Source organism: Candoia aspera, chromosome 8 (assembly GCF_035149785.1).
Source record: "Candoia aspera isolate rCanAsp1 chromosome 8, rCanAsp1.hap2, whole genome shotgun sequence".
Lineage (NCBI taxonomy): Eukaryota > Metazoa > Chordata > Lepidosauria > Squamata > Boidae > Candoia > Candoia aspera.
In genome coordinates this window covers 17,720,540-17,792,628 of record NC_086160.1, presented here as the reverse complement: position 1 = coordinate 17,792,628, position 72,089 = coordinate 17,720,540, and the positions used below count along the sequence as shown (strand labels likewise).

The 72,089-nt window shown below is 37.9% G+C and overlaps 1 protein-coding gene across 1 annotated transcript; it reads left to right on the top strand.

The window, feature by feature from the left end:
* Positions 1-65,086: 65,086 nt before the first annotated feature.
* Positions 65,087-71,600, top strand: PDCL2 (phosducin like 2). The gene is made up of 5 exons (XM_063310485.1): positions 65,087-65,243; positions 67,256-67,346; positions 68,748-68,891; positions 70,568-70,776; positions 71,479-71,600. The coding sequence occupies exons 1-5, from the start codon at positions 65,087-65,089 to the stop codon at positions 71,598-71,600; spliced, it is 723 nt and encodes a 240-aa protein (XP_063166555.1).
* The last annotated feature ends 489 nt before the right edge of the window (positions 71,601-72,089 follow it).

Sequence of the window (72,089 nt, the reverse complement as noted above, 5' to 3'; positions counted from 1 at the left end):
CTATCTTAAGCAAAATATTGTACTTTATTTGAGGAATGCATATCCTATCCTTCTTTATGGAAAGATCTCAGGTGGTTTACGATGGACATCTAATGAAAAGACAATGAATAGTCAGTGTTAAAACAGAAATATCAGTATGCTAAATGAAACAGCAGTTGAAATTCAACATCCCTGAAAGGCAAAGTACTCTCCCTAAAACACAATGTTTTCTGGTATGTTAAAGATAATAGAAGTGGTGTCCATAGGCCTCCATAGGGAGCAAGTCCTTTAAATGAGATGTTGTACCTGAGAATGCCTTCACTACCTCACTTCCCATATTAAGAGAATATGAAAAAGAGCATTGATAGATTTATTACATTATTTGTATTATTTTAAAATGTTGCTATGCTATTGGAATCCAATACAGTATGATGCATAAAATAAACAAAAACAACAGAAAAGCATGGAAACAGAAATAATATTTACAGTAAAACCAGTGGAAAATTTGTGAGTAACAACCTCTATACCTCATTAGCAATCCTCAGAGGTTCTCTCCAAGGCCTTAAGGCACTCCATCCCTTAAAACCTGACTCCCATCCCCCCCCAGCTGATTTTTTTAACATACTTTGCAAAGTTTGAAGGGCAAAACTCTTTTACCCTTTAAAAAGTCCCAAAGCTTAAAAAAAATGTTTTAAAAGTTTAGACCCAACCCAATGTGATGATATCACCAGATCATCAGCTGTGTCGTTTGCAGCTCCCAACATGGTACAGAAACAGAGCTTCAAGGCCAGATGTTTCCGTGGATTCATCAGGAGAGCCAAGGAGGTCATTTGATCTTAAGAGCTAAGGAAGCAATATTGCCTAACCGCTCTGTTTCCTTTGCTTACTATCTAATCCAGTGTTTCTGAACCTCAGCAACTTTAAGATGTGTGGACTTCAACTCCCTGAAATCCTGAGCCAGCATGCTGGCTGGCTGGGGAAGTCTGGGAGTTGAAGTCCTCACATCGTAAAGTTGCTGAGGTTCAGAAACACTGATCTAATCTGAGCAGTCTGCCAAGCGTAAATAAAATAGAAATATTTTTGCCATTGCATTTAAAGTTACATCAGCATAGAGAGGATATGGACAGCAAACCTGGGTATTACCTTTCCTCCACTGGTTCTGCTGCCAATCAGAACATGAATTCCTATTTCCTCTTCCCTGCCAGAAATACCCAAGCTAATAATCCAAGCACCATCCAAACAGTACTTCTGTTTTCTAGCATATTTTGGATCCTTTCAGACCATGGCATGAGTTAACGATCATTTTAGAGAAATACATTCTTACTGACTAAGCTTTGATACTTTGTTTTTCCCCCCTGTATGTATAGGGCAGGGAAAACTGTTGTAATGGACAGCCTGAATTCTTACTTCATTGTTATTGTAAAATCAGTAAGTATCTAAAAAAAAGAAAACATAATAGCAGTGCGTTATTAATATATCACCTTATCCCCCAAAATTAATACTGATACATTTTATAACTCTGAAAGAAACTTTTGGTCTAGTGGTTAAGGTATTCACAGAAATTCATTGAGTGACTTTAGATCTCACCCAATCTATCAGACAGGTTTGTTATGGGGATAAAATGAAGGCATATCCCCATGTTAGGCCCAATGAATTCCTGAAAAAAAGATGGGATACAAATCTAAGAGAAACAAATTAAATAAAAAGATAGCCATATCACATTTTCTTTTCCTTTCCTTTTTTTTTTTTTATGCTCTGGCACTTTAAACCTAGGAAAGAGATGGAGAATTTGATACGGATACAAATAGTCCTAATATGAGGTATAATTCCTAATTGTTGTGCTTTGGCTTCATTAATGTAACAGCTCCAAGGAAAAATAAACTACATTGATAAGCACATGAGCCACAATTTTCAATACTGTGAAAAGAGGTTTCAAGTTGATCCTAATAATATATGACAGGGCTTTTCTGTTACTTTACTGAACAGTTATGCATGTCTTTGCTATATATTTATAAATATGCTAAGAGTCTTATGCAGTTTCTATATATATTAGTGGAAATAACTGTTTTTTAGAAATATAATTTAATACTGAGTCCAGTATCTGCTCATGTCCCAGCTTATTGGAAGCAGTATCATATCAAGTACTTTTTATTTCACTTAATATTGGTGCTTCTTTATTTTCAAGATGAAATATTTAGCCTGAGTAAACATATATGAGCAGCAGAGAAATGCCTGGGAAGAAGGAAATAAAGATGGTAAAATTTAAAAATAGATTGTGCGTTGCAGATTAATGTCAAAGAGATAACAGTCCAAAACCCTGGAAGGTGCTTTATAGAAATTCATATTGCAGTGAGAAAATGGGGACTAATACAACTTGTATATGATGCAGGTTGGATCAGATATAGGCATTATAGTTCAGCTAACTGGAAGAGGCTGCAGCCATTGTTTGGTAGAAAAATGAAACCACTGAGACATATGACATGGGAATGCATAATGTACAGTTATCCTTGCATTATGAAAAATAACTGAGGGAATTATGCTACTCAAATTTGATGTTTTTAGTCCAGTTTATTTTAAACACATGCTCACTGTGTTTCCACTGAAGTCAGTGAAACATCTTGAGACTATGCCCAAACTATTAAATTTTGGCTAATGAAAAAGAATAAAGATTGAAAATAAAGAAACAAAACAGATAAATAACCTTCTATATGTGTTTATAGGGCCGTTGCACGGAGGCGGCAAGGCTGGATCCAAGGACAATTAACACTCAAGGTGGTGATTATTCTAATCTTCTTAATCATTTCCTCAATATCATTCTCAAAATAGATGATAGGTTTCACTGGCTAATTTGTGCACAAATTCAGTATACTATAATCTTTGGAACCATTTTCTAGTTTAAAAACTGGTTCGCACATGCAGTTTGCTGTAGCATTTCCTGGCCTGGAATCATTTGGGCTTTTCAAATGTATTTTGTTCTACAGTTTGAAACTATGTTAACAAATTACCAAGATAAATGATAATTTCAAATGCATGCATATAGACCTGAGAATATTGTTATAAATTATGGCTTAGAAGTCAGGATCTTGTATTAAAGAACAGGAAGCAAATTTTACAAACATTTCCTAATTGGCACAATGATACAACTTGAATGAGCCAACTCTGTTTCCTGCTTGATTTTTTTTTTTACTTTTAATTACAACCAAATTCAGCCAAGGTCTACAGGCATCATCTAACTGATTCCTGCAGGTTTCATATCATAAACCTAATGAGGTTTTCCCCAAACAGATGTATTAATTTATTAATTAACAATTACAAGTAAAATCAAAGGAAAAACAAGGAAGGAGTAGGAAAAAAAAAGAAGATAAAAAGATTTATAAGCATTAAAAATTAGTTCAAAAATTGTTATGCTTTTAGACATATTCTTTAAAATATTTTACATATATGTATATGTTTGTGTATGTATACACACACACACAATTTTAGCTAAATAATTTAAAATATTTAATTTTTTATTTTATTTTATATATAAATAGGTCTATATGTTAATTTCAAAATATACATTTCAAAGCATCTCTAAACCTGTTCTTAAAAGCTGTTCTTATAATTATGATCTCCTGTATCTTTTTGGTAAACTGAATAAAGCTACATGGAAAGTGACACCCAGATGTAAGTCTGAAAAACAAGGACCAGAGGTAGGACAATACTTTATATCCTTTTTTATTGTGTGGGTGTGTAGGTGTGCATATAAAGTTCTGCAAGCATAGTTTGTTACCTTGTGGTGGAACAGCCTACTTAAGAACACACCAACAGTTAGAGAGGATTTAATGATCATGCTATGAAAGCTAGCAAGTTACAGAAAGGCAGTGGTCTCCTGTTACTAGAAACAAAAATGATACAGGATATTTGATTAAAATGAGCAGGTTGTAAGCACTTTCAAGCTTAAAAGTGTTCTTAGTTTGAATTGGGCTAGGAAATAGACTTGACAACAATAAATATTTAATAACACCTGAATAATATGTTCTGAAAAGTGAGTCCCCATCAACCCAGAACACTCCTTCCAACCTCCATTGAAATATTTCAGAAGTTTTTTTTATTTTTATTTATTTAGAATTTTTATCCTGCCTTTATTATTTTTATAAACAGCTCAAGGTGGGGAACATCCCTAATACTCCTTCCTCCTCCTCTTTTCCCACAACAACAATCCTGTAAGGTGAATTGGGCTGAGAGAGAGTGACTGGCCCAAGGTCACCCAGCCGGCTTTCAGGCCTAAGGTGGGACTAGAACTCTCGGTCTCCTGCATTCTAGCCTGGAGCCTTAACCACTAGACCAAATGGGCTCTCAGAATATCTGAGAAGTTCATGGGAAGTTTGTTTATTTATATTTATTAAGAATTTTTTTTAATAGAATAAAAGAGAAATTGAAAGAAAAGAAAGAACAAGAGAAATAAGAAAGTGCAAGAAAGTAAAAAGAAAGAAAGAACCCAAAATTAATAAATATATGAATGACTTCTGACCTGCATTTCAACAGGTGAGAAGATATTATACAAGTCCCTTCAGCCCTTCATTTAATCTATGCCTTTCTTAATCTTCAAATCTATAAATCATCATTTCATTTCTTTCTTCTTTCAGCAAAAAGTCCATATAAGGTTTCCAGTCCTTCAGAAAAGTTTTTGTTGTTTTTTCTCTGACCAAACAGGTCAGTTTTGCCATTTCTGTGAATTCTGACATTTTCACAATCCATTCCTCCACTGTGGGGATTTCATTATTCTTCCATCTTTGGGCATACAACAATCCTGCTGCAGGTATCATATACTGTACAAAATCAATCTAACACGAGTCTTTTCTAATTCATTGTCCATAAGTCCCAATAAAAGGTTTCTTTGCACTATTAATCTTTAATATCCTTTGCATCATTATGTGAATTTGTATCCAAAATTTCTTAGTTTTCTCACAAATCCACCATCCATAATAAAATGTCCCCTCGTGTTTTTCACTTTGAAATACCTTTGTATGTTTTTGATAATTTATCTGGTATAAAAATTTTCTCTTAGATGATGACACAGTGTAAATGTGATACCATTTACCCACATTCTCTCCCAACTATCCATCTCTATATTATATCCCAAATTAATAGCTCATTTTGTCAGGCAATCTTTAACCTGTTCTTTTTCTGTTTCAAATCTTAACAAAAGTTATACATTTTTGCTTTTACGTATGTATCATTTGTAGATAGTTCAATTTCAAATTCCGTTGTGTGTGTTTTTCAATTCCAATTGCCTTTTTATCCATATTAAACCTTTCTTTTAAGTGCATATGAAAACCATTGAAAACTATTGTATGTTTTTCTGCAGTCAATTGCTCTCTTGACTTCGTCTTAATTTCTCCATCCTCCTGTATTAATAATCTTGATATGTTAACCATTTCTCTCCTATCTGCTGTTTCTCTTCTACAGAATGTTTCCTGTGCTGAGGTCAATAAAGGTACCTTCAGGCATAACCTGGGCTTGTATTTATTCCATATGCTCAATATGGCACTTCTCGCCTAATGATTTTTAAAATCCACATTAGTTTTAACTTTATCATACCATAAAAACCCATGCCAAGCAAACCTCAGGCTAGAAGTTCATGGGAAGTTTGGATTCAAGCCAATTCATCTTAATAATCTCAAAATGATTTTTTTCTTTATTGACTTTGTTATACATTGCCAGAATGTAGATGTAAACTATAATTTTAAAAATAAAATATTTTACTTTCATTCTTCATCTGTTCAGTCCTAACTTTGACAGATACCAAATTGCTTTTTACTTTTTCAAGTAGTGTGTATATTGGTAGGGGTCAGCATTGCTTGAAGTTTAATGGGAGAACTGCTGTTCTATGTGATTAATTTTTATTTAATTTCTTCTTAAAATTAACCTTTTAAAATAAATTGGGAAGAGAGACCTCAATCTTAGTAACAGAGCTTTACATGGTATTCAAAGAGCAAGCTCCTTAATAGAAGAGCAGTTCTATATTGCCAATTTGTATTTGCAAGATTACAGAAAAACATAGGTAAGAAAATGGCCCCGTAGTGGATGCTGTGGCGCAAATATCTTCTTGCATCCAAGGACCACATTCAGGCCTTCAAGTACCTTTCCCCATATCATCCATACTGCAGTCTAAGAATTATAATTCAATGCATTTTGGGATCTTCTTCCTTCTTAACATGTTAGCCCTTCGAGGTGGTCCAGACAAGAAGCACAACTATATGTACTAGCTCTATCTTTATTGTAAGCTTACATTAACAGAAACTTGCAATTTCAGAAAGTATTTCTCCCCTCCTCTCCTTCTATTCTCCAATAACTAGGGATGGTCCCTTCTGAAATAGTTACCATGCCTTCTCTCCTTCTGTGGGCTAAGAAATCCTTTACAAGCTGGTTGTCCAGTCTATGGCTCTTCCTCCTGTCTCCCAAGGTCATTCCCACTTACCATTACATAATGCTTCTGCCTCCCAGTGCTAAGCATTTTCTGTCTCCTGTTGTCCTGTCACCCAGGTTTTTACAAATACTAGGATAAAACATGCAAGCAAAAATGACAAGGCATGAGATATAGTTAAATCTTTATAATACAATTTTAAAACCATATTTTTTGTCATCTTTTCAAAGTGCTGCAATTTGAGCTCTGGATGTAACAATTTTACTAACGATTTCCAGATGTTTTAATTATGTTTCCTGCAGTTTAATCACCTGTTAACAAATTGATGCTCTAAGTTAAATGTGGGAAAGCTGCCTCCTTGGTATTGTTGGACAACAAGAACTACTGCCCCTGAACGTTTCCTTTATGGGTTGTCTTTGATCAGAGCTACAACAAAATCTAGTAGGCGATATGTTCCCCATAGTTACTACAGGTAATAAATAAGTTTGGCTTTATTTAATTCAGTGTTTTTCAAACTTGGCATGCAGGCTGAGAAATTCTGGGAGTTGAAGTCCATGCATCTTAAAGTTGCCAAATTTGAAAAACACTGCTTTAAACACTATAAAGCAATAACGTGAGCTCAGATAAATGTTTCATGCCAAAGTATATTCTGTAGATGCTTCCATAATGCAGAAGCTGGGAATATCTATACCTGCATATAAATGTGTTATATTTGTATGTATGTATATATACATACAGAATTTAGCTTCTAAGTATTCCTGCTTATTATTTTTAGAAACAACCTCTACAGTCTCTAAATCTTACAACTATGAAGATTAACCTTTATACAGAAAATGTAATGTGTGAATGTCAGAAACCAAAAGGATAGCTAAAAACACATTTTATAATGGGACTTCAGAATCTGTTTAATCTCTTGCCTTGTAACAAGAAACAGCAAAATGAATTATAGCGAATAGGTATATAAGAAGACAATATTTTGTTTCAATATGTTTTAATGTTGAGTAAGAAATAAATCCCACTGAGTGCAGTGGGACTTACTCCCAGCTATGTGTGTAGCGTTGCAGCCAAAATGTACTTACTGTAACTTAATATTTTCACAGAGCGTGCAGGTTTCTTGTGCAGAATTTCAGTTCCTTTGGCACAAAATTGGAGGTTTTATAAAAAAATTAAGAAATTATATGTCATATAAACTTGACTTACTTGCAGCAGTATATACCTCTCCAAATCCAATGATGTGATGGCTATCTTTTTAATCCATTTGTTTCAAATTAATTACAGCTACCAAAATAAATTAAACAAAATGTTCTCTTTAGTATTCAGTTATGCCACAGTTATCTTTGTCAGTTTAGTCAAAGTGAAATCCTTAGTAATTAATTTTTCCTAACTATAGTTTGCATCATTAAGTAAATGGTTAACCTTTAACACACTTTTTCTTTTCAATGCAGGTAGCTTCATTAGCTCCCCGGCTGCTGAAGATAAGAACTCTTGAACAAAGTGATATTTTTGTGAGTATTAGAGAAGTGTAAGCTGGTTGAGCTAGAAAACACATACGTATTTTTTTAAAATGCTGCAGATATTAAAAAACTCATTTTTTTGTAAAAAAAATCACATTGTATTACATGCATATAATTAGAAATTACACATCCAGCTCCAAAAAGTTGCAACAGAAAATAAAAATTTGAACTGGGCTTCTGCTGCCCTCCAACCTTCTCTGTGGATGATCTGACCTTATGGAACAGGTCGGAGATACCCTTGGGCCTTTTCTCTTGGCATTCCAAAAGGCATGGAAGTTGCTTTTTAAAGCAGGCTTTGATAGTTAAGTTGAGGGTGACCAGGCGATTTAACTATGTTCAAGCTGACCTTTAGGAGGTTGGTTGGTTATGTTGGGATGTATGATACACTCTGGCTAGAATCTTCTAAGTGGGCCGTGTAGTATTTTTAAGGAGGGAGGGAGGGAGGGAGGAAGGAAGGAGTATGAACAGTTTCCACAGCAGATTCAACAGATTTAGGCAAAACTACATATTGATTCAATAAATGCCTATTTCCCAAATTTCACCTGAATGCAGGAGGCACTAGTTAGTAGGCATGAGCTGCATAAGGCAATGCCTAATCATTTCTACACATGCTAATGCATTCCTACAATTGCCACCTCATTTATTTTTGCAGTCAGACTAATTTCCAGTTTTGGTAGCCAGCTGAAACAACAAGAGGTATTTTTGTTTTATTTGCTTGTTTGTTTGGCAATGAAAATCAGGTAAGGGAATGGTAGAATCTCTTCTTGTTCATGATTTCTCATTCCTCTGCATTTCTTTTATGTGGTTCCATTTTCTCCATCTTGTTAAAACAAACTAAATTTGGCCTGGACTTTGGTCAAGCACAGGTGGTGGTAATCCCTGCTTCAGATCATCTCCCCATTTTAAAAAGCTTTCTGTCCAAAGTAGGATCTGGTGGATGTTCTGTCAACTTTTTAACACAAAGATCTTCAGAACAACAGTCTCTTTCTTTCTTAACATCTCTGTAGCTTATAATATTCAGACATCCAAGTAGTTCCAAGGCTGTTTTTAATAAACTGAATTTGGCTTGAGGAAATTAATAACTTTATACTTTAGATTAATGTTCAAGTCTCAGTTTATACCACTATGTATGTATATTTACAGTTAATCTAAAATGAGTGGAATGCCCAAGAAAGTAATAGCATATTTAATTATTCCACTACTACTAATTTTTAAAATATCTATTATACAAAGGAAAGTAAAATAAGGATTCCTGTTTTTAGTAGCTGGATGGTATTCTGAAGTAGGAAGAATGAGATTCAGAGCCCTAATTTTTTGCTCTTTCTAGAGCTGTAGATTGAATCAACTGGCTGGCACGATGTGGAAGATTGTTTACTCTGAAAAATTGGAAACAGTGTTATTAGCATAAACTCATTCATCTTCTTAAACTATTTGCCATTACAGGGACTGGCCAATTTAATGGACAAATTCTGTGTTCTTCAACTCAGTTTGGTAAGTCATTATTTTGGAAAAAAGGAAATAAGTTTATCCTACTTTAAAAATAATGTTAAGACTGGAAATCAGCCTACATTCTCAGTTCAGAAATCAGTACTCTCCATGAAAAAGGAAAGGTTGTAAATTAACTGAACCTTTAAAAAAGCAATGTAAACTCAATTCCTACAGGTGGAAAATCTTGAAAAAAGGCAAAGTATTTCTCTCCTCATTTCAGTTTCCCTCCTCCCAATATTGTGTTTTAGCTAGTGACTTCAGTAGTCCTCCAGGACCATTTTACAAATGCAAGTCCAATTATAAATGCAAGTATAGCCTGGATAAAAATTAAATAAATAAATTATAAATGCAAGTCATATAGCCCGGTATCCAGATCTCTTTACAATACAAATAGTACCAAGGTAAGGAATAGGTGGCTGAAGGAAGGAAGCAAAGGAACAAAAGAGCATTGTCCTTAAATAGTCTCTCACTGTTCTTCTGATGCACATCAGACCACATCCACTCTTCTGAGGCCAACTGAAGTAGATAATCACCATAAGGCAATATCACACAGAGCTGCAAGGGCACGAATACCTTTGGCTAATTAAATTTACCATGAGCTTCACTGAGACAGAAAATAAATTGGTGGATCTAAAAAAAAATGGGTCCTTGCTACCCAGCTGCTAGGTAGGATATTTCCCAACACTTAGCAAAACTTTGACAATTTTAAGGACAATCACAATGCTAGACATTTTTATCGTTTACTGAAAAAGTTAAGATACAATTCCAAACAAGAACATTTTACAGTAATAATAGATTTAAGGATAATGAAGCAGTGCTACTTTCTTCCCCTCCGCTTGCTAACTTACAAGTGAAAGAAGTACTACAGTTGTGGGAATTATTACTATGGAAGCAGCCAGTTCCACTGAGGAAAAAGTTTTTCTTATCAAAGAAGTTTTCTGGGGAAAAAAATCCTAGTTGTTGACTTTGGTAATATATTCATGCCTATAGATATAATGATGTGGTCTACTTATGCCAGCATATTTCTTGCTGGAGCATAGCAATATTATTATTCTTGAATTACATTCTTTTTGTGGTAGCAGTGTTGATTATCAAAACAACGTAGTTGTTATGACTACTTTGTTTTTATACTATTCAGGTATCTTTTTTCTTGTCTCTTCATTTGACTTGTTTTTAAACAATGTTAAGATGCCATTTAAAAATTCTACATGTAGCTGGTTTCCCAGAGTGTAATGAATTTATGAAATTAATGAACCAGAAATATGATGTAGGAAATGATATGATCCTGGGGCTGTAAGTTTAAGTGCTACAAGGAATAATAGAGGAGAGCTTCAGTTCAAAGCATACTTATCAGCATTCCAAATAGAACTTTTTTATTCATATGTGGAGTAACTTATGCTTCAAATTCCAGCCAATGCACTGCTACAATTCATTGAGAAATAGTAAAACTTGAGAACGGCAAGCAAAGAATATTTAGAATAACTGGTAAAGTGCTTTCATATATGCTCACATTATATTTGCTGTTTAAAATGTGTCATCCTTCAGAAACATGTAACATACAAATCAGTTAAATTGGAACTTTTGTTATTAAACATAGTGTTGGTTCATATATGGATGTTTTCCTACTTTGAAACCAGGGATTGAAAGTGTTTTTGGTTTTTTTTGTCCCTGATTAAAAGAAACCTTTGGGTAGTGTTATTCGATCATTAAGATCAGTCCTAAATAATCTTTAATTTTAATTGTGGGTTAGAAATAGCAGACATGAACAATGCATATCTGGTAGTCATTTATTAGACAGTAGCATTTCCTCTGAATGTCTCTTCATTTTATTTGAAAATTGGAATATATTGATCTTTAAACAAACCATCTTCTTGATAAAAATGCTCAGCTTTGGATAAGATTAATCTTCATCTTGATAGTTAATAAGTTCTTCCATTGTTGGCTAAATTTAAATATGTCTTCTTATTTTGGAAAGCATTTATGTGTATTGACTAATACTTTAACTACCTTGATACCTTTTTTTGAGATCTGGGGGTGTTGACGACCGACAGGAAGCTCTGGTGTGGGCTGGTCCATGAAGTCACGAAGAGTCGGAAGCGACTAAACGAATAAACAACAACAACAGGGGGGAAAAAAGGTTGTTACTGTTATTTTCATGTTTCCACAGATCAGTGAAGGTGCAGAGTGCATATTTATTCCCAAACGACTGTTTCTGGAGGAAGCAACAGCTAAATCCAGGCAGATAGCGTTACAGATGCTCAGCAGTTACCCCACAGAGAGCATGATCCAGGAGAGTTACATTATACAGCAAGCATGGAGCAGATACAAGACCAAACTTATTGGACAACACCTTAAATGGAATGCTAAGTAAGCAGTCATCAAAAGTAGTAATAGCTAGTAAATATATTTCAGATGCATTGCAAGCCAAGCTTTTGTCCAGATAAGAAAATACTAATTTGTGAAAATACTTGACTACAACTATTCAAAGAATATTTCAGCTTCTTTTCTATAGTATAACATGGTGTTATATTCAGTGGTGCACTTCTGTCAGTTCTTGAGATGTTGGTCAAAGTATCTTAAAAGAACACCAACACACAAATACCCAAGGGGATGCACATTGGCATAAGATTTGCAATTACTAACTTATTTAAGAAATAACAGAAATATTTATAAGATAATGGAAAGAGAAACCTCCCAAAGTCCTTTGGGATAAGGGCAGGCTAGAAGCATTGTAAAACACATACTGTACATACATACATACATACATACATACATACATACATATCACTAATTTGTATACCTGTATAATTTGCTCGCCAGATCCTTTTCCTTTATTATGGTTTTCTCAACCAGACTTAAGACATCCTTTCCATGTATGAGTGTCTTATATGAAATAGAATGCATATCTGCCTGATATATTTACAGTACTGTACAATGAGTTGACCATTACTCAAACACAAGTGACTATTACTTAAGCAAATATCTGGTTTAATCTGTCTAAATTGAGGAAAGATAAAATGTGTAATTTCTTGACTTAAAAAGGCGAATACTTAAATTGCAGTATATACCATGCCCTTCTTTCTCCTTTGCCTTTGTGCAAACCCATTTCATTTAGAAATGTCCACTGATTAGTTAAATGGCAAGTTATGTGCAAGGTTTGGATGACAGTTTTTCTTGTGCACAATTATTGAAAAATAAGTCATGGTCTGGGTTTATTATTATTACTATTATTCCAGAACTGTCCTCCCCAGATCAGAATTTGTTCTCCAGTGATTATGACTTTGTTATAACCCATACTAAATTGTTGTAAATCTGTTTCCGTAATTGATGATACTTCCAGCACACATTGACCGCTGACTAATTATTTCCATCTGGAAAGTTACCATTCATAATTTCCCATCCAGGTTTTTTTCCTCTAAAGTAGCAATTTAATAAAAATACAAATATAGTTATTGGCAAGGTACCTTTTTTAAATAATCCCAATTGAATTATTTTTTTATTCAACTGGTAAATAAACTGCTATATAGTATAAACCTGATTTCCTCTGAATTTATAAAACACACTTCATAATTATTAAGTGAGAAAAAGAGGTTTTGCCAAATGGGAAATGTGTTACAAATGGCAAAGATATATTTAGTAAACTAAAAAGCTTATCCCATGTATGGTTTCAAAATTAGGAAAATGAGAAACCTGTCTATTTTTCTCAAGTAATAGACAAGCTCATTCACCATGCTACTGAATGTTTATATTTTATTGAGGATATTGTCAACGGGAACAGATCCAGCAGCAAATATGGTAGGGTCTGGCAGGCATGAAACAAACTGAAGCTCTTGTATCACATTTGAAGCATTTGTCTTAAATTCTCATTTGTTGTGTCCATATGATTTGGTCTGTATCTGGCAACTCTTCCAGTAGCTTCAGAAATGAAAGAAAGGGAGTTCTCACCAAGGGACCTTCTGTTCCATAATCAGCAGAAAAAAAGTTGCCAGAGTGTATTTGTATCATGGCTGTGTCCAAGTGGGAAGGCCACAAGATAAGCTTATGGAGTAGATATATATTTTTCAAAGTTCATAAGCCAAGTACAGAATACAACCTTGAAATAAGGTGTGTGTGTGCGGGGGGACAAGATAAGAAGAAAAATAATTCTGTACCTGAATCATAACTTTAAAACAAAAAACAATTAAAATATTATTAACTGCAGGCTTTCTTGGTTTTCCAAAAGTATTCAAGCCCAGTGGAACAGTTTTTGAAATGACCTGAAGATGTAGACTAAGGGCAATATCCATGATTCAAACTAGTATTTTGACTGGAGTGTTTTGTTTCAGCTGTTCTCTCTAGAGAGATACTCCCAAGTAAAAAACAAAGAACAAGCTTGAATTTGATCCAAAATAGTTCTGCACAAGTAATTAGATTTAAACTGTTGGAAATCAATACAACTAAATCCATTTTAATGCAGGACTTCAGGCTAATTGAGTAGTGATCAATGGCTTATCACACGAGGGTTCTTATTTGGTAAGAGCCCACAAAATGTTCTGTTTTTCTGTTGAGTTCTTTAGCAAGATTGTATGAAATATACCCAATTTGTGACCGACCTCACTGAATATACTGTAATTTGCAAACCAAATTTTCCTGCTCACCTCACTCCCTGATTTTGCAATTTTGTTACCAGCAACTGGTATTCATGAATATGCTTCCTCAGGAAATGGCATGTAGCCATCATCTTTGTAGCCTTGACATTAGACACATGTTTTGCCCTCAGACTTTTGTTACGGTTAATTCTATAGCTTTTGAACATAGGTTCAAGCTATTATGGCCAATTTTGTAGGCTAGATTCAAGTCTTAGGAAATGTAAAATATCTTGAAATAACATTATAAATTCAAATGTGGACCATCATGATCCTGGCACCTATCAGGCTCAGGGAAAATAAGTATCGATATTCATTAATGTTCTTTTCAGATACATTCACAGGGAGAATAAGTCAAATTCCTTGTCCAGTCAATACCGACCTCCAAACTGCATGGGAACAGTATTTCCATTTTGAACCGTGATTCCAGAAAAGAGGCCCTGGAATTGAATTTATAAAATAATGTTTAAAATAGGCTTTCCCAACCTGATGCTGTCCAGCTATGTCATATGATTAATTCACAGAATTACCAACCCACATGCAGTTCCTGAACTTCCCTTTGGGGATCCTAGGATTTCCTCCAATCACAACTGCCAAAAAAGTGGCAGGGTTTTCTACTATTTTGTGATGGAAGACAGGAACAATAATGTTGGTCCTGTCTTAGGCTTTTTTTGGGGGGGGGGGGATGCCTTTGAGTCAATCTTGACTCTTGGTGACTACCTGGATGAGTCCCTGCAGTTTTCTTGGCAAGATTTCAGAAGTGGTTCGCCATTGTGTTCTTCCTAGGTCTGACAGAGAGTGACTGGCTCATGGTCACTCAGCTGGCTTTGTGCCTACAGATGGACTAGAATTCATTATCTCCTTGTTTGTAGCCCGGTGCCTTAACCACTACACCAACCTGGCTTTCAGGCTTAGCATATTTAAAATTCAGATCCAGAAACTAAGAAGAGAGCTGACTTTCTATTACCTCACCTCGTTCTTCTTTTCTCCCCGCAAAATAGAATAATAGATTTGATAGGGATCATTTAGGATACTGAGTCCAATCTGCTGCTTGAATCCAAACTATGTTTAGCCTCTGCTTGAACACATCTAATGAAGGGAAACTCAACATCTTTCAGTGTAGTTGGTTCTACTATTGACTTGTTTCTCTCTTAGGTCTTCCTTACATTCAGTCAGAATCTTCTTTCTTTAAATCCATTGTTCTACGTTCCATGATCTGTAATGATGAAAAATAGGTCTTGGCTTACCTTCATGTGTCATCCTCTCAGGGTCTTAAAGAATGTTGTTATATCCCCCCTCCCTCACCAGTCTTCTCAAAACTAAACATTCCCAGATTTTTCACTTTCTTTTCATGGGACAGTCCCTGATTATCCTCACTGCTCTTCTCTGAATCTGTACCAATTCTTCTTAAAGTGTGGTGCCTAGAACTGTACAGAATACTTGAGGTGAGTGGGCTCAGTGCAATCCAAAATTGCATGTGCCTTCTTTGCAGTCATGTTACTGCTGACTCATATGCAGTTTGTAATCAATCACTATTCTGAAATCCTTTTTCACCAAGTATGCCCATCCTATAATTGTGCATTTGACTTCTGTTTCCTAAGAATCTGTCTTTGATATCTTTTTTTTACTAGGATTGTTCCTTGTGGCATCTCACTTATAATTCTCCCCATTTTGTTTTCATTCAGTTCTCCCTTATTTTAACTCAGATGCCCTCTACAATACTGCCAGGTTCATTTATTTGGATTTCTTGAGCAGGAGTGGATACTTTTAACAGGACAGCCCTTTCTCCCTTGTACTGTATTGCTTCTGTTCATTTTCAACAAATTATATCCTTCTATTGCTATATTCAGATCATGAGAGTCATCCCACCAAGTCTCTTTCATACCTTTTAAGTCATTTTGCCTTCCTGTACTACAACTTCAATATTATTTTATTTATTTCCCATTCTCTGAGCATAAGAGTATAGACAAGAAAGCCATGAACTTTATGAGCCAGTATTCTTCTGATTTTTCTTCTCATGTGGTTTAAGATGCCCCATTTCAGCAACACTTCTACTTTCTACAGGGCATAAGTCATTATCCTCCTTTATTTGTTTTCCGGATGATGAGCTGCTTCCTCTGCCAGCTCCTGTTGCAGTGCTTCCTTTCTTTCATCTGGTGAGTCTTCATCCTCTCTCAGCAGCTGAAGTTCAGCCACTCATTTCCAGTCTGCTGACTCTTTCTTCAAGCACTACTAATGTTTGTTCATACTGCAGATATATGTCTCCAGCAGCAGGCCACAATTATAGGCTCCTGCCAGTTCATCTTCAGTTTTGGTTTTTAAGGCACCCCTATTAGAAAACCTCCTATTTCTTCTTGCTCCTTTCTCAGGTTCTCACATTAACCAAGTACACATTGTTGGCTTAGAGGGATGATTGGCTAGGGATTCACCCTTAATCCCTTCTACTAAAGTCCACTGGAAAACTCTTGTTAGCTGTATCTGTAGTGAACTGTAGAGGGTGATGTTAAGAACAGCTCCTAGCACCAAAATGTTATACATTCCTCATCTTTGGAATGAATTTCCCTAATTCAATAACTCTTCAAATGTAATCCACAGAGGTCCCCTAGGAAGTCTGCTAGTAGAACTAGCTAGACTACCCATGTTTACCAGCCAGAACATCCTTGCCTCATCCCTACCTCCCTGCATTCAGTGACGATTGCCAGGATATGTTGGGAAGCAGAGCTGGGGCAGCAAAAGATCTCTGGCCAGCTGACTGCTGGCACACCTGCAGAGGCACTGCTGGGGAGGTAGGGGTTAAAGTCCTTTGTTGGCACATGGCCTGTCCTTGTGCTATTTGTGACCACAGGTGAAGCCATAGCCCTCTTGCCACCTCAGCCCCAGCCTCCCCACGTGCAATGGCATTCAAGTTCTAAACAAATACTTAATTTTAGATTGCATTTTTGGTACAACTTTTAGTTTTAAAAGGCCTTCTAAAATGGAGGGGGTGGAAAAGCATATACAAATGCAACAATAATCATAGTTTTATTTACCAGAAATGGGAATTCCCATACTTTTAAAGTCATAAACAAGGGGAGGGAGGTTTTGTTTCTATTGTCCCTACATTTTCTGAACATTTATTTGTGGTCCACAACTGACCACTAACACCGATGGAGTGAGTGTTTTATATATTTTACAACTAAATAAATAAGTTATAGAAAGTTTGAGAAACCATGCCTTAATCCATAGCTCATCCCACTCACCTGGAATTAGCAGGAAAGACATTGAGGAACAGATGTGTGAAAGTACCTACAAGTTAAATTCTGACATGTGTTCTTTAAAAATTTGAGTCACTGGACTCTTTCTTTCTTTTTGTTGATTTGTAAGCCATGGTCCACAAAATATCACATACCGGTAACTAAAACTTTCCAAGTGAAACTTCAGAATGAAATTGTCTAGAATTTCTGTTGTGATTAGTGATGATTAAGGCAACATGTGAATAAGCAAGTGGTGGCTGAAAGCACTATGCCAAGAAATGAACAATTTGAGTCTGCCACCTAACTGTCATGTAGTCTCTAGAATGCTTTATAATTGGTTGGTAAAAGTGACAAAAAACAAGACACCAAACACCAGGGCTTCTGGCGCACAAAGAATCTGGCTTTGCGCAAACGCTATGAGTTTGATAGGAATTTCAAAGCTTAAAACAAACAGTACTTGAGGATTATTAGTTTAGATTATTAGCAAATTGCCATAGACGAATTACTGTAGCATGAAGAGGAGAGGGCCTGAATATTGCATTCAGCTGTTGAAAGTATTGTTGATGGATGGTCACGTCAGAATAGATGGCATGTCTTGGTGTAAGGAACTCACACTAACCTGATTCTACTCTTTTCTTTGCTTCATTGGCAATGATCCTGGTCATAGATGGGGTTGTGAGAAGCAGGGAAATGAGTTGCTGTTTTTCCTTTCCATAACAAAGTCAATTGTCAAAGGTAGAATAAGAAAGAAGTCAGGGCTATAAAAAAAATCAAGCTCTGATTTCTTTGACCCTACATTGAATGCAGCCTCTAGATGGTCAGATTAAAAGTAGGGAACATGCCGCCCCCTATTCTAACTTAGAAAGAGGGATTTCTTTTCCTCATTTGGAATCTGTCTTTTTGTGTAGGGATTGTTGGAGGCGACAGTTTGACCTGTATGACTCCTCTAAAGTTCTGGAGATGGCTTTGGCTCAGGAGAAAAGAGTTGGTCTTTTGCTCTTCCTCTGTGCTTGTGGATCTGGATTATTCATATTCAGTGCAATGGGCAAGTTCTATTCCAGCAGCTACTCTGTCTCAATATACAGTAATGTTTACCATATGAACTCTAAATATTATAGTGAGGGACAATGTAAAAAACAAATCCTTGTTAACTGAAGCCTCATTGACTTTACTCTGCATCCAGCCCATAAGTTTCATTTCTGCATATGCAACATCAGCTATAGCTCTCCAAAGTGGCAAGCTATGTTCCATATGGCAATTTAACTGGAGGGACAAATTAATAGTAACACTTTGTACTGAGGTTGGTCATTTATGGTGTGGAAAACTGATACTCCATCTCCCAGGAGTATCAAAGCTCATTGATAAAAAATGAAATGGCGCAAGGGTACACTACTGAGGCTTACACAGGAATCTTCAGTGTGCATTATGCTCAAGGAAAATGAGACCTTCCTAGAAAAGAGGAAAGACTAGCAAAAAAATTCCCCACAAGCTCTGTTGTTCTTCAGAATGAGTCAATAATGTGCCACTGCTCATGGAGAATTTTTACTCCAGGAAAGAGTATTGCTTCCAAAAGTTATTCCTGCAGACCCATTTTAATATATTGAAATATGCAAGGTAACTAATGGCCAAGGCAGATTTTTTTATTTATTCCCCAAATATTCTCCCAGTGTGCAAAACCAATAAAATTTTTATTCAAAGCTGTAAAGAGCTGGGACAATAAGGAAAGTCAAGTTACTATGGTATTAGTCTCAAGATAAAAATGTCATAGAAGATGTAACTATGTAAGCCAAATTATTATTTTTCTCCCAAGCCCACAAAAGAGCCTCTTCAAGATTAAGCTTAAGGAGTTTAATACCTTTTTACTGGATATGTCCAGAAATAAGACATCCTTTGAGATTTCACATAGTATTAATATAAGTACTCCCATTTAATATGTGTGTATAACATGTCCAGATAATACCTTTCTTCTGGTTTGCACTGAAAAGGGCAGTTTTATTTTTAATGTACAGAATTATATTTTGTTGTTGTTGTTGTTGTTGTTGTTGTTGTTGTTATTGGGTATATTTTACGTATGCATGATTACAATATGTTATTAACTAAATTAAGTATGTTTGTTAAGGAGCTTAAATATTCAGAGCAGTGTGAAACAAACAAGATACCTCAGTACTGAGCCTCTTGTTCTTTAGTTAAATATTTGTTTACATATTCCACTTTTTATCATCTAGCACCCTTTATGACAAATCTAAAGCGTAGAAGATGCAAAACAAGATTTTGTATGAGATTATGCAGAGCCTCATGTGGCACAGAGTGGTAGGCAGCAGCATTGCAACCGAAGCTCTCCCCATGACCCGAATTTGATCCCAGCAGAAGCTGGAGTCTCAGGTAGCCGGCTCAGGTCAACTCAGCATTCCATCCTTCCAAGGTCGGTGAAATGAGCATCCAGCTTGCTGGGGAAGGTGACGACTGGGGAAGGCAATGGCAAAGCACCCCGCTACGGTCTGCCAAGGAAACGTCGCAAAAGCGGCGTCCCCTCAGAGGGTCAGACATGACTCAGCGCTTGCACAGGAGACCTTTCACCTTTCACATGCAGGGATAGGTGAACGTTTTTCACAGGTTTTGGCATGACTTAAGATGTCACTGAATTTCTGCAACAGAAGCATAAGTAGACCCTTCCTAATGGTTAGATTTTGATTCCCAAATTTTGAATGGGGTATGTCCTTATTGGCCAGTTTCTGATGTTAAGGAATTACAAGAATTACAGCGGCTGCTGTAATTTTGCTAGGCCAAAGGTAGAGAATTCAATCTGATATAAGGACCTAATCTAACTTCTACTTGCCTGATTGAGTATTAAGGAAAGGAGGTGCTACCCCTGCTTAAAGGCTCTACTCTGTAGTATCATTCAGTACTTTGTGGAAGAGGAAGGCCAGTCTGCAAGGCAAATCTCAGAACTAGCAATGAAATAAAATCCTACAGGAAGGTAGTGGAAAGTGCACGTAAAAATGCATATAGTCATGAAAATAAGCCAAAATATATTAACAGGGACAATTGCTTGTAAAAATAGACACATTCACCAACATTATATTAGGAGAACTATATGAATTTTCAGGCATAATTTGCTTTTATGAATACTTTTAATTTGATGTTGAAATAGGATGGAAGAATAAGCAAGTAAGAGAATCCAGAACTGACAGAGTTGTCTGTTATGTTTATTAAGGCTTGACTTAATACGTTGAGAGATTTTTTTTTAATATACTGGCCAATCATGTTGTATTTTATCAGATTAAAAAAAATTAAATGTCTTTATTTTGGATCTGTCAAAGGATCATTTTACATAAAAGTTCAGGTGTAAGACATTTTATAAATAAACCCTAGCTGACTTCGAGATCTTCGCATATAAAGCAGGCTTCTACTATAGGGTGACTCAGGACAAGGCAGCTTTGGACAAATCCTAAAATTTGTGGTGTTGTGTTCTGCTGTAATACGTTAATGGGTTTCCCAAAGTAATTTGTCTCCGGGGGTGCTTGCTGAAGAGTTTTGAAAAAGTGGCCCAAGGCTAGTAACAAATAATAGATTTTTCACATAAATGTCATAAAACTATTTCTAGAATATATAACTTCGTGTTTAGGCAGGACTGATTGCTTCCTTTGGGGAGGATGAATGTGTCTATAGATATGTCTCTGGATGGATCATTGATCTGAGTGTTGTGCTAGTTTGATATTTTATTATCTTGTCACAAATGGGGAAGCATTCAACTAATGAATGGTATGAATTTACGGAATAATCTTGGTTCATGGGTCTAGACTGGAGAAAATTTATTATCTGAGAATTCCAAAATAAGGAAATCATGAAAATGTGACATTTAAAATATAATTCATTGTTCAATCTATTAGATTTTGAGATAAAGAGGGAGAAGAAGGAACCACATCTGATTTCTCACAGGGAAACACTTTAAACAGTTCATTAACTTGAAACAAGACAAAAATGATTATTTGTCAAACAAACCAGTCATCATTATAAAAACTTGGCACATCAGTGAGAATGTGCTGCTACAGCTCTTCAGCATATAATAAGTGTAAAAAATGTGTACTTTCAGCCCTTTATAACTTTTTACCATTTTTGTACTGCTAGAATATAACGTTCAACAGTATTCATGCTGTACATCATTAGCATTAGTTGCAGCATAGCTGCCCCAGATTTACAAAAGTACCATATAATTCATGGTTACTGTTACTGTCCAAGATTTCAGTGTAACTGAGTCAGGGAAGTAATGGTGGGCTATAAGGCAATAGCTTACAGCACTCTTAGAAAAAAATCCATAATTACTTCCACCCTTCCAACTACTCACATCGTAGCATAGGCCACACAGATCTTCCCATCACCACATCAGTAATTTGTGGAACAAATATAAAATCCAGATTTCAAGAACTATGGAAAAGTTAGCAGGTCATCCTTCCCATTAAAATATAAAGTTTTAAACATGATTATTTTTTTACTTGCAATGAAAATTTTATTTTATAAAGTGGTAAGGGCTAAGCATTCTTTTATTTTAGATATACAGTAAATTAAAATTTAATTGTGAGTAATTTGTACATTTATTTCTTGCGTAACCTAACCGCAACTGGGGAGTGGGGCTACATAAATTCATGTATCATTCTAGAGGGGTCACAGCATCACAGAGTTTAAGAAATACTGTCCTTGGGAACATTGTATGGGACACTGTTATTGTTGTTTATTCGTTTAGTCGCTTCCGACTCTTCGTGACTTCATGGACCAGCCCACGCCAGAGCTTCCTGTCGGTCGTCAACACCCCCAGCTCCCCCAGGGACGAGTCCGTCACCTCTAGAATATCATCCATCCATCTTGCCCTTGGTCGGCCCCTCTTCCTTTTGCCTTCTACTCTCCCTAGCATCAGCATCTTCTCCAGGGTGTCCTGTCTTCTCATGATGTGGCCAAAGTATTTCAGTTTTGCCTTTAATATCATTCCCTCAAGTGAGCAGTCTGGCTTTATTTCCTGGAGGATGGACTGGTTGGATCTTCTTGCAGTCCAAGGCACTCTCAGAATTTTCCTCCAACACCACAGTTCAAAAGCATCGATCTTCCTTCGCTCAGCCTTCCTTATGGTCCAGCTCTCGCAGCCATATGTTACTACAGGGAACACCATTGCTTTAACTATGCGGGCCTTTGTTGTCAGTGTGATGTCTCTGCTCTTAACTATTTTATCGAGATTTGTCATTGCTCTTCTTCCAAGGATTAAGCGTCTTCTGATTTCCTGACTGCAGTCAGCATCTGCAGTAATCTTTGCGCCTAGGAATACAAAGTCTTTCACTGCTTCTACATTTTCTCCCTCTATGTGCCAGTTATCAATCAAGCTGGTTGCCATAATCTTGGTTTTTTTGAGGTTTAGCTGCAAACCAGCGTTTGCACTTTCTTCTTTCACCTTCATCATAAGGCTCCTCAGTTCCTCTTCACTTTCAGCCATCAAAGTGGTATCATCTGCATATCTGAGATTGTTAATGTTTCTTCCAGAGATTTTAACTCCAGCCTTGGATTCCTCAAGGCCAGCTTGTCGCATGATGTGTTCTGCATACAAGTTGAATAGGTAGGGTGAGAGTATACAGCCCTGCCGTACTCCTTTCCCAATCTTAAACCAGTCTGTTGTTCCGTGGTCTGTTCTTACTGTTGCTACTTGGTCGTTATACAGATTCTTCAGGAGGCAGACAAGATGACTTGGTATCCCCATACCACTAAGAACTTGCCACAATTTGTTATGGTCCACACAGTCAAAGGCTTTAGAATAGTCAATAAAACAGAAATAGATGTTTTTCTGAAACTCCCTGGCTTTTTCCATTATCCAGCGGATATTGGCAATTTGGTCTCTAGTTCCTCTGCCTTTTCTAAACCCAGCTTGTACATCTGGCAATTCTTGCTCCATGAACTGCTGAAGTCTACCTTGCAGGATCTTGAGCATTACCTTACTGGCATGTGAAATGAGTGCCACTGTTCGATAGTTTGAACATTCTTTAGTGTTTCCATTTTTTGGTATGGGGATATAAGTTGATTTTTTCCAGTCTGATGGCCATTCTTGTGTTTTCCAAATTTGCTGGCATATAGCATGCATTACCTTGACAGCATCATCTTGCAAGATTTTGAACAGTTCAGCTGGGATGCCGTCGTCTCCTGTTGCCTTGTTATTAGCAATGCTTCTTAAGGCCCACTCAACCTCACTCTTCAGGATGTCTGGCTCTAGCTCACTGACCACACTGTCAAAGCTATCCCCGATATTGTTATCCTTCCTATACAGGTTTTCTGTATATTCTTGCCACCTTTTCTTGATCTCTTCTTCTTCTGTTAGGTCCTTGCCATCTTTGTTTTTGATCATACCCATTTTTGCCTGGAATTTACCTCCAATGTTTCTAATTTTCTGGAAGAGGTCTCTTGTCCTTCCTATTCTATTGTCTTCTTCCACTTCCGCGCATTGCTTGTTTAAAAATAATTCCTTATCTCTTCTGGCTAACCTCTGGAATTTTGCATTTAATTGGGCATATCTCCCCCTATCACTGTTGCCTTTTGCTTTCCTTCTTTCTTGGGCTACTTCTAGTGTCTCAGCAGACAGCCATTTTGCCTTCTTGGTTTTCTCTTTCTTTGGGATGTATTTTGTTGCCGCCTCCTGAACAATGCTGCCAACTTCTGTCCAGAGTTCTTCCGGGACCCTATCTACTAAGTCCAGTCCCTTAAATCTATTCTTCACCTCCACTGCATATTCCTTAGGAATATTAGTGAGCTCATATCTAGCTGATCTGTGGGTCTTCCCTAATCTCTTTAGTCTGATCCTAAATTGTGCAAGAAGAAGTTCGTGATCTGAACTACAGTCAGCTCCAGGCCTTGTTTTTACCGACTGTACAGATGTCCGCCACCTTTGGCTGCAAAGGATGTAATCAATCTGATTTCGGTGTTGTCCATCTGGTGAAGTCCATGTATAAAGCCGTCTCTTAGGTTGTTGGAAGAGACACTGTTATACTATAGCAAAAAAAATTTAAAAATCTGGTGACACTTTTCTGACTAAGAAATGTTATTAAAAGGCAGAAGCTTTCATTAGCTGCATAGAGTGGCTAGACTGATGCAGGATTTCTTGTTCCTGGGGATGTCTGCTGGAGGAAGCATTGGCAGAAAGCACATTCAAGCAATGTCCTGGTTACGTTCCAATGCTCCTGGAAAACATCATAACGGGTTCCCATGCCATGGGGCTGACACGAGTTGCTGTACGGGAGGGGGCTGGTCCTGTTCCTTGTACCAGGCTGCGATGCGAGGAGTGAAGAATGAGGAATGCATGTTTGGGTTATCTTGCCTGGTCAAGGTCTTTTCCCGCAGACCAGCAGGAACTGTTAGGGGCACCTGCAGGGAATGGAATTGTGCTGACTGTGGGGGGAGGGAATGGGAGTTGCTTGGGGTTTTATTGGGAGACATCCCGTGCTTTCACTATTCTCAGCTTTGCTTGTGATCCTGCATACTATTCATTATTAAATCAGATATCCATGAAAGCCGTGTGTGAGTCTGATGGTGATTTTGAACAGGCAATCATTACAAGCAATCTTAACCCCAGAAAAATATTGCTACATTGGCAATGTACCAAATAGAATTCTGAATGAATTATAAAAATTACAGCATCAGAATATTGTCTCCTACAGTAGGGGTAGGCAATCTTTCAGTCTTGTATGACTTGATCCACTTAGTAAGAAGCAGGATAGAGGCAAAAAGTGAGTATGCCCAAGTTAAAATTGTTTGCATTGATTTTCTCAGTGCGTTGCTTCTTGTTACTTTCCTAATCCCAGTCTTGATACACTGATTCTTAACTTATGCCCTTTGTAAGAAATTATTCATCAGTTTATACAAGTCATTTGGTTAATCAGTTCACTCAGTATATTTAGTTTCACTTAAATTGAATTTAAGTGAAACTAAATATACTGAGTGAACTGATTTCAGTTTCATTAAGATATTTCATATTTCTTTTCTAAATTTATTCTTAGAAAAAATATAGCCAGAGGATTTCTAATGTGAAGTGCATTCCAGGAGTACATCCAGTTTGGTATGAAATGATCCAGTTAACTGGAACTGTCAGAGTGCTGTTCTCTGAAATAGAGATATTCAAATTTTGGTCATCCTTTTGCGTCAAATATTAATCCAAATGGGACAAAATCTAAATGATGGCTCTAATGAAACAAGATTGTAGAGCATGTGGGCCTAGAAATATGGATCACTCTTTTAAAGAGTGCAAATTGACTATAAGAAGCCCTCGTTCCAACATTTGGCAATGAACTGTATTATCTCCACATGAAATATTAGTGTTGATTTTTGGTTGTAAAAGACAAGAAAATTCCAGGGATCAGACCTAAACCTTGGTTTGGGGACAAGAAGGGAATTTGCTTGCCAGTTCCTCTTCTATCCTGCTGTATAAGGGTGTGCAGTTTGTTTTAGGCTGAGGTCTACATTTCACATTTGTGTAAAATTCAGCAGCATCTACTAGAAAAACTGGACAGGTTCAGGACAAAAATTAAACCAGAAGAACTTGTCCTTCTGTTTAAAAAGACCCCAACTTCAGAGGGCTGTCTGTCTAGCACGAAGGACTCACTGGTGAAGGTCATGCTTCATGTTGTCCTCTGCATGTGAGATGACAACATCTCCTGCTTTTCTCCCAGGCTATGAAGTGCATTTCCATTACAATTGTGTTTAACCTTCATTTTTCCTTCTTCCAGGCTTTTTCAGCCAGACCTTTTAAAAGGCTTTGTTAATAACAATTTGAACTATTTTTATTTGGTTTATTTATATTTTTTCTTAGTCTATTAGCTGCCTTGAGTGTCCTGTGAGCAAAAGACAAAATATAAATCCAGATAATAAATATGCCAATAATACATTTTGATTTAATTTAAATTAAGTAAAAATAGAGTTAACCAAATACAGTTAACTCTATAACTACCCTCCATGTGTTTAGCAATTTTCCCCTTCAGTCACAGTAAAAGTTAAACTGAGCTGCAATTTTCTGATGGGCTCAGAGGGATGTATCCAAGGCTGAGTAGGGCATGTGTGATATTGAAGTCATAGATTATGTATCTCTGCCTTATATGATGTTATTTAAGACTAATACAGAAAATGAATGAACTCAGATCTAGGCATGAAAATTCAAAGGCAATCAAGATAGTCACAGTAAGTCAGGAAAATATGGAAAATCCAGAGAGATGCTGTCATCTCACACAGGATAACATGAAGCAAGATCTTCACCAATGAGTCCTGCTGGGTGACATTTTCCCCTTGTAGCAGAGGCCTTAGCAGGATCCAATGCTTTCATCACAGTGATGAAAGCAATGTCACAGCACAAGGTCTGCCCTTTTCATACATATATATATAATGTCATGATATGCATATGAAAGGGACAAAACTTATGGTACAACACTTTCATCATTCCCCCCACTTCCTTTCTTCTTGGATACAATCTAAATATGGCTCAGCTTGACACAAGGCATGAACAACATATCTTATTTGTTGGTCAATAGTATTGACTTGTATTCTATAATACTTCTGACTGCAGCGTATAAATAAGCATACAAACTTCTGCAAGATAAAAATAAAATAATCTCTCTGAAAAGAAGGATGAAAAATATGGGGAACACTTGATAGGCAGATTAATGATATTATTGATATAAACTGGCACAGAAATAGATGCTTCATGTTGAAGAAGACATGGCATTATTTGTAGACTCATCCTTCCACTAATGGAATCTAAAGTTAAATCTACTCAGTATATTAATGTTTGCCACCCACTATCTATATAGGATGAGAGAATGACATCCCTTTCTTAGAGTACACTGTCTGTTATACTATATGTATGTTTGGGTTGCAGAAGCTTGGCCTGTGATGCTCTTTTTGTTGTTACAAAAATTTAATATAATTCTATCTACCCCTTTTTGTGCTTTAATTAATTAAGTCCTGTTATGGCTGAAATAAAAAGATAATTTATTTTTAGGCCATCTCTCTGGCCCTCTGGATATGACAGAGACCAAATCCAGTTTCTCTGTTTACATAATTCCCATCATACCCAAGGAAGCTGTTCTCTTCCCAGAATAAAGCCTCTTAATCCTTTCCTTGCTGAAAAGAAAGGAATATTGCTCACCTGAACAAAGGCAGAATGAAATTGGAGAGAGTTAGAAAGATGACCTTGACGGAGTTATTCAGGAACCATTACCTAGATAAAAAGGGCCGAAGCACTTTTTAAGTCCAAAATGAGATAATGTTCAGAAGTGGCTCAATCAGACTTGCAAGACTGATGTCAGTCCCACTAGGTGGACCAGACCAAGAAATCAACTCAAGTAGGCTGAAATTAGTTTTATTGAGATTGACTATGATAACAGAATCTTGCAAGTCTGATTGTGTACCTCCACCTCCTACTTATACTTATGTGTATTAGGGAGGCATCTGCCTGAGCTGCTTCCAAATGTTGTCTCATTGTTCTGGACTTTAAAAAATGCTTCAACCCCTTTTGTCTAGGTTCCTGCACATCTCAGTCAAGATCATCTTCCTTACCCTCTACAGGCAGTAGAGATACCTATAATTGTCTAATAAGGAACAAGTAAAAATGTAACTTATAAAAACCTAGACTAGAGTTTCCAACAGATTTTACTTTGTCACTTATAACAGAGTATGCCTGAAGAGGCATTCTTGGTCAAGTTGGATGGCCTACAGAATTCTCCCTTCCTATCCTTCCCTTCCAACAGAATCAACTGACCATGGAAACATTCTGCCTAATGGTTAGCTAGGTGTTTCAGGGTTGGCTCTCATTTTGAGGTGCTGCTGATCCTCCAGGCAGGTGTTCCATCTCTAGGGCAGCCAAGACAAAACAATACTGCCCTGGGACTGGATGCAGAAGTCTCATGCCCATATCAGACTTAGGCACAACTAAGAGCAGGTCTTGGTTACGTCAGCAGTGAGTTAGGAATGAAATAGAAGTGACCTAATGACGGCGCAAAAATTATCAATATATAAGGTATCTTTCAGCTGCAGCAAGCAGGATGTGAGGTTGAGCAGTGTCAATTCCCAATTTTGCCCATGATTTTTCTGCTTCCTTGTGGGGGGTTTTTTCAGTCCACATTTTACATGGAGTTTGCATCCTACACAGACTGACATTTCCTCCAGCTTTCTCATGTATCCCAACAGCAACCTGTTCAGCTCAGTGGACTCCTTAAGTTCCCAGGCTTTGCTTAACTCTAATGATCTCTGAGGCTGAGCATGGTGAATAAAGCTTTAGTGTAAGGTGGGGGGAATGGAACTTAGGATGTTCTGAATTACAACTTCCAGCAGCCCCAGCTAGCATAGTTAACTGAACTGCATTAGTAGTTCAGCAACATCTGGAAGACCAAACTCCTGCTTCGGTGGATTACTTCTGTTGTCTAACTATTATCTGCTTTAATTATATGTGTAGAGGGATGCAACAAAACCATATCAGAAGCATCATCCTGCCCCCCGAAAACCCTTACAGATAATTTACAGATTTTTGTAGTTTTGTACACCATTCTAACCTGGTGATGCTATTTATTTTTATTCAGTACAGTAATTGTCCTAACAACCAGGAAACACACTGAGTCAATGAACTGGTCTCTAATATTTATTGCTAGTACTTAACAGGAATCCTAACAAACTGAAGAAGCGTGGGAAAAACCCAGACATATAACCCCCAAGGGTTAAGGCGGTCCCGATCTGTGTCTCTTTGAATGGCTGAACAATTCCTCAGTGCTACGCATGCGCTTGACAGTCTGGATGGGAGCCCCCTGCTCGCCATCCTTACTCATGACAGTAATCTTGGTCTGCATGAAGCAGTGGGGAAAGAAAACAGCTTAAAATAAATCATGCCCACCATGTTCATCAGTATCTGTTATGCATTATTTTGCTACACAAGAAAAAGTGTATAAAAGTAGGAACTGTTGGTTTTTACAGATCAGCTTACCAATCTTTTTTTTAAACATCATGTTATGTGATTGCAATAACATTTAAAACAAGAAGTACATCAGCATTAGGAAAACTGCAAAAGCTATTCTGAAAACATAGAAAGGGCTGTGTTATGATAATTACTCTTATTTTAGAAATAATTTTCTAAGGCAAAGTGGAGACTTGTAAAAGTTATATGGATCATTTGTAGATATATGTATGATAATTCTGGACACTCTTATGGCCTCTAAAATGAGAGATGATCAGTAATGTTAGGAAATAGCTTAAATAATTAACCATGTGTTCAGTCACTCTGATTTTACACTGCCATGATAGTCATAGGCTGCATGGTTTTGTTTATCTCATAATAATGATCTCTGCTTGGTTAACAAAAACTGGTACTACATTTTATTCATAAGGAGAGTTAATTATTTATTGTACTGGGATGTACTGGCATCCCACGTGCTGATTTTCTTCCTTTCCTTAGAATGTACAGGATATTGCCCCCAAGGATTATTTACTCTGGTGAAACTTTGGAGGTATCTTCTGCATCATCTTTACTCATCCATGTTCAGTAAATTGGGCAACATATCCCTATTTAAAGTTCTAATGAGCAACTTCTTCCCATTGTTGCTCTCTCAAATTCTACTATCTTGGTGACATACTGGAGCCATACGCAGCATAAACAACTTTCTGCTGCAGTGGATAAGAAAAGCAAGAACCTGGACAGGATGTGCTGGAGATTCTACTCCTTCAAGCTTTTTCATTGTAATTGCAAATTATCAGACTTGGTATGACCAACGACATCACTTCCTTGGGGAGGACATGGCTTTCTCCTTCTCTCACTTTATGAAATAGGAAAGAAGGTTTGCAAAGTGGGAGACATGGGTTCTGCACCTGAACAGTCAGTGGCCATTCAGAGCAGATCATTGACAGCTCATTAACTAGGTATTATTTCTATGCAGACTGCATATTACAACAGTAAATGTTGGAGAAAGGTGACAAGCAAAAGTGCAAGATCCTCATGTCTCTCCTGCCCGCCTCTTCTCCATTCTCACATTTTTTATGTTCAAAAAAATAAGAGCATTTTCAAGAAAACATATCATCTTCTATATTTGTATCTGCTCTCCAAAAGAAACTAGTAATTCAAAAAATGAAAATTTGTCAGAAGATGGTATTGAAATAGTCCATGTTTGCTTAATAATTTGATTCTAAATAGATTGTCACAGGGAAACAGTTACAGAAATCAAATAGGGGTGATTTTGAAGTAAATATTATTAGATGTGAGCAGTTTAGTTCATTTCCTGTAAATTTCATTAGGTGCATTCTCCCCATACCCCTAATGTCCTACATCCTCCAATTATGGAAGAAGGGGCATTGTTTCTGGTAATACTGAGGGATATTCCTCCATCCTTCCTTAATGGGCTGCACTGAGAGAACCACACTGATGTCAGTGAAGAATGCAAGCACATAGTGTGGTACATCAAGTCTACTAATAATGAGTTGGCCCTGTGCAGACTGTGATATAACCAGACAGAATGTAATTAGTTGTTTTTCTTTTCAAAGTACACAGCTCACTACTCCTCTAGATGCATCCTGTCTAAGGAAGGAAACAACGACCTTAGCAAAATGTCCATTAGCAATATTTGTCTTGCCAAACATGCAGAAGGGATACCGCCTCATTTTGTTTCTTGTCTGGGGTTATTATTTTGCATATATATTCCTAACCAGTAGACAATCTTCACTGAGTCTCTATGGGTCCGCGAAAGAGAAGGGAAAATTACCCATCCAATGGAAGTGATGTTTTATTCCACCAGTTGAGTTTTGGTGCAGTGCCATGAATTTCAATGATACTCGCGTAGGACAACTTCCATTGAATGACTTAAATGTATTTCTCCGTTGAATGTTTTGGCAAGACATCTCAGAAGAAATTTCTAAGAGACTCACAAGTGGATAATTTTTTCTACTCATCAATGACTGATTATTATAAGGTCTATTTTTTTCTCATCAGGAGAGGAAACATTTTACTATGTTCTGATTAAGATTGTTTAAAATATCTAATTTGGATTAAAGTGAACTTCTTAAAAGAACTCTTTAAATTAGGTCACATATTGAGGACTGTTCATTGCACCTGTGAATTTTTCACATAGAAACTGACACTTTAATTTTGAATTAATTCAGTATCAAGTGTTCAGATGTATGTAAATCTGTGTATATTGCAAACTTCCTGACTTAAACTCAGGAGAAAGTACCCTATCTACTCAGCATGGCTAGATAAGAAAATTTAAGACACTAAGCAGCAGACTGCTCTCTATCAAAAAAAGAGTGCAGTCCCCTCTTATAATGACTGCAGATTAAATCCAGCATTTCTCTTGCTTGCCTTTTCCACCACTTAACAGATCCCTTGTTTTGCACTTCTCCAGCTTGGTGCTAGGCTGATGCTGACATAACCAGCACTCAAACTCCCAGTATGTATAATGTATAGAGATTCCGCTACTAAAATCCAGGGTTTTTCAGGAATAGAAAACAACCAGATAAAAAATAGTATATTGATTATTTTCTTACAAAAGTTATATAGGCCTAGAAATAATTTTATTTATTTATTTATCATATTTATATGCTTCCCATCTCACAAAACATGACTCTGGGTGGTGTACAACAAAAACCCTAAAGTAAACAATATTTTTAAAAATCTACAATTAAAAACATTAATATTACTATTAAAAGACTATCATGCATCATTCTAGGGGTGCACATAACTGCCTGCGTCTCCACATTTTGTATCAACTGAATCTTCTGGATACTCTTCTAGGGAAGCCCCAAGTAGAGTGCATTACAGTAATCTACCCAGGAGGTGACCAGGGCATGAGTGACCATGATATGATAGTAGACATTTGGCAACAAATGTATAGTGATGATCTTTGGATGCCATTGCTTATCTTCTGAGTGATTTATGGGACATCCAGAAGTGGTTGACTGTCAGCAACATTTCTTTAATTGAACTATAAATATTAGTTATGCAACATTATTGTTGCATAATTTGGTCATAATTCTATTCTGTTCTTTTTAAAAATACTCTATTTCCTTAACGTGCAAAACCTGTCAATTTTTTACAAAGCACATTAAGTGTGTGAAGCTGGGTCAGAAGAAACTATTTGCTCATTGGATCCTCTAAGCGAAGCATTTGATGCACTGCTGCCTGTATATAAATACTTACACACAGCTTGGGATCCATAAGGTTGTTCTTGTTATTTTACTAGGTGCAGACTCAAAGTTCACACTATGCAAGTTGTTTGCAATATGTCTGGGACATTCATTAAAAAAAAAATCAAAAGGTCAATACCTTAAGGATAATCAGATGTTACAGACTTTTATGAATTATAGGCCATCTCAACTGCTTCAGACATTAGATTTGTCTTATAGGGACAATTAAAATCCATTCATAGCAGTGGTGGATAACCTATGGCCATTGGCTGTGTATCTCCAGCAAGCTATTTTTGGTAGCTTCCAGAGCACTTGTTCAGAGGTGCAATTTCCTACCTTTTTGAGTTATAATAGAGGATCTGTTCTGTTAATACTAGCAAAATGTAGAAGGGAAAAAAACAAGGGAAAAACCATTCCAACTCTTGATTTAGAGATAGAGTATACTTGATTTATGGGCTATGCATAACAAAGAGTTCTTACAAACTTTTTAAATGAAATGAGTTTCCGCTGATAAAAAGACATTCTTCTGTAAAGCATTAGAGTTTATAGTATTTCTCTTGTTGTTGTTTATTCGTTTAGTCACTTCCAACTCTTCGTGACTTCATGGACCAGCCCACGCCAGAGCTTCCTGTTGATTGTCAACACCCCCAGTTCCCCCAGGGACGAGTCCGTCACCTCTAGAATATCATCCATCCACTTTGCCCTTGGTCGGCCCCTCTTCCTTTTGCCCTCCACTCTCCCTAGCATCAGCATCTTCTCCAAGGTGTCCTGTCTTCTCATTATGTGGCCAAAGTATTTCAGTTTTGCCTTTAATATCATTCCCTCAAGTGAGCAGTCTGGCTTTATTTCCTGGAGGATGGACTGGTTTGATCTTCTTGCAGTCCAAGGCACTCTCAGAATTTTCCTCCAACACCACCGTTCCAAAGCATCGATCTTCCTTCTCTCAGCCTTCCTTATGGTCCAGCTCTCGCAGCCTTATGTTACTACGGGGAACACCATTGCTTTAACTATGCGGGCCTTTGTTGTCAGTGTGATGTCTCTGCTCTTAACTATTTTATCGAGATTTGTCATTGCTCTTCTCCCAAGGATTAAGCGTCTTCTGATTTCCTGACTGCAGTCAGCATCTGCAGTAATCTTCGCACCTAGAAATACAAAGTCTTTCACTGCTTCTACATTTTCTCCCTCTATTTGCCAGTTATCAATCAAGCTGGTTGCCATAATCTTGGTTTTTTTCAGGTTTAGCTGCAAGCCAGCTTTTGCACTTTCTTCTTTCACCTTCATCATAAGGCTCCTCAGTTCCTCTTCGCTTTCAGCCATCAAAGTGGTATCATCTGCATATCTGAGATTGTTAATGTTTCTTCCAGCGATTTTAATTCCAGCCTTGGATTCCTCAAGCCCAGCATGTCGCATGATGTGTTCTGCGTACAAGTTGAATAGGTAGGGTGAGAGTACACAGCCCTGCCATACTCCTTTCCCAATCTTAAACCAGTCCGTTGTTCCGTGGTCTGTTCTTACTGTTGCTACTTGGTCGTTATACAGATTCTTCAGGAGGCATACAAGATGACTCGGTATCCCCATACCACTAAGAACTTGCCACAATTTGTTCTGGTCCACACAGTCAAAGGCTTTAGAATAGTCAATAAAACAGAAATAGATGTTTTTCTGCAACTCCCTGGCTTTTTCCATTATCCAGCAGATATTGGCAATTTGGTCCCTAGTTCCTCTGCCTTTTCTAAACCCAGCTTGTACATCTGGCAATTCTCGCTCCATGAATTGCTGAAGTCTACCTTGCAGGATCTTGAGCATTACCTTACTGGCATGTGAAATGAGTGCCACTGTTCGATAGTTTGAACATTCTTTAGTGTTTCCCTTTTTTGGTATGGGGATATAAGTTGATTTTTTCCAATCTGATGGCCATTCTTGTGTTTTCCAAATTTGCTGGCATATAGCATGCATTACCTTGACAGCATCATCTTGCAAGATTTTGAACAGTTCAGCTGGGATGCCGTCATCTCCTGCTGCCTTGTTATTAGCAATGCTTCTTAAGGCCCACTCAACCTCACTCTTCAGGATGTCTGGCTCTAGCTCACTGACCACACCGTCAAAGCTATCCCCAATATTGTTATCCTTCTTATACAGGTCTTCTGTATATTCTTGCCACCTTTTCTTGATCTCTTCTGCTTCTGTTAGGTCCCTGCGATCTTTGTTTTTGATCATACCCATTTTGGCCTGGAATTTACCTCCAATATTTCTAATTTTCTGGAAGAGGTCTCTTGTCCTTCCTATTCTATTGTCTTCTTCCACTTCCGTGCACTGCTTGTTTAAAAATAATTCCTTATCTCTTCTGGCTAAGCTCTGGAATTTTGCATTTAATTGGGCATATCTCCCCCTATCACTGTTGCCTTTTGCTTTCCTTCTTTCTTGGGCTACTTCTTGTGTCTCAGCAGACAGCCATTTTGCCTTCTTGGTTTTCTCTTTCTTTGGGATGTATTTTGTTGCCGCCTCCTGAACAATGTTGCGAACGTCTGTCCAGAGTTCTTCCGGGACCCTGTCTACTAAGTCCAGTCCCTTAAATCTATTCTTCACCTCCACTGCATATTCCTTAGGAATATTAGTGAGCTCATACCTAGCTGATCTGTGGGTCTTCCCTAATCTCTTTAGTCTGATCCTAAATTGTGCAAGAAGAAGTTCGTGATCTGAACTACAGTCAGCTCCAGGCCTTGTTTTTACTGACTGTACAGATGTCTGCCACCTTTGGCTGCAAAGGATGTAATCAATCTGATTTCGGTGTTGTCCATCTGGTGAAGTCCATGTATAAAGCCGTCTCTTAGGTTGTTGGAAGAGAGTGTTTGTTATGCAGAGTGAATTGTCTTGGCAAAATTCTATCAGCCTATGTCCTGCTTCATTTTGTTCTCCCAGGCCATACTTACCTGTAATTCGAGGTGTCATTTGACTGCCCACCTTAGCATTCCAGTCTCCCGTGATGAAAATAACATCTCTTTTAGGCGTGTTGTCCAGTAGGTGCTGCAGATCCTCATAGAACTGCTCTACTTCAGCTTCTTCAGCATCTGTGGTTGGGGTGTATATTTGGATCACTGTGATGTTAGATGGTGTCATGAGTAAGGATGGCGAGCAGGGGGCTCCCATCCAGGCTGTAAAGCACATGCGTAGCACTGAGGAATTAGGTAGCCATTCCAAGAGACACAGATCGGGCCTGCCTTAACCTTTGGGGTTTATATGTCTGGGTTTTTCCCACGCTTCTTCAGTTTGTTAGGATTTTCCTGTTATATAGCAGCAATAAAACACTAGAGACCTGTTCCTTGTCTCAGCGTGGTTCCTGGCTGTTAGGACAGATGGCTTGCCCTGAATTCGAATTGAGATCATTCTGTCATTTTTTGGATTGTATCCAAGCACTGCTTTAGCCACTTTACTATTAATTATGAAGGCTACTCCATTTCTTCTGTGGTTCTCTTGTCCACAGTAGTAGATCTGGTGGTCATTTGATGTGAAGTGGCCCATTCCAGTCCATTTCAGTTCACTGACACCCAAAATGTCTATCTTGAATCTTGACATCTCACCAATAACCACATCCAATTTGCCCTGGCTCATAGATCTTACATTCCAGGTTCCAATGGCGTGTTGATCCTTAGAACATCGGATTCGCCGTTCACCACCAGCACCGTCGGTGTCATGAGTGCCGTTGAGCTGAAGTCATCAGCGCAATGGCACACATGACAATAGCAAGGAAATAGGTGAAGGGGCTCAAGATAAGTAGCCATCAACCCACAACGACTAACGGCCAACAAACAATAACTAAACGGATCACGGAGCACACCCAAGCCATCAGCGCCAATACATCGGAGATCGCCCAACTGACAGCAATCACCAGAGGAATAGAAAACCTGATGATGGGCGACCCCGGAACCCCTCACCCACCGGCAGGGCAACGTATTGGACAAAGGGGGGTGACGTGACCGCGAGTGAGGGGGCGCTGACCGGCGCGGGGTATTTAAACCCCGCACCGGCGCGCTCCTGTCACTCTCAGCTTTTTTCTTCCGACGCTGTAACTGCGCTGTGAATAAATCAGAGCCTGATCCACGAACCAGTGTCTGAGTCTTATTCAGAGGCAGGCAGCGCATGACAGTCGGCCGCTAGCCGTCCTTTCGGCTTTGAGCTAGCTGCGTCATCACGTCTAGGGCTAGTTGAACTCATCCTCTGTTCCTCCCCAGTAGCATTTTGACCATCTTCCGACCTGGGGGTCTCATCTTCCGATGGTATACCGACATATCTCTGGTTGTACTGATCCATTTAGTTTTCACGGCAAGAATACTGGGGTGGGTTGTCATTACCTTCCCCAGGGATCGCATTTAGTCTGACCTCTGTCATGACTTTCCCATCTTGGGTGGCCCTTCACGGTTTAGCTCATGGCATCATTGAGGTGCTCCAGCTCCAGCACCACGACAAGGTAATGATCCTTTGCTGAAGAGTATTTCTCTTAGTTTACTCCTATTACTCTTTCCTCAGTTTAGCAGGTAAAGCAAAAACCACTTTTTAATTCCGGAGTAGTCTTTATGAACTTGGTAATCCAGGCAAATGTGCATAGACTTCATTTCTTAGTTTCCATGTTGATAATAATAGTTTGAGGTTAATAATTTCACCGCTTATTATAATATATGCATATCACATAAATGCTTTCAGTTGAAATTCAGTTATAATACAAGCTTGGCAGTAAAGATATATGACAAATAAATAAATTCAGACTTTCTAAGAATTCTGTGACTGTAAAAAATTTTTTCTTTCCAGTATGGAAAAGGGAATACTGTCCAAAATTTAGTTAAAAATGCAGTATTCGGTGCTTTCCCCAAACCTATCAACTTGTAATATCTGCACTAATACCCCTATCAAAATGTTCCCATGCTGAATAGCCTTTCTGTAGTCTTTCAAAAAAGGAAAAAAAGTACTCGAGAATTTTCCTCATCCCATTCTCTTATACACCCTCCCCATTTTAGTGGCATTTTTCCCTTCCTAGAAAAGGTCATGGCATTTCAAGTCTTCACTTCCCCGTGAACTACCATGAAACCCGAAGCCTTGAAGCAATGAGTTGTGTCTGCTTTGTCACTGGATAGAAACAAATACTGTAGGGCAAAATCAAGGCCGAGAAGCATTTGCCCCATCAGTGACAGCTTAGTGGGTACTGGAGTTCAGAAAATTAGTACAAAGCATCTTCCAAAGGGCAAAGAAACATGTCATTCTTGAAACATCCGTGTGGCTTTCCACCTTCAATCTTTATGGCTCAAAATTTTAAAAAAAACCCATATTCCTTGTTTTATTAAGTTGGAAAACAAGGCATTACACTCTTTGTCTTGTACTACCTGCTCATCCTTTAGACTATTTAAGCCAACTACAACATCTTATAAACTAGTAAGTTTAGGAACTGTGGCATGTGGGGTAGGCGCAGGGGTAGGGAGAGACGGTCTTAGGTAAGTAGGAAACGGGAGGTTTTTAGAAGTAAATATGCTTCTACTTTAGCATCTACAGAGGGTAGCATGGGAGGCAGTTGCATCAAGAAATTGCTACATAATGTAAGCTGTCTGGGTTCTTGCACCTGACATTGGGAAACAAGAAAAGCCCGGTCTGTGTCACATCTTGCAATACGCTCTCTCTATTTTGCTTCCCTTAAAGATGAAGCACAGAAGAGCTGCAGCAAGCCCCAACCCTGTTGTGTGACCCCCTCCCCGATCCCCCAAGATTACACTACCAATGTTCAGAATGTCAGAATCTCCCATGACCATGTCTGTTTAAGCCACAAAAGATCAGTATCCAAAATGAGCAATCTAAAACTGGAAATATCCTTTTAATAAGGATGTGTTTATTCCTGCAAGATCTGCAAATTAATTGCATGAAGGAATTAAACTCAGCCAGATGCAAGAACACATGCCCTAACGTTCTCCCCCATGGAACGTTAGTGTGGCTACTAAGCACCAGAGCCATGACCTTGAAAGAAACTGGATCTCAGATGTGAGCAGAAGCACACTGCCTTTACTGGAAAATGTTTGCTATGGGGAAAGTTCTGGTAACAGGAGAAAAGTAGAGTATCAGAAATTTAGAAATACACTTGTTTCCCATGTTGTCAGGTTGAACTTGATAATGTGAAATAGCAGCAGGACTTCAGGGCACAGCATGATCTTTACTTGTTGAGGCTGAGAAATGAATCCATGTTTAAGTGCAGCAAAATAATATTGGGATTGCATACATGATCAGTACAGTGTTTTTTGTTTCTCAGAAAATGATCAATACTGGCTAATCAGAGGATGATAAATTGCAATGCCCAAATCTGAGTGAATCAGCCCAAGAACCATGAAACAGACTGTGGAAACAGCAGAGCAGGCTCTGGGCTCCGACATGATGCAAGCTTGGGGTCCCGGTCATCTCAGCACTCTCATTCACCGGTCAGGTCCAAGGCCCCATGTTTCCTCAGCACCACCGTCACCAAACCCTTTCTGCTTGGGTTGACATCACTGTTGGACTTCTAAGCCATGACAATTCTGAAATAGTGAAATGATAAAACATCAATTCAGACTTTGCCAGTCTCCTTGGAGGGCTCCGGGGTGCGAGGTCAGCCCCCTCCGCCGCCCCGCGATGCCCTTACCCAAGACCTTCCAGGGGACTCGTTCTGCTGGAACGAAGGCCCCCTTCCCGGGCAACCTGCGGAGCGGCGACCGCCTGGCTCCCGGCGCTGGATGCTCTCCGAGCTGCCCCCAAAGGGCGCAGGTGGGCGGGCGGCGCAGGGAGGGCTGCGCGGGGCGGGGGCTGACCTTGCTCCCCGGAGCCCTCCGGTCGCCGCCTTCCTCAGAACTGGAGATTTAAAAGTGGAAGCACGCCTGGCCGGCAGTTGCAGACCTTCAGACGCAGCAGAGAAAAGCACGCGCGAAGGGAGCGAGAAGCCGGCCCAGGCAAAGCGAGGCGTCATGCGGCGAAAGGCAAGCGCTTACCGGACGCGGCCGGAGCAGCGCCCGCCACCCGCTACAGCGGTTGCCCAGGGCGGCGGCAGCAGCAGAGGAGCCTGTCGCCCCAGCGGGAGAAAGCCTGGCCTGGGAACGCCCTGGAGCGTACTGCTCGCCCTCCTCGCCTTTGGGGCGAGCTCCTGCACAGGTAAGGGGCAGACCGGGCCCTTTTTAGCCAGAGTCTGAGCCCCCCCACCCGCTCAGTTTCTTCTTTTTGCACCCGACCTCACTGAGATTCCCTCCCCTTCAAAAAAAAAAAAAAAAACTTTTTTGGCGGGTCCATTGAAAGCAAAAGCCCCAATAATGGAGAGTGTGTGAAGAGACCAGAAATACGCCTTTTCTTTATACCTTTAGCGAGCAGTGCGTTGCTGCTTTGAATGAAAAACTGATCAGTTTAAATACTAAATTCTTACGTCTGATGGCCCTGCCATGCGTGGGGCGCGCCCGGGGATTTCCCTTTAAAAAGGCCATGATAAAGAGAAGGGTGTCTCCATCTTTCAGCTGTTTTGGAAGTTTTCTACCCAAACACCTGTTCCTCTCAATCTTATTTAACATTTCCATTTCTTGCTTTAGACTTCTGGGCAATTGTAAAAGCCTCCCCCCTCTCCAACTTCTCCAGGATTTTAATATATGCAGCTTTACTTAGATTTTGGGTTAGGTATCATGGACCATATAATAAACAAGGCAAATGTTGGGTGATTTATCTTTTTTCTTGATAGAAGGCTGTTAAGTTCACATGCTGGACTAAGCTGCTTTTCTTACACTGTAACCTATGAAAATTTACTAAAAACTCAAAAGGTGCGTCATTTACACCAATCAAACTTGGTCTTGCTAAATGAAATATCTAAATGGAATATTTCATCTCTGTATTTCCAACTCTGTTCTATTTCTTAGGAGTTTCTCATCAATTGTTAAAATGTACGTCCTGCCCTTCTTAATAAAAGAACTCAAGACGGAGCCTGCATATATACATACTATAATTCCAAAGTTTAAATCAAATCTGGCAGCCGCTGTCTGCCACGATTACGGTAGCAAGAATGTAATACCAATTTTAAAACTCTGTCCCATTTTAATTTACTTCTAGCAATGAATGTCATTTCCACTGCGAAGTTACTTATTAACAAAGTGTAAGTCCCACTAGAGCAATACCATTTTTAGGCCAACTAAGAAATAGTCCACAAACATTGAATTTTCAAAAAAGAGTTGACATAATGAAGAATGTGATACCATTGAATCCATTAATTCTTAAACAGAAGCCACAGCAGAAGTAAGTCTGTGCAGTAGCACAGAATATGATTTCTTCTTCACACATACAGGCATTACTGCATTGAGATACCAAGTAGGTCAAGCAATTCATGCTTAGCTTTTCTAAACATTTTCCGGTATGCCTATGCCCATTTAATGAAAAGTTCCAATTCAAAACATAAAGTTAAACTTACTAGTAGCTCTTTCATGCTTGCCACTATTGTACGAAAGTAAGTTGCTCCCGGAGATACATTTTGTAAGACAAGTAGGATAAAAATATTTTAAAATATCCTGGTTATTTATTCACAAACTGTTCTGTGGTTTAGAGTCCTTATTTCACTGAGAAATACCAAAGGAAGCTTCAGCTGATAGTATTAGTCAAAGCACACAAAGCACACATCTAGAATGTTCATATCTAATGTAATCTAGCCTGATCTATATTACTTGCTTCGTATTCTTAAATGAAATCATATTCATACTTACGACTTCAAAATGTGAAAAAGTATAATGAAGAGAACATGAATAATGACAGAGTTGTGTGTATATTGTCTATGTCTTTGTGCTTCTACACAAAGTATTAAATAAGCATATGCATTGCCTCATTAGTAGAATTTTAATGCGGTGTTAGCTCTGGTCCATTTCTCTGTAATTCCCTTTCATTTCTCTGTTGCTTCTTCTGTGACTTTCATCCCACATTAAAAAAAACAAGTGGAATATCTGCAAATACTTTTTAATGAGTTGTGCTAGGAGCCTTCCACATGGAAGCATCCAGAGTCCAACTGGCAAGCACTGCTCCTGTGCATAATAAAATCTTTTACTAACAAGCTGTAAATGGGTATTTTCTTTCTGCCCTCATTTTACAATGCCCTGTATATACAGTAGTTATCTGGTAGTAAAGCCTACTGACTACAATGTACTTCAAAATAGACATGCATGGGATTATAAAAAACCAGAACTGATAAATTATATCTTTTTGAGCATTTATTTGTTTTATGTAGGAACAACGAAGATTCACTGTCACATAAGTAAACTTGCGAACATACAGTACATACCCCTCATGCCACTCCCTTTCGCCGTGAGCGGTGTGATGCAAAGCACAAAAAAGGAGTATAAAATAGTAAACAAAGGAAATTAATTGCATGAGATAAGAAAAGGGACTATATCTAAATCTGGTTTGTACCAACACTAGTCACTATTTCAACGCTTCCGAAACCTAGGTAAATTAACCAAAATTGGGTAAAAGTGATTTTTCTTTGGGTAATGACACTAAATTGACTTAAAGTGTTCTACTTATGTTGGGTAAAAAGGACTTTTTGATAAGCAGTTTTGGGTAATGGAAGGAAAAAATTTGGGAAGCACTGCACTATATTCTCCATACCTTTATATTCTTGCAAATCATCCTTGCTGCCATTACATTTGTACTTCACCTCATGTGCTTCAAAAACTCAGCACACTCTTGCTGAGGATTTTATGAATCCAATTCACCCTTCCTTCATATATATACTTTGCAGTTTGATCCTAATTCATTTTCTCTGTATGATCAACCCCTCAGTGTACTTATTTTATACTGGTCGCTCATTTTGTATTCAAACCACATTCCTTTAGGATCAATACATTTTTTTTATAAGAACTTTATTAGAATTTCAAAGTAGAGTTAAAATACAAAATATAGAATACAGAAAAGCTTGAATATAGAACTAAAGAAAGAACAACAACTAAGAAAGTGCAGAAATAGCAAGAAAATATAAGAAGGTGACTTCTGACCTTCTCCAGCACAGATATAAATGCTTATTATACAAATTTAATCTCTTACTATTAAACTCTTGCTAACATTATTTCTATAAAAACAAACAGTTTAATTGTCAGAGCCCAAAATAAAAGCTTCATTTTTTTCGATTACCAGCAAATAGTCCAAAAGTGATTTCCAAATAGAAACAAATCCAGTCACAGTATTTTCTCTTATCATTGCTGTCAATTTTGCCATTTGCACCAATTCCATTAACCATCTACAGTATTCTTCCCTTGTGGGAATTTGTGCATCTTCCCATCTTTGTGCATATAAAAATCTTGCCCCTGTTATCATATACAAAAACAAAGTCCCATATTGTTTCTCAAACTGTTGGACCATCAAACTCAAATACATTTTTGACCTTATAACTTCTTTTGTCACAATTCTTAAGTATCCCATTCCCAGTGTAAATTTTGGTTCTCAGTCAGCAACTGAAATATGTGGGAATGACCTTGGGAAATGGTGGGAAGAGGTGCTGCTTAGGAAATGATCAGATAAGAGAGGGCATAGCCTGCAGCTGCATACAGGAAAGAGAAAGAAACTCAGAAAGGAACCTCCCTAACTTGTCAGGCTGTAAAAGAGACAGCGGGAGATTTGTACTTTCAGACTTGCAAGATTCTGTTCATGTAGCCTTACGATAAAGTAGAATTAGCTCATCTGGTCGTGTTTCTTGTCTGGTCTACCTGGGAAGGCGGTCAGCAACACAGCATCATCTGCACAGCCTACTACACATGCATATACATCTCCAATCAATATAATTCAACTTCATTGTAAGCATTGATTGATTATGTGCCATCAAGTTGTTTTCGACTCCTAGTGACCACATAGATTTTCTCCATGATGATCTATCCCTAACCTGTTCTTTCAAGTCTTCCAACAGTGCACTCATCAACACTGTAACTGAGTCCACCCACCTTGCTGCTAGTTGTCCTCTTCTCTTTCCTTCCACTTTTCCCAGCATTAGATCCTTTCTCAGAGAGCTGGGTCTTCACATAATGTGTCCAAAGTAGGATAATTTGAGCCTGGTCATGTGTCCCTTGAGTGAAAATTCTGGATTGAATTGTTTGATGATCCATTTGTTTGTTTTTTTGGCTGTCCACAGTATACTCAGGAGTCTTCTCCAGCACTAAAGTTCAAAGGTGTTAATACTCTTTCTATCCTGCTTCTTTAAAGTCCAACTTTCACTTCCATAGAGTGTCACAGGGAATACCATGGCTTGCACAATTCTGATCTTTGTAGGTATTGACACATCAGGGCATTTAAATACCTTCTCCAAGGCCTTCATAGATGCTCTACAAAGTGCTAGTCTGCGGCATATTTCTTGTCTGCTTGTACCATATGCTTATAATTCCTTATGAATAAGTATTCTGTATCCATAAATAGTTGAAATAATAAGGATATTTCATATCTTTGTCTTACTCTCTGCTCAATGCTAAACCCATTTGCCAAGAATACTTTTTATTCTCATGCATGTTTTAGTTTTATCATGTACCACATTTACCCCACTGAGCAACCAAACTTCATCTATATGTTTGTACAAAACTTCAATATTAAAACCTATTCATTTTATCATACACATTATCTATATTACAATGATGATTGAAGTTTATTTAAAGATCAAAATACTTTCTTTGAGTCAGTGAATTTTCAATAGACTTACTTTCATACATTTTTCTTGCTGAATAGTAGAATTCTGGTCTGCCTACCACCTGTGCATAAACCCACATTGCACTTCCCTAATTTTGTTCATTATTACATCTGTACTTTTCTGTCAGAATTCTGCCAAATACTTAAACAAACTAATCCCTCCATAGTTTTTGCATTAACTCTTGGTATCTTTTCCTTTGTATTGTGGAACAGTTGCATACTGTAGTGAGTAATATAATAAATAGCAACAGAAAATTTAAACACAGATAATTTCTTTTTTTTTATTTCCAGGTGTACCAGTGGCATCCCATGTTCTCCAAGGAGAAAAAATATGGAATGAGGTAGAGAGCATATTGCGTCTTTCAGGATTCTTTTATTTACGACATAATTGTACCAATGCCATTTGTACTTTAGGTTAAAAAAACAGTTTAATAATTAAAGATTCTAATAGGGAACTGATACATACTTTATTTTATTTATTTATCCAATTTGTCCCTGCCCATCTCCTCCCTTCGGGGGACTCTGGTAGTTTTACAGTAATCAATTAAAACAACAATTATAAAATCTACAATATAAAATTACAATAACAAATAATATAAATAAAAGTAAAGAATAAAAATGGCCTTTATTTTTAATACACAATTAAAAACTCAATTTCTTCATTTTTGTTCAGCTGAAAACCTTACTATATCTACCTTCTTACCAATCTTTATAGGTGGATGATAAGTGTTCTGCTTACCTGGCCAGAGATACTCTGCCTCAGGTCAGTTGAGTTTAAAACTATTAATAATGCAAATACATTAATTTTTTCAAGGAGGATGCTTTCAGTTCATTAATCTAGCCTCTTTTCTTAGCTGTCCAATGCACTTGAAGAATTTTGCTTTATGGTTCTGGAGTTTCTACAGAAAGATAAGGTAATAGCAGCTATCATTGTATTGTATTTTTGAATATAGTAGCAAGATTCTTCTGTAATGTTTTATAATTACGTTTCAAGCAAATGATAAATGCCGATGGATTCTCAGCTTTGTGGCTCCCTGATATCAGCTGTTGCAAGACTATTCACAGACTGGTAAATTTAAATTAGGAATATGCAAAACTGGATGGTCTGTTCTTCCTCTGAAGCATGTCAACCTGGCTATTTCAAGAGTGACCTAGTGATTTTTCCAAAAAGATTTTTCAAAAAGGATTTTTCAAAAATCTTCCAGACTAGAAGTGGCTCGCAGAATGCTCAGTTCTGTATATCCATAGTTTAAATGGTTAGCATAGTCATTGCTCAAATTGTAAGTTAGATAGATATTTCAAAAATCTTATTCTGGAAGTTTTACAAACTGGCAGACCTGAATAAGTCATTTCTAATTTGCATATACCTTGAAATTTGGAATTAATTTAAATTCAGTATTTTCTGTATCACATAGCAAGACAACCTTTAGTGGAAAATTGGGCTATGTTCTTTGTGGGGTTGAAAGACTTCAATGTTTATTCCTTTCTAACATTTTTATTTGAGAGAGTACTGACTTGGATGCAGAATTCAGAGAATCTCAGCCTGCATTATCATAAAATGAAAGTTTTTAGTACTTGAGATTATTTCTAGCCTTATTTTGCAATGATGGTATTACTTGGAGAAATCCCACATTTTATGTAGCATGCAGTAAGATTTTGAAGGGCAAGGCTTTAGTGTTCTTCTAAAACCCATACACAAGCAGCATAACAGATAAGTAAAAAATTCCAATACAGGATGGAGAATGTTGGTTTTTGTGGGCTCAGATTTTTGATATATCATGTTAAAATATGATAGGTGTGCAACTAGTACTCTGCCATAAAAAGTGTCCCCCTCTTGAACCTTAGGGAGCCCCATTCAGTTTTTTCATTAATCAGCTGATCAGAGGGATTAGCTGTGCATCAGGAAAAGGATAAGATCCTGCTGGCCTTAGCAATAGAATATCTATGAACTGCTCCTCAGATGACCAAAAGTCCAGATTGTTGGGTCACTTTTTTAAAATGGAGAAGGCTTTGTTAAATGGAGAAGGTGTAGTGGGTTCCTAAGAGAAAGAAGGAAGCCGACACTAGAGCAGAGTTTCTCAAACTTTGTGGGCCTGTGACTGCCTAAAATAACATAGCATAACCAATATACTAGAGGCCAGAATTACCAGCTGGCACAGTGGGTGGGAAAACACTTCCCCCACCCCTTCCATCTCCCCAAAATGAGCTCAATTAAAGGAAGAGCTCAATTAAAGAGTTGAGGAATTAAAAAAGAAAATTCTACAGGGTCAACCTTCTCTTTCTTTGTAATCTAGCTTTTAAGACCTTGCTGTTTTGTCTTCTATTTATCTTCCTCCTCCTCCTCCTTTTCCTTTCTGGACAATTGTTGGGATGAGTGGTAGAGAAGTCATTGTAACAAAGAAGAAGTCAGCAAGCATAAACCTTGGGACCTATTTGTATAGAATCACTTTCTTGGTTTTAGATTCACCTTTTACCACTTGGTCCTTTGGGTCCCCAAGTGGGACCAGAATTTACCCATCCAACAGCATGAGGGTACATGAGCAGGCATGTGTGCAGCCTTGAACTACAACCAAGTGAGCTCATCCTCCTTACCAACTGTTCTTCAAGTGATGTTGCCAAGGCTGTTTTTACCTCAGCTTAGTTGAGACAGGAACCACATTTGCTGAAGTAACACAACACTACCTTCATAGGCAGAGAGGGCTGTCCCTGGCCAAAAGCTGAAGAAGGACAAAGTGCTCCTGAATCCCAGCCCTTTGATTTTTGGGGAAAGGACCTCACTGTTTCCTATCTGTCCCAGTGCCCTGCTTAGAAGGCTTGAGTGAAGTCTGAAGTCTGATGGGGTGTAATGAACAAAAGTGGGCTATGCCTGAACAGTGTGCCCTTTGAGACTGAAAGTTTGGGGGTTTCTTGGACTTTTGGCTCCTGCTTAAAGAGCAGGAGGCAGTTGTGGCCAGGAGAGCTTCTGCATAAATCCATCTGATACACCACCTGCAACTGTTTCTGGGTAAGGAGGCCCTGCTCACACTCACTCATATCTTGGTCACCTCTTGTTTGAAATACTGCAATATGCTCTATATGGAGGTGCCCTTGAAGATCATTGGAAGGTATAACTGATCGAGAATACAGCATCACAGGTAGTCATGGGTGCATACATGTAATACCACAACTTTGTGAGCTGCATTGGCTCCCAATAGGCTTCCAGGTGCATTTTGAGGTGCTGGTTACCATCTATGTAACTATGTGCTTTCATGGCACATGGCTGGGTTATTTGTTGGTCTGTCTATCCCACAAGATTATTTATGCCTGTTCCACAAAATCCAACCATTTGGGCGCCCTTTGAGTCCCCTCCATGAAGAATGTCATCTGATTGGACCAGGAAGCCTTCCTTCTCTATCACAGTGCCTGCCCTATGGAGCAGAATACTCCTGAGATTTAAATGACCCCAACATGGCTGGCCTTCCATAAATCTTTGAAAACCTGGTTCTTCCCCTGTTCATTGCACCAGAGTGCTAGAAGAGCCTGTTTTGTAATGGTTGAGATTAGGATTGTGGTTGGGCTTAATTGTATTGTCTTTTTCTGTTGGGCTTGGTTATTTTTTGCCTTTTTGTCTTAACCTATGTTAGCTGCCCAGAGTCACAAATTGCAAGTTGAGTGGCTGTATCAATAGATTGACTGATTGATCGATTGATTCAATCAATCATTCAATCAATGAAAATACAGTGAAGTGCAGGAGTGAGTTATAGGTATCCACAGCAAGACACAGTGACAAAAGAATGATATGTGCCCAGTGATATTACAGTGTGATCACTTTCATATTTGCATCCTGATGTCAGACACAAATATGTAAGTCATGGGTTCACGTCCTGGCATTATGAAATACTTCGGATGACTTATTCCCACTTTGGACATCTATACAATAAGCCACAATAAGTGAAATTCCCTCAGTCTTCCCTCCCTTCTCCCCAAAAGAAGTCTTTTGAAGTTTTTTCCTTCACTTTTCTTTAATGTAATTATTTGTGTCACCTATGGTTTCTGTTAACTACAATTATTTTGAATTAAGTTAATTTTAAGCCATGGTTTACTGAAGTTGTCTTTAGGAACTAACCAAAGTTAATGTTAACCATAGTTTCTGGTTTGTAAATGAGCACTGTCAATATTACTGTATATTAAATTGTAATGTAAGTTAGTATTTATTAAGGCCCCCTCTTTCCCTCTCCCAAAATGGTCCTTGAAACACTTGTTATATAAGTTACGTTATAGATATCTTCATTTTACCTTATCATTATTATGGAAAATACTACAGCTCCCTCAAAAAGTGTGCCATCTCCCAGCAATTTATTGGTGCCTACCAAAATATATCAATAGAAAAGATGGAGAAATATTTGTAAGGCAATAGGTAGATTTTTGTTTTAGTAAGCATCCTTAAAATTTACAGTATGTCTTTTGCAAAACATATGATTGAATTCTGTTGCTCGACTGTTGCCATAGTCAGTGTAAATTCAAACTTCTCAACCAATTTTATAAAGAAACAATGTGTAATAATTACTGTATATGTTTAATATGATGTGGTGATCCTGGAGGGAAAATGAACAGAAAGTAGCATAATCTCTATTATGAATATATATTAACAGTGCAATTGTACAACAGTGCAATTATTCAGAAATAAATCCTGTTCAGTATAATAGAGACTGGAGTCACATATGTATCTGATTACAGCTGCCAGTCAACATAACAAGAAGTGTGAAATCTAGAGGACACCTTCTATTGATTGAAGTGCATCTCTATGCACTTCCTCTGAAATCCCACCCTGGTCCTAAAAATCTGTTCTGTGGAGGGGATCTGATAGCCACCTGGAATAGATTTTGAAGGTGACAGGGAAGGCTGCACAGTAAACTGGATAGGCAGAAGGAATGTTTTCACATACACTTTTGAACCATGTGATTTAGGAAGGGTGCCAAAGGATAAAATGTCTGTTAATAAAATAATTACAATTCTTTTCATAGGAGTTAGTTGAAAGGGATAACACTAAAAAGGTAAGTTTAAAAAAAAAATCTCTTTGTTTGAATCGCATGTTGTCAGGAAATTCACCTCATTTCATTCTGTCTGAAAGTAAAATTCATTTTGAATTTCTTTGTCCAGTTCTTATTTCATTATTTTAAGACTCATGATATTGGGAGCTCAAATTATCAAGTAAGTTGAACTGTCCTTTCCCTGCGAATAACAGATTCACATGGGGTGGCATGTAAAGGTGATGAATTTATTTAAACTCACATTGTTTCCGTATTATATTACTTGTTTTATTACATCTTGCATTTTTATCTTACATTTTTATCTCTATTTTACCCTACCACATTTTATCGTATCTTATCTTACCATAGTATATTTTAGCTAATTTTACTGTATTTTAGCTGTTTTATGGTATCATATTTTATATCTTATAGTGGCTGATGCCCAACTTTCTGATATGGTCATTTGACTAATCAATAAAGTTACTACTACTACCCTATATGGCATGGGTCCTTATCTATCTCATGTTAAGTTAATATGGACTTAATGCAGCTATTCACTTATTTTGAATTTTTTTTAAAGAAAATGCATAATGAAATTTCAGTATTTTACTAAAAAAAAGAAGTTTGGGACTGCATGAACCCTATTAGTAGTTACCCAGCTCTGACCCAACAATATGTAATATGTTTTAAGAAGTTCTTGCTTTTAGTGTAATAAAATTGCTCCAAAGCACCATTATGTATTTTATACAGACATCTACATCTTCTGTCATTCATCAAAACTCTCACGGCACATTTATTGACTTGTCATTCATTTTATAATATAATTAATGTTCCATATTTGTTGCCATATTGACAAGCTTCAGGCCAGAAAGCCATTTGGTCCAAATTCTGGGATAATATCAGGAATTATTACTATTTTTATAAATCTACACATTTTTATCTATCTATAAAGAAATGGTGTCCTGCTGCCAAAAGCATCGTAACAGTTCTCGATTTGCTCTTTTATGGCGTAACACTTCCCACAGCCTTTGTATGTACTATGATAACCAGTTTATTACAACTCATGCCATGTTGGTTTATCACTGGGAATGCAAGGAAATCAGAAAAGACTACACTAGCAATATAATGATAATTCTACAGTGATATGTTTTGTGAATGATGTTTATAGGACCTTACATGCTTTTGTTGCATGAACTTTTACAGGCATTCTAAACAAGTAAGAAATAAACAATAACAATCAACAGGAAATGTATTCTGTATTGCAGCATAATTTCATTATACAGAAGTCCTAACCACTAACAGGGAGCTCTGCAGCACTGCAGACTGTTTTAAGTGGCAGCTGAACTCTGCAGGGCAAAATAGATTTAAACAGGAGGTGAACTGAGAAGAAAAGCAATCGAGCAGAATCCAAACAGTAATAGTGGAGAAAGGACGAAGTTGGGGAGTTAAAATGTAGAAGTTCAGAAACAGATTGAGTCAATTATGGCCAGGAAACATCTGTTTTGCTTTATTCTTAGTTTTTTCTTACAGCTTGTATCTTGTACTATCTAGAGTTTGTAGAGAGGGTCACACAAATCATAGATTGCTGAGTGGGATTGAGGGAGCCTTGCTCTGTGGTGTAAGTGAGAAAGTGATGCCTGGATTTGAAGGTTTACGTCAATGATTCTTCTGGGCATAGATCTGTGAAATTCTCCCATCTGGAGATCATGGGGTTTGTTATCAATCCTGACTTTTTCTCCTCTAGCACATGCTGTATATAATAGGCCATGCCAGCCTACAGTCTGAGGCAGAACAGCAAATGTTGCTGCCTACTCATCCATCCACATGATGCACAGGATTGTTGGCTAAATAAGTGAGGCTGAAAATCCCACAAGCATCTCATCCTATGCTTGGAAGAAAAAAATAGAACAATGATAACAAAGTAATTGTGCTAATTTACTCCCACTTCGGACACCTAAAATTTGTGGTCAGGAGCTGCCTCCTCAGTCTGCTTAGCAGTCTAGCCAGTCTTGGTGTAACAGTGGCCACTCAGCCCTGACCTTGATAGACCATGATTTCCAGCCTGGAAGATACTTAACTATATGCGTCTCTGCTGCATGCTGTGCTTATGAGTCTGTGTTGCAGGAGAGAGACTTCCTTCCCAGATTCAGGCTACAATTTCACTGCCATTCACGTGTCTGTGTTCCTATTCTCACAGCCATCAGTCCCACATCCTTTGCTGCAACTTGCTCCCCTTCATGAAAGGAGACAGAAAAGATACAAAGTGGACGTATGTAACTTCTGAATTGTGGACAGTAGCATAATCTCATGTATCTTACTCATTTCTTTAAGAAAAGATTCTATTTTGTTAGTTTTAGTGATTTTATTGGATTGATTCATGCTTCGTAGGGCATGCCTATGCCCTTTTATTCAGAACTAAATCCTACGTTCATTGGGGATTAGTACATTCATTGAGCACTACAGTCTAAATTAGTCATGATAGCCTTGTACCATTAGTTTCAATAAGACACTGATGGGACTGCAAGCCATAGAATCTGTTATATTTTAAGCATTTATGGATGACTTTTTTTTAAAAAAAAGTGTATATGTTTATATGGCACTTAAAAATATACATCAAGAAATAAAATTGGTATGTATGACTTTTTATTCATAATGAATGGTATTGCTTTTCAATGCAAAAGTCTAAGCCTGTCATTATTATGTCACTACAAAATCTGTAGCATTTTTCCCATTCCTGCTGCCCTCCAGGATTCTTGACCAACACGATCAATAATTGGTGCCCTTCAATGCAATATTGTATCTGGATTCTTAGTCCAAGAGTAGAAGAATCTAAGTCAACATTCCTACACCTAGGAGTGGTACCTGAAAACATGGATAATGGGGAAAGGAGCAAGAAAGGAAAATGTTTAAGGCAGTGAACTAGCAGTGATTAAATAGGAACCAGCATCCTTCTATGTAAACCTTGATGTCTGTGTATCTGGCACTTTCATTGTTAGAGAAAAGATTCCAATATATTCATTTACTTTATTGTAATTAATTTATAAGAAAAATTAACTGAACACGGATCATGTTGGATCATAACTGTCATAATCCCAACAAACGCTAGTAGGGCTTCAGCAAGTATTAGACTCAATAAAAGTTAGCAAAGCTTTACATTCCTGTAGTGTTTTACAATTCCTAATACTTCTTATGTCTTTTTATAATTATCTATCTTAGTTATCAGACTATTGGTTGTAAAATTGAGTGTAATTTTATAAGTCTCCCCCAGGTTTTAATCCCTCTACTTTGTAATAATAATTTTATTTTTACTTTATTTTATTCTATCAATATGACTATTTTTACTTCGGTTTTAGACTGAATGTTATGTTATTAGTTTTATGCTGGTATATAATCAAAATAAAATAAACAAGCAAACAAACTGGACAATTTCAGGATACAGTCCAACATTTTCCTGTTGGTTTTGAGATTCTGTAATAACTCCAAGGTTACCTCCCATTGCTTAGGTTGGCACAACATACTGAGCCACAAATTTTCCCATATTAGCCTAGTTTGTTGTCTGAACGTTGTTGGAATGTTGAGATGAGACTAACAGGGCTTACCGTTAGTGCCCAGATATAATAATAATAATAATAATAATAATAATAATAATAATAATTTATTTCATTTATTTGTCACCCAACTACCAGCAACTGGGTATTGTTAGAAATACTAACGAAGCTTACAAACTGCATATCAAAATAGGACAAAGACTGTGTTTGCATGATATACTAAATGACAGACTATCCAACCCCGTTTTAAAACAGGGTGTTGTGCAAATTCAGCCTGTGCAGTTAATGTATAGTTCAGTGTGCTGTGGGAAGGAAACTGCAACATGTTGATGAAAATTGGTTTGGATCAACCATAGTTCAGTTAACCATTAAGTATTTGTGCCAACATAGCCAAAGAGTAACAGTAATAATATATACCCCTAAAACTGGGTTTGCACATTACACTAAGTTGGAATTCTTTATCCATTTTCCCCCCATAATGGGCTGATTTACACATGGCAATAACCCATAATGAATGAATTTATATCATATTAAGGGTGAACAAACTACTTTGTTTAGTATGTGTGAACTATGCCTGAAACTCCTCATTCAAACTTTTTACCACAAAGAAAAAAAGGAAAAATCAGTGAAACCACACTTAAAATGCTCTTAATTAAGGTCTTTTTAGCAGAACATCTGGATGTGGTTTTATAATCCACCTCCAAGATGTTCACAAGATGTTGGTGTGATGTTTTCCACTTATGGCAGGCAGGCAGGTGTATCCACTCAATTGGCTTGATTGAGGAGGTTTGTAGAGCCAGATGGTCTTGTGATGTGCAAAAGGATGAAAATAATGTCTTTATTACTTTGCCACAGTATTTGGGATTTTGAAATCTATTCTTTTCTTAGGAAGAACTTCGAATACCTGGAAGAGTTCAAAGTAGGGGATACTTTATGTTCCGAGTACGTCAATTTCTGTTTGTTTCAGGCTCATTGCTATATTACAAGACAATAAATGAAACCTATGTTGATAATTGAGACTATTCTTTGGGAATAGTCTTTTGGCTGGTCCATAAATTAGAACCACCAATAGTGGGAAGGTACTGTAGGTGATGCAGACAAGTTTGTCATCTTCATGACTCTGCTTTAAATTTACAATACAACCAACTTAAGAGACACAGGATGCTCCTATTTTTTGACATGCAGTGGCAAACCAGTTTAGAGAATAAAACGTGAATATGGTTGTTCTCCTTCAACTGTGTTATTTCTCCTGCCTTCATTAAATTCTTGGTTGGGCACATTCAGTTCTGTATCTGCGCATATACACAAAAAATACATGCAGCAGAGTAGACAGGAGGATCCAGGTAAAGAAATCTCTTCAGGGATAGAGTAGGAAATTTAGATGTAGCACTTCCAGCATTTGCTGAAGAGACCAATGAAAAGCCCTGAGAATAAAGAGGTATAGATGTACCTGACTAACAGTGCCAACGGCTCTGACTAGCAGAGAATAATCCTGCAGTCCTCAACTAGAGAGTATCACTTTTGCCTTCCAGCACTATATGTTCTGCTGTAATATATAACTGTGAATGCCCAGGAGTTAAATCAATGAGCTAGGCAGAGTTCGTGATTTATATACTACTGTGGGCCATTTTCAGTCTGAAGGCTAGTTTAAGTAAAATACAGGTCAAGATGGCATTTTGCTCATTTTTCCTGCTTTTCTCCATTGAGTAATGAAAATCCCAAATCTGTTCTCCAGCATTCAGCTGAAATTAAAACATACAAGCAATCTGCAGAAACCATTAACATGTTAGGAATTCATTTCAAATCACCTTTAGTTTAAATTCTTAAGACGCATTCTAAAAGATACTATTTACCTATCTTTTCCTTTTCTTTTCTAGCCACGTAATGGAAGGAGATCAGCTGCTTTTAATTAAAAAGGTATTTATCTTATTTTTTGTTTCAAAGAAAGAATGCTTTATACAGCTGTGTGTATGTGTGTGTGTGTGTATATACAAATCCTTCCTAACCATTCTGTTGAAGAAGTTTAAATAAGTGAGTGGATAAAGTTTAAATTTCAGTATTTTAAGGCAACCCTTCCCCCCAACAAGAAGCCAACAATTTAAAGAAAAATTCAGACTGAAAGAGCTCTATTGCCCAGAATTCTGTTCTGAGGACAAAATCTCCTTTTCTATCATGTCCTTCCTAACATGCAGTGGAAGAATGTACTGCTTCTGCACATCACTCCTTCCGTGTGTCCCAGTTCTGTTCAGAATTGTGTAACCACCCGATAATTCAAAAACTATAAAGGTAATCTATTTCTATCTGAGCCAGGTGCAGTTTTTTAAAATGCCTTTCGTGGCATCACTTTGGTTGATAGAGCCACAGGATTTTTTTTAAAAGATTTTTTATCCCGCCTTTATTATTTTTACAAATAACACAAGGTGGTGAACATACCTTATGCTCCTCCCTCCTTCTATTTTCCCCACAACAGCAACCCTGTGAGGTGAGTTGGGCTGAGAGAGAGTGACTGGCCCAAGGTCACCCAGCCAGCTTTTATGCCTAAGGCAGGACTAGAACTCTCATACCACGCCTGATTGGCTCTTGGGCTGAGAGAGAGTGACTAGCCCAAGATCACCCAGCTGGCTTTCATGCCTAAAGTGGGACTAAAACTCTCATACCACGCCTGATTGGCTCTTGGGCTGAGAGAGAGTGACTGGCCCGAGGTCACCCAGCCGGCTTTCATACCTAAGGCAGGACTAGAACTCCCAGACTCCTGGTTTCTAGCCTGTTGCCTCAACCACTAGACCAAACTGTCTCTTTTAAGGAGCCATCCTTGGTCTTCATGGGTGAGTCTGTAGCTTTGTTTCCATACCATCACCCCTTGACTTCAGAGCCTTCCGGCCTACAGAGAGATCCTTCCTTGCCTGAGTGGAAGGGCAACAAAAGTTGTAATTCTTTGAAAGACACCACATTTGGAGGGGAGAGAGAGCTGCTAGGAGCAAACAGATTCTTGGAGAAAGGCTGGGTCAGGTTGCAGACTAAGTCTTGACACTCTGAGTTAGAGCGAACACATTTCAGTAATGGATTTGATCAATCAGTATCAGAAATATATTAATATTCTCCCAGATGTATAACAGTTTAATCCATTTAAAAAGTGGTCCGTCATAAAAATATCATGTAATTGTTTTATATATTATTGTAATGAAATATTTTTTCTCTCTTCAGGATTGTTTCTTCTTGGATCTAGCTATCATTTTTAGGGCTGCAGAAAAAAATGGACATCTTATTTGCTATTAAATGTCAACTTTTTTTTTAAAGATACTCTATTCACAGTGCAGAATTCTTACAATTAAAAATGCGGATCTTCTGCAAGTTTACTCACAAGAAAGCTGTTGTTTAATAAGTGTGCATAGAATGCAATTTTTTTTAAAACATCTTAAAATAATTCTGTTCATGTTGATTTTTGAAATGGTGTGTAATTAAACTATAAACAAAATGGTTTGTAGCTGCATGCATAAGACCTTGTCAGAGTGAATGCTATATATATAGTTCTTTTTCCTCCTTTATTTTAAATAAAAACATTCAGTAGAGAGTTGTTTTTAATGAGAGTATTTTAATGAGAATGTGGCTGATTTTTAGTGTCATGCTTTTCATGCTTTGGGTCTTATGATTTGCAATTAGGCTTAAGTGTTTTTGTAATACAACTAATGCACTAATATCCAACATACCTTTAAATGGGTCCTTGTTGCATATTGTGATGTTTCTGCTGTTGAAGCAGGGCAGCAATGGAAATGGAGTTAACAAAATGGTAAAGAGGAATGTTCAAAATCTTGACTTCATCTCTTTGTTTTACCATCCACACTTCTTAAACATCCCATTCCCACAGCATTCAACTTTCCTTTATGACACACCCCCTACCCATTCACTGTATTTGCATTTTTCCATCCATTTTCCCATCTTTAGTAAACATTTGACTAAAGAACAAATTCATCTACTTGCTCTAATTTTTTGACATTTATATATAACTTGCAACAGTTCACTGCATTTTTCCTGTCAAAGGCAACTAAACAACCAGATTCAACCATTTCTTGTGTTCACCTTCCATTCATTCTGTTGGAAGGTGTTGTAATGTTTTTTTCATTTGAGGTTTTTACATCTTTTTCTGAAGTTACCCTATTTCCACTCTCATTTCTATCACTTTTTTCATCTTCCATGTTCATTTTCCCGAAGATCCATTCTTGATAGTACCAAAAAATATCCCACATTCAGAACTCGTGTGTCTGTCACTAATTGTGTCATAATAAACAAATAATCATGATTTTAGTCTTAGTTTTGCCATGTGTATATGTGAATAGACTTATACTTAAACCATGTATTGAAACCAGACTTTTTTCTAAGCAGATACTCAATCAGTCATTCTTCAGTCTCCAAATGGGCCAATCACACATTCTGTAGTGGCTTACCTCATTCCTAACCATTCATGCATATCACCTAACAGAATAATTTTTCCCCTGGATTACATTTATTCAGAGTTTTGCAGACTTTCTTTTCTGGAACTCATATTGGATTATTCCATTATCACCATTTATTGGGGCATAGCTTGCAATTATCACTAATTTATGGATTCCTATTTTCATACATCTCCACAACAACCTAGGTACACTGTCATACTTTCTGACATACCTTTAAATCCTTTCATTCATAATTAAACCTACACCTTAACTTCCCGGCATGTATTCATCATCTCCACAAGATCATGCTACTAAAATTCATATCTATTACATCCTTTCTCTTCCTCTTGGTTTTGTAGCTACAGAAAGTATGTTCATCTGTTAATTCATGCTCTTGACCATTTATTCCTCTCACATTCCAAGTTTCACTCTTCCATATGGTGTGGTCAACATCAGATGGGCTTACAGATAGTAATTTCCTTTGCCCATGATGGCTTTGGTGAACTGAATGCTTTGTAGTAAGACAGAAAAGGTGTAGACTGAGTTACCAGTCTTAATCATACTCATGCCACATTCAGCATTCCTTTCTGGCATGTTTTGGTCAAAGCAGAACTAAAGTCTAATTTTGCCCAAAGCATACCCACACTATTCTGTGCAAGATATGACTGCTAATCTAGGGCTCCCTTTCAAGACAACATACTCTTGCACCCATGGCATCATCAGCTAGGAGTTATATGGAGTGTACCGACACGCACTGAGGCTGCCTACTGTAGAAACTTATTGTAAAACCTTACAAAAAGTGGAATCATGAACCATGAGTAAAAGCTACTTTTGGAAAATATAGCTAGCAGTAGCCAGTTTTGCAACAAATTAAATCTATTCATGTCAGAGGAGTAGCTGTATTAATTTATTCTTGGAGAAAAATCCAACCCTTTTATACCTTAAACATCACATTTATCATCCTGTAGCACTCAGTTTGTGCTTGTAATCTCCACCAGGTTAGCCTAGGAGGTTGGTGTCAGCAAGAGGTCATAAATGTGGAATCCGTGAAGTTACAATAAAGTGCCTTTGTTCATGTGTTTTGTGTGTCTCTTACTATGGAGTTTCCGTTCAGTTTACATCTACCACTCACAGAAGACACTGATAGGACAGAGACTGGAATATCAGCTGAATTCATGGACTATCCATTATTACCTATTTCTTTTGCTGCTTTCGCCTATGCCTATGTCTGTTACAGAGACTTGTTTTTGATGTCTGTGGTAAGAGGTCTTTCAGAATTCATAGAATCATGGAAAGGAAAGGTTGTAATGGACGTTGGAGATCATGCCCAGTGCAGGAATTCACTGCTATGGTCCTTCTACTGGCTCCTCCCACATTCTGAAGCAGTTAGTGGGTTATTCAGTTGAAAGCCCAAGTAGATGTAAGCTTCCACAAACACTGCAGAGCCAGGGGTCAGGAGATCAACTCTGCAGCTCCTAAGTAGGGCACCATGCAGGTCAGAGCCAGAGCAATATGGCATATCTATATACCGAGTATATTCACTTCTATCCCTTCAGGTGGCAATAGTTTACAACTGAAAAAAAAATGGGAGTGGAAAAATACTTTATTTTCAGGCTGTTCACAGGGCCAATTGAGTAGGACATGAAGTATTGCTTTTCCTCTGCTTTGTCCCAGACTGAGCTCATAGGATCTTGTTATGAAAGGGTTGTGATACATGTTTGGGAAAAGAAACTACTGAAATATTAATGCCTGGGAGAAGAGAACAGTGAGACCGCCATCCTAAACAGCTAAGTCTTCTCAGTTGTGATATAAAATTGCACTACACAAGGATAAATGCTCCCAGTGATGGGAGCAGAGGCAGCAGTAGCTCCACATGTAAAATATCAAAGCAAACATTGCTTGGGTTCCTAAAGTGTATTGAATTATAATAGGCATGCTATATATACACTGCCTAAATCTGACTACTACTAGATGGTTGCAAAAATACAGACACTGTATGTGTACTTAATATGGTTACTTTGGATTTGGCTTACAGTGAATGCATGAACTCAGCCATGGTGGGTTTGTTAACCATGCTTGAAAAGTTAGTGTACTGTAGGAGCTGCACCAATTGTATTTGCTATCAAAACCAAGATTAAATAACCATAGCTTAGTTTGATGCATGAATCCTCAGAAAGAAGTAGTAGGGAGGAAAAGAACTATTAGGGCATATGTTGCTTTAGATGAGTGTTTTTCAAACTTGTCAACTTTTAAGATGTGTGGACTTCAACTCCCAGAATTCCCCAGCCAGCCACCCATCTTAAACTTGACAAGTCTGAAAAACACTGCTTTAGATGGAGAAGGTAGGAGAAAATATATATGAATAACAAAGCAAACAGTGTATGAAGCAATAACTAATATTTTAAAAACACACCCAAGTTCAAGTTTGTCTGCAAGTTTTTCTCTTAACGGATTAAATTCAGTGAGAAATGAAAAATAAAACACTATGGGCATCCTCTACTGAAAATGTTTCCTACATTGTGCACCAACCATAACATAGAAAAACACTTCCAGAACTGAGCAACACTAGAGGTTCATTGGACAATTACATAATTTTTAAACTATAGTATATTTTGTTCGATAAACATTTCTCACGAGTCCTAAAACATCTAAACAGATTTAGGACATATAATTTATATTGCAAAGCTACCATAGTTTTGTGCTATTGTAGCTCTCGAAGGTTCCTGTACCTCAATGTTGGAAATCCTACTTATTAAATCCTCATTAAATCCTACTTTAATGAGAATGTTGAACTTTCAGTTAGAGATCTTTCCAAAGAATTATAGATTCAGGATTCCTGAATGAGTGACAGTTAACGAGATACAGAATAAATTTAAAGCTGTACTGCAGACAAATGCACATATTATTATAATTATCCTTTACAAATAATGTGTTGTGATTGTTACTAGCCCTGTTTATCTCTGTTTACAAAATTATAGAGATGTAGAAAATTGCATACATTATAATATTTCAACAAGATTAAATGGATTATCTGGGTGCTTCACTGTTGCTTTAAATATGGGATGATGCACACTCTGATTTTATATACCATATATTAAAGGCAAATTCATTTTCCAACTGTTGATCCTTACAATGGCAACATCCACATAACAGAGAGGGAGCGCCATCTGGGAAAACCCCAGGGTTTGCAAAATTAAAAAGAAATTTAAAATCCTCAGGACTGCATAACCTGAGTCAACCCAAAATGCTGAGTCACTGTGGGAGAAACAGTGGGGAAAATAACCAAAGAGGAATATTTCATGCTGCAAGATATTACAGATTCAACTTGTATTTAAAATTACCCATACTATTTAAGTGCTCTCATCATCAACCAAACTTTTAATTTGATAGTGCTAATTCCGTCTCATGTAGTTGTCTGTGGCCTACTTTATAGTCCATGCTTAGCTGAAAATTGTTAACAGTTTCAAAATCCTCTAAAGTCAAATCTTCAGTGACAGGCTTTTCTTTAAAGCCTGCTTCAGTTTGAGTTATGGAAAGTCATATTTTATTTCTAAGTAATCCAATTTCAGCATTCAAGAAAAGATTCATGAATCCTTATTTGAAGAAGGGGGAAACCGGCGCTTGCTTCTGATTTAATTTATTGTCTACCTAGAGGTTCAAGAAGCCAAACAATTTCTGCAATGTATCAGAGGTTCGGAATAAGGGCATGCATAGAAACCAGGCCTGCTGTTTGTAATGGTTTTTAATGGCTTTCTTCACAAATATATTTCTCTGAAGCAGCCACTTGACTGAAATGGGATTACCACAGAAGGAAAGGTTCATGAATTATATTGGGCCCAAATTTTTCTCTAGTCAAACTGTGAAAAAGGAACTTAAATGCTTAGTATTTAAGCAAATAGATCTGGTACTTTGCTCTATTTTGTGCTTTTGCACTCTATAAAACCAGCAAGCTAGGCCATCATTCCTCCACCCTGGTACCCTTCAGACATGGGGGACCAATTCCTGTGACTTCTAGCCATCACACTCACTGGAGAACACCAGGCTGGGAAATCTGCTTTAGATGGCTAGATACATTTTAGTTGGGGTGATTTTGAAAGTCTAAGCAGGGCCTGGTTAATACTTGGGGAGGTTGGCTAAATTGGGAAATTGGAAAAAAAACAAAAAACAAAAAACAAAACCAGAAGTACATGGTAAACCACTTCTCTTTTGTTGTAAAAAATGCTGCATAGATGTGTCCCTTAGGTCATGAGCTCCTCTTAAGGGCATCTTTACCGCTATTCAACAATAACACACACTTCAATAATTGTTGTTGTTGTTGTTTATTCGTTTAGTCGCTTCCGACTCTTCGTGACTTCATGGACCAGCCCACGCCAGAGCTTCCTGTCGGTCGTCAACATCCCCAGCTCCCCCAGGGACGAGTCCGTCACCTCCAGAATGTCATCCATCCACCTTGCCTTTGGTCGGCCCCTCTTCCTTTTGCCCTCCACTCTCCCTAGCATCAGCATCTTCTCCAGGCTGCCCTGCCTTCTCATTATGTGGCCAAAGTATTTCAGTTTGGCCTTTAATATCATTCCCTCAAGTGAGCAGTCTGGCTTTATTTCCTGGAGGATGGACTGGTTGGATCTTCTTGCAGTCCAAGGCACTCTCAGAATTTTCCTCCAACACCACAGTTCAAAAGCATCGATCTTCCTTCGCTCAGCCTTCCTTATGGTCCAGCTCTCGCACCCATATGTTACTACGGGGAACACCATTGCTTTAACTATGCGGGCCTTTGTTGTCAGTGTGATGTCTCTGCTCTTAACTATTTTATCGAGATTTGTCATTGCTCTTCTCCCAAGGATTAAGCGTCTTCTGATTTCCTGACTGCAGTCAGCATCTGCAGTAATCTTTGCACCTAGGAATACAAAGTCTTTCACTGCTTCTACATTTTCTCCCTCTATTTGCCAGTTATCAATCAAGCTGGTTGCCATAATCTTGGTTTTTTTGAGGTTTAGCTGCAAGCCAGCTTTTGCACTTTCTTCTTTCACCTTCATCATAAGGCTCCTCAGTTCCTCTTCACTTTCAGCCATCAAAGTGGTATCATCTGCATATCTGAGATTGTTAATGTTTCTTCCAGAGATTTTAACTCCAGCCTTGGATTCCTCAAGACCAGCTTGTCGCATGATGTGTTCTGCATACAAGTTGAATAGGTAGGGTGAGAGTATACAGCCCTGCCGTACTCCTTTCCCAATCTTAAACCAGTCCGTTGTTCCGTGGTCTGTTCTTACTGTTGCTACTTGGTTGTTATACAGATTCTTCAGGAGGCATACAAGATGACTTGGTATCCCCATACCACTAAGAACCTGCCACAATTTGTTATGGTCCACACAGTCAAAGGCTTTAGAATAGTCAATAAAACAGAAATAGATGTTTTTCTGAAACTCCCTGGCTTTTTCCATTATCCAGCGGATATTGGCAATTTGGTCTCTAGTTCCTCTGCCTTTTCTAAACCCAGCCTGTACATCTGGCAATTCTCGCTCCATGAACTGCTGAAGTCTACCTTGCAGGATCTTGAGCATTACCTTACTGGCATGTGAAATGAGTGCCACTGTTCGATAGTTTGAACATTCTTTAGTGTTTCCCTTTTTTGGTATGGGGATATAAGTTGATTTCACTTCAATAATAAATCAATAAAATTATGTTTTTCCCATAGAAGAGAATATACACAGCTCAGGGTTGAACTGCGGAGTTCTTGGCATTTTCTGAGCTTGATTGTTTACTTGCATAAGATGTTACCTAGTTAGGTAATGCAAATCTTATGCAAGCAAACAACCAAGCTCAGAGAATGCCAAGAACTCCACAAAACTGTGTGTCTAGAACAAACCAGCATTTTCTTAAATACTTCAAAAGCCATCTGCTGCTAATACAATGTCTATTATGTCTGTTATATCCCAGCCAATAACTCCAAACGCGTCTATCTATTGGGCATTTCCCCTAATGCTGGTTTGAGGATTCTTGCCTGAAAATGTTCTTTGCAGTCCTTAGTAGATAGTTGTGTGACAGAGGTATTATTATTTACACAATTCTTTAAAGCAGAGGCTCACAATGACAATATGTGGCTCCCCAGCTCATTTCTGCAGTTCCACTATCCCAAAGTTGAAATCCAGTGGCAAACAAATTAGTCATCAATTGCACTCTGAATAACTTCTGAATAACAGCCCAATTCTCATACCTACTGTACTTTTTTTTTTAAAAAGCTGGATCTGACAAATGGAGACTGAAGATCTGAAAAAAAAATCTAGATTTTCACTCCTTCTATGATGCCCATGTGTCGCTGCTGAGCCACAGTGGGAAAAGGAAATGACAGCCCCATTTGCAGCCCCCCATACCTGTATTATCATATCCATTTAGTAAGATTCAGCCAGTGAGAATGTGGAAATGCTATCTTTTTCTGTCATATCACTAAAAGGTGAAACTTTTCCTTACTCATTTTCTGAATTATTTCAGATTTATTTCAAATATATCTCTACTGCCTCCTTTTAAGAAGGCAATAAAACATAATAAAACCTGTCAGTATAAACTTACCATTAGTGAAAACTTAACATCAGTCAGAACTAGAGAAGGGGGCAAAAGCAAATCATCGTCATTATCACCATCACCATTAACCTCTCCTGAAAAAGAGCTGGAGAATATTTGTGTTATAATCCTCCTTTAATCAGATGATAACATTTGTGCCTCAGTGTTCTATTGCTGAAAAGATTTTCCTTTCTGGTCACCTAACCTTTGAACTTAATCTGTTGACGGCACATAATCAATTTCTTAACACAGGAGCACCTAGGCTCTACACCAAAGACCATACATTCTCTACATTTAATTTGGCCAAAGATGGTCCTTCAAGTACCCAAACCATTGTGGGCTTTAAAACAAAATATTTTGAACCTGCTGTCTCTTGCGCAACTTTAAATGTTTTCATAGTTTTCAAGAACAGTAATGGTGCTTTGATATATATACATATACATATGCATATACATATACACATGTACTGACTTGGTCAGTATTCTTTTAGTAGCAACTCAGATTAAGAATGCTACATCTTGAAAGTCTGCTTCTGGATTATCAATGATTTCCCTAAATGGTCCATGCATGGAATACTCTGAGAAATGAACAAATATATTAAATAACATGCATCAAAAGAATAACAGGATGAGTTAGCCAAAGTTCAGCTCCCTTTTATTATATTTACAGTATTGTGAACTAAATATATTCCTTGGTTGCCCAATGATTCAGCTATCCTTTGGGAAAAATATATTCTAGGAGTCAAGAGTTGTAAGAGAACTGATATGGGAATCTAGAACGCACCACAGGTAGTGTCTACGAGGACATTGATGCCTATAGACACCATATTGTCAACTCCTGTTTTAGTAGCTTAAGAGCAGTGCCTTGAAAGTTACTTGAAAAATATATGTAATCAATACATAAATACATGTAATTAAGCCAGAATGATCCAGTAATGATCAACTAACTGAAGTGTCTATACAGATTTCAAATCAAAGTTAGATGTTTAGATCAGCAGAGCAAATCAATTTCTGTAGGATAGAAGCAGAGAAGTGTCTTAATGAACAGGAAAAAAAACCCAGACTTTTGGAGCAAAATGCTGCTTTCATCTGCTTATCTCATATCCGGGTAGCATAAATTCAGTTGAAACATTTCCCATCACCATCTTTTCCCAGGAGAAGCTGTGCCTGTTTTTATCTTCTATGGGAAAGGTTATTTTGCAATTAAATATCCATCTTATTTGGGGAAAAAAGGTTAACTACTTTCAGCTTAAAATTCTCCAGAGAACCTCTAGGGAAAGGAGGTGGAGAAGGGAAGCCAATAATGTGGCAATTAACTTCTGGCCTTATGAGCTATGTGCCCTGGACCTCAGGTAACTTTGCAAGGGTTCTGATGAAGAGGAAGAGGCAAAATATGTTCTGTTGCACAAGCAGATTCCAAGCCAGATGACTGTATACTATGACCTGGCAATATCTGGGACTTTTGTTTCCAAAGGATCCCAATGAAGATACAGAATGGAATGACATATTAAGAGATTTTGGGATCCTGCCTCCAAAAGAAGAGGTGAAGGATGAAATTGAAGAAATGGTTTTACGTTTACAGAAAGAAGCAGAAGGTAAGGCCTGGCTTTCATCAATTATGAAAATTAACCTCCTCTTGCCTCTGCAGCAAGTTCGGCACTTGAATATGTATGTAGATAATATAGAGTCTCTTCAGAAAGCAAGGGGAGGCTGCTGCCTTGAGACCCACAGGCGGGGTGGGCAGGCACAGGGCTCTCGCATGCACCTGTTCCTTGCCCCATGTCTTTTCACAAACGTGATCACCCTAGGTAGGGCATCCATATCTGAGCTGCAAAAATCCAAATGCCCACGACACTCGGTTATCTACTATCTCTTTCCTGCCATATTTAGTGATCATTTGTATTTTTGCAGGCCAGACATGGTAACCCAGATCTATTGCCATGGCTCCTACCACCTTCTCTTCTACTGCACTCCAAAGTCCAGTGCTGTCTTAGCAGCAGCAGCTTGCATCTAGAAAAAAAGTTCTTGAATGATTTGGACAGTTCCCCAGAAATCTTCAGTAGTTGTTTTTTTCCTTTTCTCTCTCCCATCCACTTTCTTGCTTGTGTAGGAATGAGGGGAGAGAGAATAAGCCATAGCTGGGATGCACAGATCTGCATGGCCACTAGTTGGCAGCAAAGGGAACATTCCAGATCTTTGCTATCACCTAGTGGCTGTCTAGATTTTGCAGTCCAGATACTTCTGCCCTTTCATTCAGCCTGAGAACTCAGCTCCTGAGTTTTACATCATTGAGGGTCCTTCTGAGAATGTTGCTTTGGGACTCAGAGGTTTCAGCTTCACTTCCTGTCCCTTCCTGGATTTCAGTCAGAGTTGATCTCTACATTCAGAATAAGGGGGATAGCACAGAACTGATATACTTGGAAGCCCAGATAAGGGAAGCTACTCTTTGCATTCATCAATATTTTAAGCAAAGCCCATGAGAAGATTGTCTGCTACTGAAAAGGTTCCATGTCAATCTTCTCCTTCTCTCCTGATATTCTTCTTTCCTGCAAGGGGGGAGAGTTTATTCCATCTGGGAATATTCAAATTGGACAAGACCTTTTACCAACAACTAAGAGGCAGAAAGATGGAAACCTATTAGGATCTTCAAAAGGTGCTTCAGACCATGTGGGGGAATGTGCAACACCTTGGTACAGTTGCAAGTGCATCCTGAGGAGATAAAAAAAAAGACAAGATGGCAGCATGACCATGCAATCAAAGGCCCACCTCTTTGTTTAATGTGCAGGTGCATTGTTTCCAAAATGCATGCTGCTTCTTCTGGACTGGAAAGAGCTGAAAGTGTAAAAGATATGGATGAAATTTCTGTAAACACTATGTTTCCACTGAAGGTAGAGTTAGAGATTCTACTGACGGAAATGAATTGAGACTTGAGTCCTGTAATTAAGAAATCCATATACAAACATATAAATTGCCTAAATCTTACTAGGAAATTACATATATGCTACTCATTTGCTTTTATTTGTATGCACATATACTATAATCAATATCCTCTTCCACTGCTTTAAATTGTCTTCGGTATCATTCATCACAGTTGTTTCAAAATGAATTGTAAATAAGAAGCGTGGATCTTGGGCTTATTATTTTGCTATATATTCAATAAATTTCTTTCTCAGACTTCCCCAAAGGAGCTCAGACAATGCTCTTTCCATCTGATGTTCACAACAACCCTGTAAGTAAAGGAAACTTTGAGATGGAGAACATTTGAGTCTGAAGTTTCGTATTCATAGTCCGACATTCCACCACCGTGCTGCCTTTCAACCATGGACTTTCTGCAACAACTTCATTGAATTGGCTAGCATCTCCAAATTTCACAGAAGAGAGCTCAGATTTAAGACTGGAAAAACAGTAATTTCACTTAAAGACACTATTTCACAAGTTACTTCTGAAATGAGATTTAAAGGAGAGGCCCCTGGCATGCATTTATCCAATTTTCCTTTTGAATCTCAAAAAAGGAAGACTTGGTTATCTACTTTTTTCCTAGAAATAGTCAAGTGGGGGACTTTCTTCTGGCATTTGGTTGGATGAAAATTATTGTTTCTCTTTCTAGTGAAACCTTATGAAAGAATGAATCTGAAACAACTCAAAGAGGCTGAAGATGATTTTGATGAGGAAGATTTAAAAGCTGTTGAAGTGTACAGGTATGTCAAGTGCTAGAGATCAGATTGTACAGGTATGTCAGATGCAAAGTCACCGATAAGAAGAATGGTTCTAAGCTGCGAATTAGATAGATGAAGATGTTGCCTAGTCTGGCAATGAAACATCTGCAAGAAAACAGCAAAGCTCAGAGAGCACCAAGGACTCCACAATTAGATATTTCCCTATCAATAAACAAATCATTATCATCCTCATCTCAACCTTTAAATGTATGGAAATAGTTACAGTTACATACAAGGAAACAGTTATTTCTTGGACTAACAAATATCTATAGGCAAGTAGCGCCATCTACAGCTCCCACTTTAAAAAGTTAATTTTCACTAAATTCCCATCATCTGAATAATGGATGTTTGTTCAAATTTGGTGAGTACTTCTGAGTACTCTTAACCTGAGTACTTCCTCTTTCTATACTGTTTGCATCACATCTTTTGAGTTGTTGAAACTTCTGTGATATTACTCAGGGGAAGTTTTATTTATCTTTAGTATGATTGCTCTAATAAGAAAAATGAAATGACTGAAAAGTTTTCTAGCATCATCTGTGTCTTGCATGCATCTATTTTGAAACAAGCCCAACAGTGTTCTGTGTTTATATGGGGCTGCGGCCTGAGTACATTTAAGTTATATTACTTTCCCTTTTATTTTAGAATGTAACTACATTCTTTTACATTCTATTCTATTACATCTGTTTGAAATAATACATAACAAAATGCAGGAAGTTCTAATATGCAGACTCCCAAAAAGAAATAATCACCTACACTAGAGATGAGCAATTTTCTGGATCACAGTTTCTTTTTTTCAAATTGAAAGGGCCACGGGGTATGTTCACTGACATCATGTTGCCATCAAAATGGGCAGGCCAAAATGTTCAACTCATTCTCGGGTGCTGTAAGAAAGCTTGAAGGGAAGTATGGATACAAACATTTAGGGCATTGGGTTTGCCCTAAAATGCCCCCCCCAAGAAATATTACCCTGTTTTATCAGGAGCAGTTAAAGAGTGAAAAGGATGCTTTAAATCTCTGCAAAGTTTAATAGACAGAGTTTATTCTTTAAAACTGGCCCCAAACGATACCCCTCTCCTGAGTTGAAAGCTGGCGGTCATGTTTGGGAGGCCTTGTGCGGATATTAAGGAATGGAAAAGGAATGGACGGGCTACACGTGGCCCACCCTGTGGATACAGGTTCCCCACCTCTGCCGTATATGTTTCAATGCCACAGAAGGAATGCCAAATCAATCGCTGCACTTTTGAACTCTCTTGCATTCCTGTCCTTAACAACCTTTCATTACTGAAAATCTCTAAGGAACGGGAAAATATTCCCTCATATTTTCATGGTCTCTCTTCCCACTTTTATTAACGGTTATGATACAAAAGCTTTCCCTTACCTTAGGAAACAACGTTTGGAAGAACTAAAAACTCTACAAAAGAGGCAAAAATTTGGAGAACTGAAAGAAATTTCTGGGGATCAATATGTGAAAGAAGTCACAAATGCGCCAAAAGATGTGTGGGTTGTCATCCATCTGTATAACTCAAGGTAACAGAGATAAGTGTGTGTGTTTAGAAAATTTATACTGTAAATATAGTAAGTCTTTCCACACCCTGATGTCATTCTGCTAATGAAAAGGACTGCAGTGATGGGGCATGCTTATTCCTTGCTCCCCCAATTTCACTTTCTGGGGCAGCCAGCTGGGTGACCTTGGGCCACTCACACTCTCTCAGCCCAAGAGCCAATCAGGCATGGTATGAGAGTTCTAGTCCCGCCTTAGGCATGAAAGCTGGCTGGGTGACCTTGGGCCAGTCACTCTTTCTCAGCCCAACTCACCTCACAGGGTTGTTGTTGTGGGGAAAATAGGAGGAGGACGGAGTAATAGGTATGTTTGCCACCTTGAGTTATTTATAAAAATAATGAAGGCGGGATAGAAAATAAATAAATAAATAAATAAATAAAATCTCCAAATCTTACCTGGGAAGGTGGAGGAGCCTCCAGAGAAGATCTAGATGAGGCTGCATAGAGATGTTTATAAAGGAAGAGAGCGATGGAAAATCCTGCAATAGGAATGGCTTTCACTGATATAATATTGGATGTAACCTAATTAAAACAACCAAATACAAGTCACCTGAAAGGAAAAAAAAAGTGTCTGTGTGTCATTGGACAAACACTGAAGCAATTCCTAACTGGAGGAATAGTTTCTGGGGGAAACTAATTCTGTATATATCAGGTTCGTGTGGACAAGATATACTATCTGTGGTTCAGTTGGGCATATGAGCATTGCCTTAAATGTGCTCCTTCTCCACACGGACAGACTTTTCTGTTTAAACCAGATTCTTGTCACCTAGTCCATAAGCCCTGGTTCATGTTCAAGTTATTACATATGGTGGGGGGACATGAACTTAAAATGTTCTCCTGGATCCTGTTATACCTAGCAATCTACAGTAGGTGGCTGTGTGTTGCACAGCACAAAGAAGCTGTTAATTATATGATTCATTAATCAATTTTTACTTTTATTCATTTATTATTTTAACTATTTATTCATGACAAATATTATTTATTTTATTATTTATTTTATTATTTATTTATTTATTGGATAAATAATAAGCAAATTATTAATTATTAATTAGAAGATTTAGAATAACGTTTGGCCTGGCTGTCAGGAAGGAGATCCATTGTGGCATCTACAGGCATCCTTGCCTGTGTGTGCTAGAACTATTTTGAACCAAATTAACTTCCCTTAGTAATGGATCATAGATGTGCATGCATCAGGAGTATCAGGAGGTTTGGTAATTGACGCAGGAATACATAAATTCCACTTAGCCAGTGGTGCATCCCGTAATGGCGCTTAAATACACACACAGTACTATTTCCAGCAGATCCGGTCTGTGGACCTGGATTTTGCTTTGGAATAACAACATGTGATGAGGTTTTGCTTGCATGAAATGGAGTCTGTTAAAGCACCGCATGCCAGATCGTAACTGGACAGAATCCCAGCCTAATGCAATGCAGTCCATTTTAAATGAAATGTAGTGCACCTGTTACAAGGCAACTGGAACAAAAAATCTGAAATCAGACTGACATATTTATAAACTGCATATGTGGACTTACAGGCAAGAATTGACAGAGTAGTCTAGTATTTTCAGATTCATGCATAACAAAGATTATTAATTATGTATTTCTGTTGGAGATTAATCCTCCTTCTCCTTCTCGTTCTTTAGCATTCCAATATGTGCACTGGTTAACAGACACCTCAGCCTACTGGCCACAAAATTTCCAGAAACCAAGTTTGTGAAAGCTGTTGCCAAGAGCTGTATTGAAAATTATCATGATAGGTGCTTACCTACAATATTTGTCTATAAGGATGGTAAAATTGAAGGCAAGTTAATTGGAGTTATGGAGTGTGGAGGAACATCACTTACAGTAGAAGGTAATAGTGGCTTTTTTATATACAGTGTATATATATAAATTAGTGAACTAGAGGATTGTACAGAAGAGAGCCAATGTGGTATAGTGGTTAAAGTGAGACCCAGGTTCGAGTCTACCCATGGTCACAGAAGCTCACTGGGTGATTTTGGGCCAGTTAATCTCTCTCTCAGCTTCATCTACCTCACAGGGTTGCTGTTGTGGGGATGAACATTAAGAGAAATCTCTATGCAAGTTGCTTTGAGTTTCTGGAGGAACAGAGGGATATAAATAGTGAGAGCCAGTTTGGTGTAGTGGTTAAGATGCTGGCCTAGAAACCAGGAGATTGTGAGTTCTAGTCCCACCTTAGGTATGAAAGCTGGCTGGGTGACTTTCAGCCAGTCACCCTCTCTCAGCCAAACCCACCTCACAGGGTTGTTGTTGTGGGGAAAATAGGAGGCAGGAATATTAGGTATGTTCACGCCTTGAGCTATATATAAAAAAGCTTGATAAAAATATAATAATACATCTAACAAACTTAAAGTTCATTTAAACTTTTAGTCCTTCCTGAGAATCTCATGCATTCCATGCTAAGTCCCATCAGATGTGAGAAATGATACATGTGCATGAATAAATGTGTGTGTAACCAGTGATAAAAGGTTATACACATTAGTATTATTGTAATAATTTCTCTTTCAGTTTCCTTGAATAGGCTTTGTTGTTTCAGGCCTCGAATGGAAGCTGGCAGAATTTGGTGCTATAAAAACGGATTTAGAAGAAAACCCCAGAAAAGGTGTTATGGACATGATGATGTCTTCGCTTAGAAAGGCTTCCATAGATGACAATTAGAGTACTAGCAGGGTTTGCGAAGAGACCAATGCTGCTGATGGAGATTGTTAACTTCTCTACATCTGTATGTGGTCAAATTAGTTTGGACTCAAAACCACTTATAAGATCAATATTCAGCAAAAATGGCAGTTGTACCCATTTGCTGTACCATCAACACTCAAACATGGATGCTTTCTGCTCCAGTCCAAAACTTGGTGCCCATCCTCATTCTACTCTCAGATGAACCAACATCCCTGTGTTTGCATGCTGATTCAATGGGCCTTACTCTAATAAGATTGTTTAGCACTGCAACCTCGTTCACCAGCAGTGGCATTTCAAAGTCTTGAAAAATACAGGCAGTCTCTTGTTTTAAAGTTGTGGTGATGTGCTTTTTCCAAGATCTTTTTGAAAACAGAATGTTTAATTTGTTAAATATTCTGGTACAGGTATATGAAAATATCAGAATGAATACAGAAACACACAATCAGATGGGTGAGTTGTATTCCATGG

Excerpts from the sequence above, each read along its gene's own strand:
- PDCL2 (XM_063310485.1), top strand. The coding sequence starts at position 65,087 with ATGACCTGGCAATATCTGGGACTTTTGTTTCCAAAGGATCCCAATGAA. Across the intron at positions 65,244-67,255 it reads TTTACAGAAAGAAGCAGAAG|TGAAACCTTATGAAAGAATG; the intron begins GTAAGGCCTGGC and ends TTCTCTTTCTAG. Across the intron at positions 67,347-68,747 it reads AAAGCTGTTGAAGTGTACAG|GAAACAACGTTTGGAAGAAC; the intron begins GTATGTCAAGTG and ends CCCTTACCTTAG.